Raw genomic sequence first — 72,089 nt, forward strand, 5'->3', positions numbered from 1 at the left:
TCTCTCCCTTTCTCTTCACCTCCTTACACATTATCTCCTTCTCCATTATAACTTCCAGCAGTAAGGTCTCTACCTCCAATCAGCTCCAGCCTTGCCATAATCTTCAAGGTTTCCCCCTTGCAGCCCTCCACTGCTGCCACCTCCTCCAGTCGGCATAGCATCTTCACCTTGGCAGCCTCTCTACACCTTGACAGCAGCTTTCCACCTTGAAGCAGCAACGTCCCACAGCTTCAGACACCTTCAACTTGGATGCAGCAGCCACCCCAACCGTCGAAGTTTGGGTGCAGCCACTCCATTGTTGCAACTACTCTAACCGGTACAGCCAATCTCAGCACACCCAAGGTGAGCATGTATATCTTCTTATGCCCTGCAAATTTTCTTCAAAATTCTATTGTTGCCCTCTTTAGAAAGGATGAATCTAGTGTAAAGCTAGATCCATCTTGCTGAGAAAGGGTTGTTTATAGGTTTTCAATAAAATGAAACGATTGAGTTTCATGTTAATGCTACAAGTGAGGAGGTCCATCTGATTGATGGGTCGGACCCTTCTTTTCACAGCAACATAAAAAAAGGTATGGTTCATACCTCCTCCCTGATTATCTTGGATTTTATTATCTTTAAGTAGATTGTAGGTTCTAGGCATGGCACTTAAATTGTTTGTACTGTTTTAGATATGTTCATTGATTTCTTTAGTGTATATCCAGTTAGTTTATAGGTTGCCATCTAGGCGTGCAATCTAGTTACTATTTTATGTTTGATTTTTTATTAATAAATCCTAAATATTTTATGACAGATGCATATGTTTGTTACTGATATCCTGCAAAAAATGTGGATCAAATAGAGTTCTGGAACTCTATTTTAAAAATCAAATCCTAAATCGGGTTTTGAACCTTCTGGAAATTTCAGACCTCTCTTTAGCAGAGTTGTTGGTCTGGGATCTCCCCCATGGGAGATCCGAATCCTTCTCCAAAAAATACTGTAGATCCTTGGTAAAACCTAATATTTTCCAGTATTTTTATGGATTTTTCTAAATGGATTTAGTCTCTGTAAAAATCAGAAATTCTAGTCCCCTGAGAGAATTTGGTTATATCCTTGTCAGGGTCTAGACCGACCTTAATCCTTTGGGGTACTTCAATCCATAGGTCCAATGACAAAACAATCAACAGTGGAGTTGTTCCTAATGTACTCTTCTATGTTTTCCCAGAATTTCAAGAATTTTAGGGTTCTGATTTTTAGCTTTCGAGATTTTACAAATTCATTAGCTAAATCCCTGTTAGTTAGATTTTATGAGAATTAGAGGTCTAATAAACCTCTGTGTTCATCCAATCCGTAGGTCCATTATAGAAACAGTCAAAAGAAAAACTATTACTTTGTGTGTCAAGGTCCCCCTCCTAAAATTTCAGAGGTTTTGGCCTCTGTTTACTATTTTTACTTGGATTTTTTGAAAACCTATCAGTCTGCCCTAAATTCTAGAGTCGTCGGATTTCGACCAAACTTCTCGGAGCTGTAAAGCTCCGACCATAGGTCAAATTATAAATTTGTAAAAGGAAAAAATCTTTGTCTAACTATCCTTTGTCACCTCATAAAATTTGTGGAATTTATATGGTAGGTTAGTACCTCAAATTCAGTTTTCATTAGGGCAAATCTAGGGTTTTAGGCAAAAATCATGTAATTTAAGGTTTTTATTTGAATTTCCATATGTAAAAATACCACAAATATTAATTTTTGGATTTCATTCTATTCTCATGGTTAGTCTAGGTGTCCATGCCAAATTTGAGCCAATTCCAAACTCATTTGCTTTTTGTGTTAGTTAATTTTTAAAATCAAAAGCGAAACTCAGGCGAAATTCAATATTTTATGATATTTTTACATTTTTAGGGTTTTAATATGTTTATCATCATCTCACATCATATTATAGTTGATTTCTACATCATTTTCATTCATAGAAATCTCAAATTTTGTATTTTTATAAAATTTATTTCAGAAAACCTTGATTTCAAGGCCATAGTCTTGCTATTAGGGACATTTTGGTTATTTGACCTCAATTTCAAATTTCCAAACTTTGACTTTCATATTTTTAATCATATCATATCATATTGTGTTTGATTTATTTTTATTTGAATTCTAAAATCTCATTTTACAAGATATTTTTCTGAAAAACCCTGGTTTCAAGGCCATAGTCTTGTTATCAGGGGCATTTTGGTTATTTTGACCCCAATTTCAAATTTCCAAATTTCATTTTCATATTTCCAATTCAATTTCATCATTTATGTTTATATCAGGGAGGTATGAATTGGGTTTATATTTGGATAATATCCGATAATTTCTTAATATTTTCAGATAAATCCAAATGAACCTACATTTTTGTGCTAACATGTTTTCTAGTTTTGCAGGATTATTCAAGTGGCAGACTTAGTATTTTCTTTTATTCAATTCAATGTAATATCAGATGTAATAAATTTGGAATAAGAGTTACATTTCTGCTTAGAATAGGATGCATTGCATATAGTTTTATTTCACAATTTTAATATCTGATGAATGTGTCATTCATACATATATTTTTCTCAAATCCACTATAGTTGACACGAATGACACGTGCACAAGCTCTTAGGGAGTTGATAAAATCGGTGGAATTCATATTTTTGTCCATAGTCAGAATACGAATAAAACCTAGATTTGTGATCTTCTTATTAGCCACATTCAGCCTACACTCTTAGGCTCACTTAAAAAATGCACTGCATTTCTCAAAAACTAAAAAAGATTTTCCCAATTCCTCAAGGAACTATCTTTAAAATTCATATTCATTCATTCAATTTGCATCGTTTTCAAACTCATTTCCCAATTCCATTTCAGAGAAATCAATTTTCTCAAAATTTTCTAAGTCTTTCTGAGAAAATGATTTTCTTAAAACTCTGAGTTTTCAAATGATATTTCAAGTATTTCCCAAGTTCAAATCATAATTTTTCAATGTTTTAACATTTTCAACTTCAAGTTTCAAAGTTCCAAAATCGATTTTCCCAAAGTCCATGAAATACCTTCTGAAATCGGTTTTCTCCAGAATTCTCAAATCCATTTTAGAAATTGATTTTCTCAGAAAAAGCAATTCCAAATATCAAAATTTGATTTTTTGAAGTTGCAATTTTCTTGAGAATCCATTTTTCATTTCAAAGATCATTTTCCAATGAAATTCAATGATTTTCCCAAGAATCCCTTTTTCAAGCATTTTCCAAATATCAGAAGCAAACATCATATTTCTCAAACTTGCATCTTTTCAAAATTCTATAGCACATGCCTGATTCTCTATGTATTTTAGGAAGCATAATTTTGATATTTGAGTCGAGTTAAAGCACACATTTAATCCTTGGTTCAATTACCCCTGGTAAAGGCGCCAGGAACGGTTGAACATCATACTGAGAGGCGGATCCCATTCCACGGAATTTCCCCATAAATTTTAAAAAATGGAGGTGAGTAATTTTCAAAACCAAATTTCAAAACTTTGGTCAAGTTTGACTCGCAGAATTGTTTCTCTCTCTCGTAGAGGGAGGGAAAAATTTTGCGATGATAACAATTAAGTTTCATAAGAAATGCAAACATCCTCCCAACATTGATTACATACGAAAAGACTTGTAAAACTAAAGCTATCATTCCAGAAAAACTGGTCGGGAGGATTGAAGGTTACAACATTGTAGTACACATCTGTAGGGTATTGTTACATGTTGGAAATTACACAAGTTAGATATTGATAAGTTGCACGTAATATAATTTACATGAGAAGCAATACAATGTATTACATACCTGTTCATGTGAAGGGCTTGGTTGTTTTTGCTTAGAGATTGGTTGTTTCTTAGACCTTTTCTTGCCAACCAATTCTAGTGCACCCTTTATCCTTCGATGACTGTGATCAAAGACAGGTTTTCTTTTGATACCCTTCGCTAGGTGAATTTTTTTATCATAATCTACAACGTTGACTACTAACTTGTTGAAGATGATGTTTACGCTTTGGCGCAACTTCTCATGAGTGTCAAGGAAAGCATGATTTTCACCTCCGTTGTTCAATCCTATTTTCTTGACTAGTCTTCATGAGCTGTAACGGACTGATGGTGAATTAATTGCACGTTTTTAAGTAACTCCCTTGACACTTTTCTCATGCATACATAGGCTTCTTCACTTTTCGATGTCAAATCTGCAACATGCATAAGTGACCTACATAGTTATTGGTAACGGGAGGCTATGTGGTACTTCTTATCAATACCAGATTGATTGACATTATCTGTATCCAGCAGTTCAATCTTTGCTTGTCTCATCCATCTTCGCATTAAATATGACTCAGGTATTTCTTGTATCTTCTCTTGATTAAGTGCCTTTAATGCATGATGACTTAAAATACTTTTGAATTCATAAATTTTGCACATACATTCAACTGTTTCATTGTCAACATTCTATGTAACATGTGTGTCTTGCCTTTTAGGATGCTCTTCGTCCTCCCATACAATATGGTATTTATGCATATTTTTGGTTTGCACGCATCCTTGTATGTTGTAATTCATGACCTGTATAACCTCCGTCTTAATCCATTCAAATATAGTTAGTGTATACAGATCTACAGGTTGCATCAATATTTTCACGCCCAAAGTTACAGGGCGTGTATTGAAAGTATTTAACATCTTGTTCAAGCTCATTCTGTCTAAGACCGTCTACAAATAATTTATATTGTTCCATGAAGTGAAACATTGTTAAACATGAATATAGAGTTTTATTTAATGTGGCATGCATAGATTCAGCTCTTTGTGTGCTTATCATACATGCACAAAAGTATTGACTTCCATATGCCAATGTCCACTTCTCTTTTTCTACATATAAATTTTGTAACCACACACAGTCTTTAAGGTCGTACATCTTAATCTTTTTCTCTCAATCAGACATAAAGGTGACCACATCTATGCTCTCAAGTACACACCTTGTAAACTTTTTATCAAACTTGTGTTCTGATTAAATATGTGTCTTATGTTCTTTGCTGCATTTTGAAAGATATGCCACAAACATAGGCGATGATGTGCATCTGGCCATACAGAGGATACTACAGTTGCAATTGCGTGATCACCATTTGTAAGTATAGCTTCAGGTTGCTTCTCATTCATTGCCTGTGTAAATACTTTGAACAACTACTCGAAGCTTTCCTTGTTCTGGTCATATAAAAAAGCACCGCCTAATATACAACTTTGTGAGTGATGGTTCACTCCGATAAACTGCGCAAATGGCCATTGTCCAGTATTAATTTTCACTATCGCATAAAAAACAAACACATCATTGAAGCATTCATAATCAATTCTTGACTTTGAATCTGCCCAAAACATATTCACAATATATCCATCTTCATCCAGTTGCATTGCACTAAAGAAACCAGGGTCAATGCTTGATTTCTTCTATAAGTAATCAACCAAAGAACATATTTCTTCATTCTTCATGTTATTTGTCATCTTCCTTCTCAAGTGGTTTCTTAGATCCATAGGTGTGAATGGCATATTCTTGTGACCACCATCTATGTGTGTGATCATGCATTTATTTTAGCATTTAAATCATTAAACTATGCATGATTCAATATAAAATCACATTGAAATCTTGAGTTTATTGTTAGTTTCGAGAAAACATGCACAATAAATAAAAAATGGAAAATGCATGAAAAATGAGTTTATTTTGCAATTTATATTGTAGTTTATTATTTGCAATTAGTTGAGTAGGTTAAGCTAGAAACATAAAGAGGAAAAGTTTTTAAAATTAGTTTTAGCTTTAGTTTTAGCAAATATAGTGAAATAGAGCATTTTAGATAATAAGTTTTCTAGGGAGGTTGTCTTTAGAATTACCCAGAATAAAATGGGGGGTTTTCGTAATTCCCATTAAAATACCCTAAAATGGGCTTTAAAAGCCCACATAAGGGGAGAGGAGGAGGGATCTTCTCCCATGCGCATGAGCCCTCTCTCCTTCCCCTTCTCTCCCATCCAGATTTCCTTCCCTTTCTTTTCCCTTTCTCCTTCTCTTTTCCCTCTTCGCCTTCTCCTTTCCCTCTTCTTGAGTGGAGTGTTACAGTCCGACAACGGCACATACAGTGGAGGCCACCTTCTTTCTCCCAACCAAATCTGTAAGTCTCTCACGGTAAGGTATTTTCTTCTTTCTTTTGTTTGTTTCTTCTTCTCCTCTGCTCTTTCTTCTCTATTGCATCTTTATCATTTCTTGTGAGCACATCAACATCTCACGCATTAGTTAGATCTGCATCATATTAAATCATCTAGTCATTGCATATTGCGTATGTTGTGTATTTTTCATAGTGTTTTGCATACATTTTTGTGTTCAGATCATCTTTGCATTTGTGTGTTTTATATCATCTGCATATAGCATCGTTGTATGTTTAATTTCAGCTTCGTCATTTTAGTTTAGTTCATATAGTTCATCGCATATATCATCTTGCATACTCTGCAATTGTTGAGACAACGTTGCGGTGAAATTCATCTGAAATTTCAAGTAGCATCGACTCATTCAGCATCCATTAGCTTCATCAAGCATTTGCCGTGCATGATCCAATCTAATTCACCGGGAAATCCTACTGGATTTACCATGAATTCATAAACAGAGCTAATCCGCCGGAATTCCTCTTCATTTGTCGGAATTTCGCTGCGCTGCCGCGAACTACTCTGTTTTGATTTGAGATTTTCTTCTGAGTTCACGGTCCAGCAAACCTGCTAAGAATTGATCAGCAGAGTCGATCTGCTGGGTAACAGCAGATCAGAGTTCAACCATGGTTGTATTAGTAGTCAGACTATTTTAGAATTCTTCCTTTACCGTATAACTATTAAGCCCATAAGTAGCTTACATTTTTCTTATTTAGTTACCGCAATACATTAACCTTGATTCATTATGGCAATTACATTAGTTATTTTGTAATTGGTTAGGCTTAATAGTTAATTTGGTTTTCAATTAATGTTTTCTTGAATTCACATGGTTAGTTTCCTTTATATATAGTATGTCAGTTGACGTTAACTCCTTTCATATAGGTTAGATAACATGTTGCATTAATCTTGTTTTTCTTATTTACATTAATTATTCATGTTAGACGTTGAGTACATTAATCTGATTACATTAGTATGCATTTTATATACCTCTTTTGGTCCAGCATTAGTTTGATTGCATCAATTGTTTACTGTAATTTTCTTTTTACATTTTCCTCTGTTAAGTATTTGTTCTTTTATACATGTTTCATTTTTTTATATATAGGTTGTTCATGTATTAGTCACTTAGTTCATTCGGTTGCTTATTCCATAGATCAGTTTACATCATTAGTTGTGATTTAGTCAATGTAAATTAACGTTTTCCATAGTTTGTTAGTTAGGTGTTTTGTCTTCTAGTGTAGCATTTAGTTCATGTTTACATTAGTATAAATTATTATTAGTTCTTGCTCTAAAAGGTTGAAGTAGTTCAATTGTTTCGTTCTCTTGTCTATTAGTACTAGTATGTCATAGTTAGTGCATGCCTTTATTTCAGTTTTTGTGATTTTTCTTCATATTTGCCGTTAATTTTCTTGTAGATTTCTCTTTTCTGCGGCGTGTTTTGTTCGTGTTGTGCAGGAAGGCGTGTTTTGATCATGTTGTGCAGGAAGGCATGGAGTGAGAGCAAGCGAGTGATACTTTGTTGCGCGTATCTGACATGCAATGCGAGGTGCGAGCATAAAAGACTATTTTTATTTTTCTTTAGATTAGGATTTGAATTTCATTTAATTTTTGGGTTGTAATAAAATCATTTTAAACCCTCTGTGTAGGGTAAACCTTTGATGTAATAGCCAAGTAGTTATTTTTTTGTATTTTTATAATTTTGGCAATAAAGCATAGTTAGTTGGGTGTTGAATACAAAGTATTACCCATTCCCTGAGTTCGACCCAAACTCCACCACTCGCGCGAGCCAGTTTTTATTTTTGGTGTTTGGCTTTCACGTTGTTTTTATACAAAATATCAATTCTCAAAATCATTTTCTAAAAGAGACATCAAATTTTGGTGTCGTTGACAGGGAACGACGAAATACGAGTATTCACTTTATTGCCTTTTCTTTGTTCTCATATTTTTTGTTGCAAGTTTACTTCGGTTCATTAATTAGGAGTGCTTAGTTACTTTCTTGTTGATTAATTAGGATTGTTTAGTTTGCTTTTCGTACTTAGGATTAGAACCACGTGTTTGCACAACGTAGAGACTAGTTTACTTTTTCTGCACAGTTCACTTATTAGGATACCCTCAGAGGTGACTGAGCACGATTGGTACTGTGCTCATAGTTTGCTTTTCGTAAATTCCATGTTGAGTGCAAGTGTGGTGTTTTGTTATTTCCAACTTTTCATTTTTGCTTTTGTTTTATTCGCTTTGTGGTTTGCGTGGTTTGGCTGCTTACTGCGTTAGTTAGGTATTAGGTAGAAAACCCAAATTTAGGATATTTGATGTACCGGTCTACCTCTTAGTGAATGCAAGGGGTACGCTCGCTTTACCTTGAGCTTGTTGAGCCAATCGAGGACCCTGAGTCCCTCATTAGGAGAGTCCATCGATCTACGGCCATGGCCAAAGAGCAGCAGTTGATATGTCCCCTTAGGGAGTACTTCATGCCCAACACATACACTCCCGCCTCCTGCATCACGAGATCGGATATAGGAGCAAACCAGTTTGAGATCAAGGCCAGCATAATCCAAATGCTACCTTCATTTTATGGCCTTAGCAATGAAGACCCATATCGTCATCTCGACGAATTTCTTGAGATTTGTTCGACTGTGCGAATCAACAACTTTGGAGATGACACAATGAGATTGACGTTATTCTCCTTCTCCCTAAAAGATAAAGCCAAGCATTGGCTGAAGGCTTTAGATATTGTTCAAATTACCACTTGGGAACATATGCAAAAGGAGTTCCTAAAGAAATATTTCTCAATTGGTAAGATGAACCAGTATTGAAAAGCCATTACCAGCTTTTCACAAATAGAGGAAGAAATGTTTCATGAAACTTGGGAGAGGATGAAGGATCTTCTCCGCAAGTGTCCCGACCACCAGGTGCCTCATTGGCAATAGGTACAATATTTCTATGATGGTCTTACTGAGAAGAACCGTCAAATGGTTGACGCTGCTTGTGGAGGCACTTTTATGCTCAAAAGTGAAGACGAAGCATGGATGCTTTTTGACACCTTGAGTGAAAATTTCATGCACCATGTTGTGGCTTCATGTTTCGATAGAGTTGCACCTTCACAGGATGGCGTTAAGAAGGCAAGTATTTTCGAGATAGGGATGCACCTTGAGTTGAGCAACAAGGTCGACCAGTTGTCCCAGAAATTGGATCAACTTATGTCGAGTCCCTCTCCTGTCATGCAGGTGTGTGCACTGTGTGCTAGCCCTGCACACCATGTAGTAGATTGCTCAGTAGCGCTGCAGTACCCTGAGTTTGTCCAAGAGCAAGCTCAGATGGCACAGAATTTTGCTAGGCCCGCACCCAATCCATATGCCAACACATATAACCTGGGATGGCGAAACCATCCCAATTTCTCATGACGCAACCCCCAAACTCAACCCCCTAACCCTTCCCAAAGCCAACCTAGGCAAGGCAGTTATGCGCCTGGATTTTAGAGATCTAGTTATCCCCCAGCCCAACCTACCTATAGTCAACCCCAGTCCCATGAGCCTTCACCTAGTCAGACCTTTGATAACAAGATGTTGCAAGCATTTTCAGATATTAAGGTGAACTTGAGCTCCCATACTCAGTCCATTGCCAAACTTGAGACCCAAATGGGGCAACTCGTCGAGGCGCTTAGCAGGCGAAGTAAGGGAACCTTGCCTAGCCAACCTATAGTTAGCCCTAGGGGTAAGGAGTCAATGCATGGTCTGCACATGATAGATGCCCATCAAGAGCAAGCTTAAGCGGTGATTACCGTTAGGAGTGAGAAGTAGTACCCAGCGAGGGAGGCTGCAGAAGAAAGAGAGAAGATAAGTAAGAAGCAGCCTATCCCTAGTGTTTTACCTCAGGAAAGCGAGAGGGTTCTTCCATCTGAGCCTTCAAAAAGCCTACATTCCTAAAGCCCCCTTTTCTGAGGCGTTAGAGAGACCGAGAGCATTAGGTAAGTCGGGAGTGAATATGCAGGAGATGCTTGAGATATTCAAGCACGTTCAAATAAACCTCCCCTTGATGCCATCTAGCAAGTTCCTGCATACGCAAAGTTCCTCAAGGAGCTTTGTACGCAAAAAAGAAAGTTGATGTCTCACATTCCAAAGAAGATATATTTGACCGAGCATGTGAGTGTGGTGTTGCAGCACCAAACCCCACTAAAGTTCAAGGACCTAGGGACGCCGATCATTTCATGTGTCATAGGAAACATCATTGTTGAGTGTGCATTGCTCGACTTTGGGGCAAGTGTCAACATCTTGCTGGATTTCTTTTATGACAAATTAAGATTAAAAGAAATGAATCCAACACCTATGAATTTGCAGCTCGTAGATAGATCAATCAAGGTCTCACGAGAGATTCTTGAAGATGTTCTAGTCAAGGTAGAGGATTGTTACTTCCTTGTCGACTTCGTTATTTTGGATATGGAGGGAGTGGAGAACATGCAACAGACTCCCATTATTCTTGGATGCCCCTTCCTGTCCACTGCCAATGCTTGCATTAATTGTCATACTGGTGCGATGGATGTTTCGTTTGCCAATAGGAAGATAAGGCTAAACATTTTTCATACAGCAATGGGGCCTGCCAGAGAGGAGGCTTCTTTCGAAGTTGATTTCATTCAGGACCTCGTAGAAGTAGAGCATGCTTGGTTATTGAGTGATCCACCTCAGGAGGAGGAGGATGAATCACTCGAAGAGGATCGCCTAGGATTGATTGAGAGTCAGACAAGTAATTTGAGTTGGACCTGGCACTTTGAGCCACTTTCCGATTTGGCAAAAAACCCTGCCCAATCGTCCATCGAGAGTCCCTCGGAGCTAGAGTTAAAGCCTTTACCGGCCTCACTCAAGTATGCCTTTTTAGGCAAGAACCAAACTCTCCTAGTCATTATTTCTACGAACCTGACCGATATGCAGGAGTGTCAGCAATTACAGGTCTTGCATGAGCATAAAGAGGTGATTGAATGGTCAGTCACAGATCTAAAGGGCATAGATCCTTCCTTTTTCATGCATAGAATTATCATGGAGGAGGGGATTAAACCCTCAAGAGAGGCGCAAAGGAGGCTAAATCCACACATGAAAGAAGTGGTGAAGAAGAAAGTAGTTAAATGGTTGGACGTCGGGATTGTTTATCCCATCTCCGACAGTCAGTGGGTGAGCCCTACCCAGGTTGTTCCCAAAAAATTTCGGCTTACCGTGGAAAAGAATGAAAAGGGAGAAACTGTTCCCATGAGGACTACTACGGGATGATGAGTATGTATAGGTTATAGGAAATTAAGCAGTGCAACTCGGAAGGATCACTTTCTGTTGTCGTTCATCGACCAAATTTTAGAGAGACTTGCAGGCCAACAGTATTTCTACTTTTTGGATGGATATTCTGGATACAATCAGGTGGTCGTACATCCTGAAGACCAGGAGAAGACAACATTCACCTATCCTTATGGCACATTTGCTTATAGGAGAATGTTGTTTGGGCTCTGCAATGCCTCTGCAACTTTTCAGAGGTGTATGATGATGGTTTTCTCTCACATGATGGATGATGTCCTTGAGATTTTCATAGACAGTTTTTCGGTCTATGGCTCTTCATTTGACGATTGTCTCCAAAAGTTATCTTGTGTGTTTCAGCGTTGTAGGAAGATAAATTTGGTGCTCGATTGGGAGAAGAGTCATTTCATGATGCGACAGGGGATTGTTCTTGGACATATTGTGTCCAAGAAAGGAATTAAGGTAAATAAGGCCAAAGTGGAGACCATTGCTAGATTATCTCCACCGACCTCTATGCGGCAAGTGCAATCATTTTTAGGGCATGCGGGTTTCTATCGATGGTTCATCAAGGATTTTAGTTAGATTTCTTGACCGTTGTGCAACCTGCTGTCGAAAGACCAGCCATTTGTTTTTTATAATGCATGTTTGAAGGCATTTATGGCCCTAAAGGAGGCCCTAACCACAGCTCTAAATCTTCGATCTCCTAAGTGGTCAGTGCCTTTTGAGATTTTGTGTGACGCTTCTGATTACGCTGTTGGAGCTATTCTTGGATAGAAGATAGATCGATGATCTCATGTCATTCACTATGCTAGTAGGACCCTCTCTGATGCGTAGTTGCATTATACCACTACAGAGAAGGAATTGTTAGTTGTAGTTTTTGTGCTTGAGAAGTTTCGTTCTTATCTGTTAGGCTCCAAGGTCATCATTTACTTAAATCATGTTGTATTGCGATATTTAATGAGTAAAAAGGATGCCAAACTGTGTCTCATTTGGTGGATCCTTCTGGTGCAAGAATTTGATCTCGAGATTCGAGATAAGAGCGGATGTGAGAACCTTGTAGCAGATCATCTATCCAAATTGACAGTGGAGACATCCACTGATCATGGGCAGATTGCAAATTCATTTTCGGATAAGCAGCTCTTTCATGTCAAGTGTTTACCCTGGTTCACACATATCATCAATTTCTTGGTGACCGGAGAGTACCCCGTGCATTGGAACCGTAATGAGAGAGAGATCAATTTACTTCTGGGAGGAGCCAGAGTGGTTTCGATTATGCCCCCGGATCAGATGATTAGAAGATGTGTTCCTGAGGAAGAGTATGACTCTATTCTATCTTTTTGTCATTCTTTGGCTTATGGAAGCCATTTTTTCAGCCGAAAGACCGCCGTAAAGGTCCTTCAATCAGGATTTTGGTGGCCGACACTTCATAGAGATGCTCATGAGTTCTATAGGAGGTGCTTGCGCTGTCAGCAAATAGGTCACATCACCAAGCATGACATGATGTCTCTACTTCCTATCCTGATTGTTGAGATTTTTTATGTTTAGGGCATTGATTTTATAGGTCCTTTTCCGCCATCGTTCGGATTTGTCTATATTTTAGTGGCGGTTGATTATGTCTTCAAATAGGTCCTTTTCTGCCATCGTTCGGATTTGTCTATATTTTAGTGGCCACTCGAACCAATGATCATAAAGAGGTGCTTCAATTCATCAAGCACAATATTTTTAGTTGGTTTAAAGTCCCGAGAACGATCATTAGTGATGGTGGTACGCATTTCCGCAATGTGCAAGTAGCTTCCTTACTTAGGAAATACTCTGTTCAGCACTAGATTGCCATACCTTACCACCCGCAAACTAGTGATCAGGTCGAGGTCTCCAATAAGGAGATCAAACGGATTCTTGAAAAGACAGTCTGACCAAACCGCAAGGACTGGTCCCAGCACCTTGATGATGCCATGTGGGCTTATAGGACTGCTTTTAAGACCTCGATTGGCATGTCTCCTTATCGATTGGTTTTGGAAAAACCATGCCATCTCCCTGTTGAGTTGGAGCATAGGGCATATTGGGCTATCAAAAAGTTCAATTTTGATATGACTCAAGCTGGTGCTGAGAGGAGATTACAGTTGAGTGAGCTCGAGGAGATACGAAATGAGGCCTATGAGAGTGCCAAGATTTACAAGGCTAGAAACAAGCAGTTTCATGATCAGCACATTGTTAGGAAGCAGTTCGAGCCTAGTCAAAAAGTGTGGCTTTACCATTTGCGTCTCCATCTTTTTCCAGGCAAATTAAAGTCAAGATGGGATGGTCTGTTTATTGTGCATAGGGTGTTCCCACATGGAGCAATAGATCTTTTGGGCCCTCGCACGGGTAGCATTTTCAAAGTCAATGGGCAGCGGCTGAAGCCCTATATTTCAAATATTGTGATAAGGCAAGACATCGAGGATGTCGATCTCGTAGAAGCATAGGGTGCACGCAGGTTTGTATGTTGTACCATTCATAGGATCTTGTGAATATTCATAGAATAGTATCTTGTTTGTATTGTTTTGTTTTCATGTGTTCCATGTGCATAATGAATAGATCATGAGTATGTGTAGGCATACATTTATATTTCATGTGAGGTTGTTTTTTTCTCTTTTCCTCATTTATTGCATCTCATATGCATTCACTTAGTTTCATATAAACATTGGGGGAGTGTCACTGGGACAGTGTCATTCAAGCAAGGAGGAGGGTGTAGTTTGTACACCCTGATATTTTTGTCTACATGCTTGCATATGTTTACACATCTTTCATGAAAAGTAGGTCTTTAAAGAAAGAGTTTGAACTTATATGAATGTTATTCAAAATCTAATGTTTTTAAAGGATTTTTAAACCCCATGAAAAAATTTTCTAATATGAATCTAAAAATTGTGGTTGTTTATGTAGATTTCAAAGAAATGACGATAGATGCATGTTAGAGTTTATTTTGAATCACAAATATGAATATGCACAGTGTTATTTTTGAAAAACTAAGCAAATAAACAATAGCTCAAAAAGTGTAAAAGAGCATGTGTTAGGTTGTTTGGATATATTTCACAATCTTTAGTAGTTGGGCTCAGACGCAAGTTGAAGCATTTGAATTTCATATCGAAAAAGAGAGTGAAAATCTTCGTGATCCATAGTAGCTGAGAGCAGACGCAAGTTGAAGCATTTGAGTCTCATGTTGAAAAGGTGAATGAAGGAAGTCACTTTTGTATCCTAGTCAATATCTTTGACCTATATTAAGAAAGTATAAAAGATATTGGCATTGCACAGAGCATAAAAGCAGAACATACGCAAGCCATAAAATAAAAAAAGTATGCAAAAAGAAAAAACGTAAAAAATTAAAAATCAAGAAAAAGAAAAGAGCTTAAAAAGAAAAAGTTCACTGCTTAGAAGTGTGATTGAGAAAACCTGTGCAGAAAACATAGGAGTGAGAATGAATAAATAAAAACATGTTTTTATTTGATTTTCTAAGAATAAAACATAAATAATTGTGATATTTAGAAAAGTGAAAGAAATCTTTTTATTCTGTGGTGGTATATAAAAGACTCTAATTATGTTTTGATTACGTAATGATAGGAAATATTTATAAAAACAAAGTCTTTAACTACCTACTGCTTGGGAATATGTGTAATATTATGCAGACATGACAGGGATGTTTATGGGTAGCATCACTGCAAACCCTCACGAGACCTCACTCGTCCACTAGGGTAACCCAGGGGTTGAAAGAGCTTGTTGCATGTGCTAAATGCAACCGTGATTCCTACGAAAGTGAGTTAGTGTGAATAGTGTTGATTCTTGAATTTTTTCAGTTTGCTCGAGGACTAGCAAACAATAAGCATGGGGGTATTTGATCATGCATTTATTTTAGCATTTAAATCATTAAATTATGCAATTATGCATGATTCAATATAAAATCACATTGAAATCCTAAGTTTATTATTAGTTTTGAGAAAACATGTGAAATAAATAAATAATGAAAAATGCATTGGAAAATGAGTTTATTTTGCAATTTATGTTATAGTTTATTATTTGCAATTAGTTGAGTAGGTTAAGCTAGAAAAAGAAAGAGGAAAAGTTTTTAAAATTAGTTTTAGCTTTAGTTTTAACAAATATAGTGAAATAGAGCATTTTAGACAATAAGTTTTCTAGGGAGGTTGTCTTTAGAATTACCGAGAATAAAATGGGGGGTTTTCATAATTTTCATTAAAATACCCTAAAATGGGTTTTAAAAGCCCACGTAAGGGGAGAGGAGGAGGGGTCTTCTCCCATGCGCATGAGCCCTCTCTCCTTCCCCTTCTCTCCCATCTGGATTTCCTTCCCTCTCTTTTCCCTTTCTCCTTCTATTTTCCCTCTTCTCCTTCTCCTTTCCCTCTTCTCTGGTGGAGTGTTACAGTCCAGCGACGGTGCATACGGTGGAGGCCACCTTTCTCCCAACCAAATTTGTAAGTCTCTCACGGTAAGGTATTTTCTTCTTTCTTCTGTTTGTTTTTTCTTCTCCTTTGCTCTTTCTTCTCTACTGCATCTTATTATCATTTCCTGTGAGCACATCAACATCTTACGCATTAGTTAGATCTGCATCATATTAAATAATCTAGCCATTGCATATTGTGCATGTTGTGTATTTTTCAGAGTGTTTTGCATACATTTTTGTGCTCAGATCATCTTTGCATTTGTGTGTTTTATATCATCTGCATATAGCATCGTTGTATGTTTAATTTCAGCTTCGTCATTTTAGTTTAGTTCATATAGTTCATCACATATAGCATCTTGCATACTCTGCAATTGTTGAGACAACGTTGCGGTGAAATTCACCTGAAATTTCAAGTAGCATTGACTTATTCAGCATCCATTAGCTTCATCAAGCATTTGCCGTGCACGATCCAATCTAATTCACTGGGAAATCCTACTGGATTTACCATGAATTCATAAACAGAGCTAATCCTCTGGAATTCCTCTTCATTTGTCGGAATTCCGTTGTGCTGCCGCGAACTACTCTGTTTTGATTTGAGATTTTCTTCTGAGTTCACGATCCAGCAAACCTGCTAAGAATTGATCAGCAGAGTCGATCTGCTGGGTGTCTGAGCAGCAGATCAGAGTTCAACCGTGGTTGTATTAGTAGTCAGACTATTTTAGAATTCTTCCTTTACCGTATAACTATTAAGCCCATAAGTAGCTTACATTTTTCTTATTTAGTTACCGCAATACATTAACCTTGATTCATTATGGCATTTACATTAGTTATTTTGTAATTGGTTAGGCTTAATAGTTAATTTGGTTTTCAATTAACGTTTTCTTGAATTCACATGGTTAGTTTCCTTTATATATAGTATGTCAGTTGACGTTAACTCCTTTCATATAGGTTAGATAACATGTTGCATTAATCTTGTTTTTCTTATTTACATTAGTTATTCATGTTAGACGTTGAGTACATTAATCTGAATACATTAGTATGCATTTTATATACCTCTTTTGGTCCAGCATTAGTTTGATTGCATCAATTGTTTACTGTAATTTTCTTTTTACATTTTCCTCTGTTCAGTATTTGTTCTTTTATACATGTTTCATTTTTTTTATATATAGGTTGTTCATGTATTAGTCACTTAGTTCATTTGGTTGCTTATTCCATAGATCAGTTTACATCATTAGTTGTGATTTAGTCAATGTAAATTAATGTTTTCCATAGTTTGTTAGTTAGGTGTTTTGTCTTCTAGTGTAGCATTTAGTTCATGTTTACAGTATAAATTATTATTAGTTCTTGCTCTAATAGGTTGAAGTAGTTCAATTGTTTCGTTCTCTTGTCTGTTAGTACTAGTATGTCATAGTTAGTGCATGCCTTTATTTCAGTTTTTGTGATTTTTCTTTATATTTGTCGTTAATTTTCTTGTAGATTTCTCTTTTCTGCGGCGTGTTTTGTTTGTGTTGTGCAGGAATGCATGGAGCGAGAGCAAGCGAGTGGTACTTTGTTGCGCGTATCTGACACGCAATGTGAGGCACGAGCATAGAATATTGTTTTTTTTTCTTTAGATTAGGATTTGAATTTCATTTAATTTTTTAGTTGTAATAAAATCATTTTAAACCTTCACGTAGGGTAAACCTTTGATGTAATAGCTAAGTAGTTCTTTTTTCTTTGTGTTTTTATAATTTTGGCAATAAAGCATAGTTAGTTGAGTGTTGAATACAAAGTATTACCCGTTCCTTGAGTTTGACCCAGACTCCACCACTCGTGCGAGCCGAATTTTATTTTTGGTGTCTGGCTTTCACGTTGTTTTTATACAAAATATCAATTCTCAAAATCGTTTTCTAAAAGAGACATCAGTGCGCGCATAAATTGTATGTCCTTCTTGGTGCAATGTCGGTGCTATCAGCTATTTCAGCAATTGTAGCATGAGCTTCAGTTACTTTACGATGTGACTTTAACATAGGAGTCATAAATGAAGTTGCTAAATCATGGTTATGATCACTGATTAAAGTACAAACTATGTATTTTTCATTTGGAAGTCTTCTTAACACTATTCTCGGTGAACATCCACATCTTGAATTTGGTTTGCTCCTTGTTGGATTTCCACTTGACTTCTTTCAACCTTCCTTCGAACAAACATGTCTTTCTTACCACGACTGTGCATTTTTTGACCAAGAATACCTTCTAACACTGAAGTCAAGTTTTAAGACATAATCATTGTAAAATTTATATGCAGCTTCCTTATTATTAAACTGCATTCCTTCTACGGGAACATAGTCAAGTGTACTATCATGTACATTCTCAGTGCTTGTACCTTTATCAAGTGTATTATCATGATCGTCTACCTCATTATCGAATTGCATTTCTTCTGCTAGAACATTCAAGTCAAGAGTGAATCCAGTGCCTGCACCCTTCTTATCATGTGCATCATTAGTGCACATGTTCACTTCTTCATGTGCGTCATTAGTACAGGTGTTCACTTCTCCATAACTTTCCAATGATTGAGATAGATCAGCTTCACTGCAACCAGATGATAAGCTCACCACTGTCATAAGCAAGATATCAATTTGTGTTAGCCAGCGCATACGTTTACTACGATTTAATCAAGATGCATATAACAACAGATACCGATAAGGTTAAGCAAGTCAAATAAACGATTGAATGAATCACAGTATAAAAACAACAGCGATTTGTTATTTGCTTATATTATGCATCGAGTTATTATTTACCATGTCAATAAAAGAAATAATTTGTCGTATATATATGTTGACGATAGTGATTCACGTGACAGCGATTTAATTATATCTACGACGCTGTAAAGCGATTTCAATAGAAATCGCTAAATGAGCAACGATTTAAATACGAAAATCACCACCGCAAGTGCGCAATAATGTATTTCCGCACACACACATTTTTAAATTCTTTCTACAAATATCTTACAAATCGATACTAGAAGACACATAATATCTTATAAATCGATATACATATCGCATAATATATTACAAATTGATACGACAATTCAGCATAATAGCTTACAAATCGACACTACAAAATACATAATGTCTTACAAATCGATATACATATCGCAAAATATATTACAAATCAATACAGAAATTCAACATAATAGCTTACAAATCAATATTAACAAACAAAACAATATCTCACAAATCGGTAGTATGTTACTACAACCGTGATTTGGGATACATTGCATATATTGAGTGAATGGACGATACTAGATGGGGTAGAGGCCCTTCCTCGTATCTGTAAACAAGCATTCTTGTCAACAGGTCCCAGCGTCTTACAAGTATCTTTAATTTTCAAATCGTCGAAAAAACAAGATCCACCTGCAATAACAAAGCAACGCCTTAATGGCACTCACAACGACATACGTTCTTCAACAATAGCATGATGACATGGAAAGGTACTCACGACGCCTTAATGGCACTTGTTAGAATGTTTGTGCGTCATTGTTTTTTTCCATACTGCCTAACGAAAATGAAGAAGAAGAGAATACTGTAAAAAGAGATGGCCGACAAATGCCCCTATAATGCCCACCAATGATCAAACCAGTCGATCGATTTATAGTTATCTCCATGAGCTAGGAACGAACCCGGGAATGTTTTGTAACACAAGGCAGGAACGAGAAGGTGGCAATGTGTTGTAACACAAGCTGAAAACCAAAGCGAGAACCTGAACTCGAGACGACGGCAAAGGGTGCTTCGGTAGCAGCAAAGGATGGTAAAGAGTGCATCGTCAAAGGGAGCTCATCTTACAGTAGATGGTGCAAACGAAACGTTTGGACTTTGAAGAGTTAACGTCATCCTCAACTTTCTGGATGGAGGACATTTTTGTTCTTTTCTTGAATCATCGTTTCTCTTTTTTGGATGGAAGGCATTTTTGCCCTTCTCAAACCGTCGTTTTATGGCCAGAATGGATAGTTAAGTCTTTGCAACCGCACCAAACTCTGATGCTGACACACACAGGGATACGAGCCCCACGTGTTCATATATGTGACGCTCATTCGAACCCCCGAACATGCACTGTAGCAAACCGTGTGTCTTCGAGGGGGAACACACAACACCCTCCCCCTCTCAAAACAGAAATTCCTTGTTCACTGAGAAGCTATTCAATCAAATCACACGAGACCTAAGAAGGAAAATGACATGAACACCGATTTGTGCCTGAAAACAGCCCCTTGCACGGAATCAGATTGCTCTCAAGTGCCATGTCCCCAGATGCAAAGACTTCCCACCATCTCCTCTTTTTCCTAACCCCAGAAGACCAACAACGCACACATATCAGCACAACTTTATTTTCAGACAGTATTAAAACGTCATTCACCCCATCAACCTCCAAGAATTACAGGTAACAAGTACCAATGAACCAAAACAAATCAGAACTACTAGTGAGACCATTTTCCCAAATCCTTGGTTGGAACTAGGCTGCTTCCATCAATCCGACTCTTGGAAAAACTTTGACCCAACAAGTACATTATGGTCACGTCAGCCCTTTGAGGAATACTCATGAGAATCAGTCATGAGCTCGACCCGTGACTGACTCACATTTGCAAGGATCATCCTCTCACAAACCAAGGAAACGTTCCCTATATGTTTTCGATCCTACATGAACTGCCAGAAAGAATGAAAACCAGGTAGGATTTTCCAGCAGAAAAGGGTTATACACGCAACTCATAAAATCTGCAGCCTGCTCGTTCATGCATTAAAGATAAAGTCACTGTGAATATCAATTTACACTGTAGTTTTTTAACACTGTTTCAAGGTCATAAGACAAAACCAGCATATCAAACAGATTACAGAAGAAATGAGTGTGGAAAACGACATTTACACACTCAAATTGATTCACATACGGCTTCTAAAACAGAAGACGAGACAGGTCGATTGGAGACCTCAAAGCCTACCAGCTGATCAACAGATGACATTCCTGAAAGTCAAAAGACAGAAACATAGTTATAAATGGCAGTAATTGATGCCTGCTTTAGAATAGACAAGCTAAAATGAGAACAGAAGTTAGAGGAGATCCAGCAGTGCTAGGTTTATTGATCTGAGAAATGGAGTCACTATAACGACCAAAAATTGGCTCACTGTAATGAGCCAGGATTCGACCCAAGGTGACAAGGGAAGCCAGTTGACTCAGGCACCAGATGATTCCTGTACACCATATCAATGCTAGAATAGCAAACTTATATATGCCAAGAGACCTTTTGGAAACATAAATCAAAAAAGTTTTACAAGAAGAAGCAAGCCACGACCCCAGACAGGCAAGTGTCAACTCAATTAAGTATATATGCCAAGAGACCTTTTGGAAAGGTCAAAACAATGAAATAAAATTTTACCTGATTAGAAAGTACATCAATTCTTCTTCCCCAACATACCCCACCCCCCTAACAATACCAAAAAAAAAAAAACTGACCCAAAGACCCCCATGAGAAGAACTGTATCATCATATTAATGTGTGAAGGGGAAAGGAAAAAACACCCAAAGCAATGTTGTTTTCAATGAAAATGCCACTATCAGGCCTGCCTTTAAACATGCACAAGTGTGTATAATCTAAAAACGCTTGGAGGTATTGAGAGTCTCATGCTAAAAAAGAGTCCCATAACACGAAAAATGAAAAGAAAACAGATAATCTAAACATTCTAATAGATTAATAACCTTGTGTCGAGTACATAGGATGGAAAGAATGTATTGGCAAAGTGGATGTACCCATATTCTATGATGTCAACTACGAAGATGTAACAGCACCTCTCAAACTCTAAATCTTTGAAACTTCTGGAAGAAAGAAGACACCGAGAAGATATTCATGTGATGTAACACATGCTATTCTAGCCATCCCTCTACAGATGCACTTCGTTTGGGACTAGGTAAAACGAAAAGTCATCAGTCCTTTTGGTTCGCAATGGATAACCTTTACCTGCTCATCATTCTAGCTAAGTTGCCATCTTGAGCACACATCTTTTCCTTGGAGGAACCCCTAGCTCACAAAAGCATAGGGCAGATTCATATGCCCACTAATCCTCGCAAGCTTCAAAAGGACCACCCAAGACCTGTGCACTGTGATTAATCCATCTTCCCTAAGTCCAACTTGGCTCCAATCTGTTCACCTGCCAAGCACATATGAATATCCTCTCCCAATCCACTTGCATGACATAAATCCAGCCATCAAAAGCATCTATCCTTTGCTAATCACCAGAACCCAACTGAACTTGCATGAGGGGGTTTTATGCTCAATGACAGTTGATGAAAAGGCTGACCATCTTTGTCACTGTCCAATTAGATATGCCCTCTTTGCATACCACCACCATTTCATCAATCAATGCCAAGAAAAGGAAGCCATCCATCTGCTTGCAGCAAGAGCAAAACCCAAAAAGCAGTACATTCATACTGGCAAGCATAAAATTGAATTAGAGCCACAACAAGCTGATTAGCAACCAACCTCCTCCATCAGCAATCAAATACCAAGTTGTAAAAAGTCTCTCTATTCCATCATTTCCAGTAACAGGGGACGTGAAAAACAATTTGATGCTTTAAATTGATCCTCACACCTGTTACATACACACCCTTCCCAAATAAGGTCCACGGAACGACAGTATTTGGGCTTGGATATCTTTATACTATGGATCCACTTTTGCAATTCAGGTCCATCTTTTGTATTTTGGGTTTGCTTGAGCGGGTTGGGTTCAAGTAGGAGTTATAAGTGTAATAAATCAAGAGGAATGCAAAAGAATGCCAGTAAGGGCTACATGAGAACACAAACAAATATGAAGAGGCCACTTATCGGCCAAATACACTCTCACAAGGAAGAACTCACAAGAGAAAATATAAAAAATATATTTGGCATTCCACACTTAAAATGCATAGAGAAGCAAACATTTCATAATAGGGAAGATCCCTATTTATAAGGGACAAAGGAAAGCAAAGGGGGCAGCCCAACGACTATAGTTGGGCTTGTCCCCAACAGTCACAACAATAAAAAAGTATAAAAAACAGAAAAATATAAAGTCAGCCCCTACCCCTATTACAACAGGAAATGATTGAAATACCCCGGACGATTATTTTAGTTTACATACAAAATAAAATATATAGACAATATATATATATATAGTTCTATAGCTAGGTATGAGAAAAAATGGAAAGAATGGAGAATGAGGCATGTCAAGATTATGTCTTGGTTCATTAGTAGTGTTGATATCAAGAAGTGCTCGGGTCTAGCTAAATTTGAACATACAAATAAAGCATGAGACTATCTCAAGAGAATGTATTCTCTTAAAAGTATTGCTCATATTTGCAACTTACAAGACAAAGTACGTTCTATGACTCAAGGAAGAAAAAGTATTAGAGAATACTTTAGTGAGTTGTCCGACCTTTGCAATGAGTTGGCTCTTCTCTGTTAAAGACAAATTGATGTGTAACATTTCTATCAATTCATCAATGGTCTAAGATCGGAGTTTGAGTCTATCAAATTGGCTCTTCTTCGTAGAGGAAAAGTTCTCTCTATTGAAGATACTATTGAAAAGCTAAGTATGGAGGAAAATATACTCAACCACCATATTATGGGAGACCAAACAATGATAACTATGGAAAACAAGGCAATGAGTTTGAGAAGGAAAAAATTATTTGTTATTATTGTGAACCGGGACATGTCAAGACATATTGTCTTAAATTAAAAAGGCCCCATGAGAGGAAGGTAGCATCAGTTACACAAGAGTCAAGTGAGCTCAAAGCTATACAAGAATCAAACATTGGAAGAATGTCCTTAACTTGTAGAAGCTCTTCAACCTCTTCTCAAAGGAGCTTCATCAACTGGAGTCGCAGTCTCTTCTGTTGGCATCTCTGATTCCGGTAGGACTCTTAAGCTTCATGACTCAGGTCCCTTATTTTTCATATGACACCAAATAATGATATATTATCCAAAAGTTATAACTCAAGCGGGTTAAATGTTTTTACTGCTAATGAGTCATCACTTGAGATAAAGGGAATAGAAAATTTTGAAAATATTTCAAAAAGTTTTTTATTTCAAATTTCAGAGGTTAATTAGGATCCAATTAGGATTAATTAGTTAGAGTTTTGTTTAGGTTAAAATTCCAAGGAAAAATCGCCGCTTTTAGTTTTGGAGTTTTTTTAAACTCTTTAAAAAAAGCCAACTCTCTTAATTAGGTTTTTTGAAAAACTATAAATACCCACCATGGGAATTTTGACCAGCATGTGTTTTCTCCCTCTCTAGCTCTTCTTTTTCCTCCTCTAGCAGCCTCCATTGAAGATCTAAGGTAAACCTTCCTGCTGTCTTTTGATTATTTACTTTTTTATTATTTTCCATTAAAATCCCCATTGCCGCCCCTTTGTTAGAATTTTTTTATATATTTCCGTTCAAGGAACCCTAAAAACGATTCAAGATGATGATCTACTGATCATACATGAGGTTTTACACATTTTTGATCTGTTGAAATCATTGGCAAATCGTTTATTATTTTAATGCCCAAAAAAGATCGAGATTCGACCTTTTTATAGGTCGAATCCCTCTTTTAATGGCTAAATCGAAATCTCAACCATGCTTTCCTGATTTTTTTTGTTTATTTTAGTTGTTCAAACATCAACTCATGATTCATTGCATTATTTACATATTTTTTTATGTTTTTAGCATGCTTAATCAATTTATTTCATTCTAGGATTTTAGATTCGTTATTTGCAAATCTGGTCGTCAGTTAATGTAATTATTTTGCCAGTTTATGTGCATTAATAAAAACTGAATTTTTTATGGTGAAACTGTGCATGTGCCTACGGTTTTTAATAAAAAAATTGGGATTTTTAGAGGTCTGTAACCTTGTGTTCAAAAATCAAAATCGAAACATGTTTTCTGAGTCGGGAAAATGTTGTGGAAATCCAGGAGCATCTTTCCAAGGTCATATTTCCCTCGTCGGAGATCAGATCGACGATCCTTAAAAAGCAGCGTACTCCTCATGATGTCTACTTCAATCTGTGAAATTTTCATAAATTTCTACGGTGGATTTCTCTGTTTCTTTGACCCAACAACAACACCTGTACTTCTTGGACTGATAGACCCGATTCAGGGCCTAAGTCCACTTGCCGGAGCGATTTCTCCTTCACTGGAGATCGTAGCGATGATCCGTAAAAATCCACTGATCCGTCTGCATGTCTATTTTCTATGCTGTAATTTTTATAAATTTTCACCGTGAATTTCTATTTTCTTGAAGTTCGCAATCAGAACCTGTATTTCTTGAGTGAAAATCTTGATTCAAATAATGGTTCAACTTGCCAGAACGATTTCTCCCTCACCGGAGATCATTTTTTCGATTCGTAAAAGGGGTTCTTCTCGTTATAATTTCTAGTTTGCCTCTGTAAAATTTTATAAATTTTGATGCTGGTTTGATAAGTTTCCCTAAGCTCGAAACTGGGTCTGCCTGTTTTGCATCGTTATGCATAGACCGAAATAAGGTACATATTGCCGGAATCGTATCTCCCTAACCGGAGATCATATTCCAGATCTGTAAAAAGGGTTATCTTCATTAATCTGTCTAGTTTTTCTCTGTAAAATTTCATAAGTTTTTATGGTTGTTTGATATCTGATTCGGGCCTGACACTGTGACAGGTACGTGACCGGAGGTAAAATTGCATATTTTCATCTTTTTATTTAATTTTTATATCAAAATAATCCAAAAATATATATTTTTCGATTGTATTTTAATTTTAGGGTTATTAGAAATGTTCATGTCAATTTTTATGAATTTTGAAATTCATTTGATGCATTATTTAGTTATTTCATTAAAACAGGATGCCCACAGAGTCCTTATTCAACTGAAATACGGGCAAAAAATTGTTTTTTTTTTTCTAATATTTCAAAATTTTCATGAAAAGTTTTATATTCTTAGAGTTTGATCATGTTCACAATCATATCAGGATGCTCTCCACCCGATTTGGCTTTCTTTTGAATCTGTTTGATCCCCGGATTAAACAAATTATAAAAATCTTTTCTGAAAACCCCTGTTTTGCAATAAATATCAATTTTCAAGGGTATTTTGGCCATTTTTCTCCAAATTGCGAATTTCAAAATTGTTTGTTTTTGTTATTTATTCAATTATACATCATTCATCATGTTATTTAATGATTTTTATTTCAGGAAAGCATAGAAAAAGGCTTATATCCGGATAAATCCCTCAATTCCAGATATTGTTGGATAAATCCCGAAAAGCCGACATTTGTCTACTAACAAGTTTGTTAATTTTGCAAAGAAACTGCTTAGATTAGGGTTGCATTGCATATAGTTTATTTTCGATAATAATATTTGTGTGATGGATGATGATTCATGCATATTCAAATCCACAATGATCTACATGAATGGCATGTGCACTCGCTTCTAAGGAGTTAATAAACTCGATTAAGTTCGTATTTGTGGCCATAGTCAAAATACGAACAATAACCAGATTTATCTTCTTTTAAGCCACAAACAGCCTACACTCAGGCTATTTTCAGAAATCATAATACGTTTTCAAAACTTTTCTAAGTATTTTCTCCTTTTAGAATCGAATGAACTATATTCAATACATATTTGTGGCCATAGTCAGGGATATGTGGCAAATATATTTCATCTAAATTCTATAAGGCACAAAAAATATTTCTTTTCATCAATGATTTTCCATAAATTCTTCAGAAAATATTTTCTCAAAACTGCATTCATGCATCATCTAGGTTAAATTGCATCATGAAAAGAGTTTCAGAGGGTCACACGCCCATTCCCTTTGATATTTTTCAATTCAATCTCAGAAAAATCGATTTTCTCTAAGTCTTTTTCCTCAAAATCAATTTTCTCATAAACCCTTTTGTTTTTCAAGAAATTTTTGATCTTTTTTTAGTCCAATTCACGATTTTCCTTTCTTCAGAAATATTTCCTAAATGTGGCTCACGATTTTCAAAGTATCCTCTTTTCCAAGTATTTCAAAATATTCCAAGCATACATCATGTTTTCAGTCAAAAATTTTCAAAGTTCATAGCACATGTCTGATTCTTCGTGCATTTAGGAAGTAGAATGTCGATCTAGACAGTTGAGTAAAGCAAAGCACATGATTGATCCTTGGTTCAATTACCCCTGGTTATGGCGCCAAGAACGGTTGAACCTCGTACCGACAGGCGAGTCTCATTCCTCGAAATTTTCCCGTATTTTAAAACGGAGCCGAATTATTTTCAAAATCTTTTTCAAATGTCAGTTTGACTTGCAAAAGTAAAATTTTGCAATGATAACAAAATCCTAAGGACATAACTGAGTATTCTTTCTTATCTGATCAAATTCCAAAGATTAGTGATTGGGACAAAGATTAGGATATCATAAATTAGATTATGAGTAAAGAAGAATCTCATGACAATGAGATAAGTGAAGAACAATCTCAAAATCAAGATTGTATTCAATATTCAAGGCGTAGTAGTTCCGAACATCCATGTGCCCTTGAAAAATATACTAATGAAAACCATATAAAAATACAAACTAGAAACTCATTGAGAGTATCAAAATCCCCTGGAAAATTTATGTCTTATGAGTCCTTTTCACCTAAGTATCAAGCGTAATTTGCATTGATACATTCCTACATAAAACCCTCGAACTATGATGAAGCAAAAAAAATATTCTGAATGGGGAGAAGTCATGAAGGTAGAATTAGATGCTTTAAAAAAGGCGAACACTTAGATTGTCAAAGATATTCCCTTATGAAAGAAACTCATAGGTTGTTGATGAGTCTATAAGATAAAAACCAAGAGTAATAGAACCCTTGAAAGGTACAAAGCTAAGTTAGTTGCCAAGGGATACTCCTAAGAGTATGCAATAGATTATGAGAAAACCTTTGCACATGTTACTAGGATGACCACAATTAGAACCATAGTAGCCCTTGCCTCTGCGAAGAAATGGCCTATATACCAAAATGGATGTTAAGAATGTGTTTCTCAGTGATAAATTGATTGAAGAAGTCTATATGGAGGCACCACCTGGTATAGTTATTACTAAAAGAAAGGATTTTTGTTTGGATAAGGCTCTGTATGGCCTTAAACAAGCTCCAAAGGCTTGGTATGACAGGTTTAGTAAAGTTATACTTGATGTTGGGTTTCAATCTTGCTTAATTGACACAAAGTGATTTCTGATGCAAGTATTATTCTTCTTCTTTATGTGTACGATATGATCATCATAGGAGGTGACAAACAGAGAGTTGAAAACATTAAAAGATTTCTCAAAACATATTTTGAAATGACTGATTTAGGGTTTTTAAAGTATTTTCTTGGTATAGAAGTTGCTTATTCCTCTAAAGGTTATTTACTGACTCCATCTAAATTTGCTTTAGATATTATTGTCAGGTCAGGTATTTCAGATAATAAGAAGGTTGACACTCCCAAAGTTGTAAATGTCAAAATGAAGATTTATGATAAAGAACTACTTGAAAATCCAACATCTTACAAACAACTTGTTGGAGCCCTATCATATCTCTCAATTACGAGACCTGACATTTGCGCACAGTTCACACAGCAAGCAGTTTCAACATGCTCCCACTACTGTTCATATGGGAGTAGTTTTGTGTATTGTTAGATATATCAAAACTTCTGTTTTTCGAAGACTTTTCTTATATGCTTCTTCTTCCTTAGATTTAATTGTTTATACTAATGCTAACTAAGGGGTGATCCAAATAACCGACACTCAACCATTGGTTTTTTTGTATTTTTAGGTAACTTGTTGATTTCATAGAGGTGTAAGAAAGCAGCAGAAAGTTTTTTCCTTCAAGTGAAGTTGAATGCCAAGTCATGGCTACAACTACTATGGAGGTGATCTGGCTAAGGAGACTCTCGGATGACATGGCCGTTTAGAATAAAGGAGCATCATTATTGTGCTGTGACAACAAAAGTTTCAACTACATTGCCAGTAATCGGACCTTCCACGAATAAACCAAACATAATGAGATGGATTGTCACTATGTTCGAGAGGAATTTCTACATGGCACTATTGATCTTTCCTATGTTACTTCAAAATACCAACTGGCGTATTTCTTCACCAAACCTCTCGCTGCTCGGAGATTTCACTTCCTCTTGGACAAACTTTCGGTTATTCAACCGTAAGTTTGAGGGGGAATGTTAAAAATGAATATATATATATATATATATATATATATATATATATATATATATATATATATATATATATATATAGTTATATGTAATATAACTAGATTGTAACTAGGATTAGATTTTTTTAGTTGCTTTTATAGTTTTGAACTAGTCAACATAGGGAGTCATTGAGCTCCGAACGACACTCTATGAGTCTCCTTCTCATTGTGTATAAATATGAGGCAAAGCGCCTCTTCAATGTAGGCTTCTTGCATGGTCTTGATCAATAAAATATTATTTTTTATTCTTTGTGTTTGCCCTTTTAGTGGGTGTTTGTGTGTGACCTCATTTTGTGGCTTTTGAGTGTTCCTTTGGTACTTTGGTGAAACTCTTTGAGTGTCCACCTTGTTCTAGTGGTAAATATATTTTGGAGAACCTTGTTTTCTTTCAGATAGCACATATGGCAACGTGATGGTCTTCTTCAGAAACTCTTCACGAACGTAGTGGCAATCCATTTCAATGTCCTTGGTGAAAGTTTTTCATCTGTACCTGTATTGAGAAAGAGAGAAGAGAGAGAGAGAGAGAGAGAGAGAGAGAAGAACCCAAAGTGGCGATTGCGGCTGTCACGATTTTTTTTTAATGAAATCGTGACCTAATGGCTGTATTAATATGCTTAAGTTTACATTGTGGGTCGGGTCGGGTCTGGTGTAATATCCGAACCCGAAGCAAAAGTAGAAATACAAGTAAAAATACAGAGGACTTATACATGAATGAACTCGGGTCTAGTACAGGATCCAGACCCGAAACACTGTTCACCTTTTTCACACACACCCCCCCCACCCCTCAAGTTGATCATGGTTATGGACCATGAACAACTTGCCTTTAAGCATCCAAAAACGATCATTTGTTAACCCTTTGGTAAATGGGTCTGCAACTTGTCTTTCAGTATTGACGAACTCAGGATCAATCTCTTTTTCTTCAACTTTCTGTCTCACAAAGTGTTGGTCAATCTCAATGTGCTTAGCACGACTGTGATGTACTGGATTGAATGACATGTTTATAGCACTTTGATTGTCACATAGCAAGATAATGTGGGAGATCTTTTCTCCTACTTCAGTTAGTAGATGCCTGATCCATGTGGCTTCGGCAGTAGCAGCAGTCATAGATCTATACTCAGCCTCAGTACTTGATCTAGCGATAGCCTTTTGTTTTCTACTGCTCCAAGAGACTAAATTTCTTCCAATGAAGGCACAATATCCTGATGTAGATCTTCGTTCATCAGGATCTCCTGCCCAGTCTGCATCACAATATACAGTGAGTCTGTGTTCATCTTTGCCATATGGTTGTGGTGAGTATATCAATCCATCCCCAATAGTCCCTTTCAGATATCTAAGGATCCTCTTGACGGCTTTCATATGTCCAGTACGTGGCGCATGCATAAATTGAGACACTTGATTGACTGAATAAACAATATCAGGTCTAGTGAATGTGAGGTACTGTAACATTCCTATTATGCTTCGATACCGGGTGGGGTCATTACACAGATCTCCATCATGAGCGCTAAGTTTTTGATGAAGCACACTCGAAGTTCTCAGAGGTTTGCAGTCTTTCATGCCTGCCTTGCTGAGAACATCTACGGTGTACTTGTGCTGAGTGAGTGTTAAGCCATAAGCTTGATTATCAACTTCTACACCAAGAAAATAGCGTAGAGCTCCAAGATCTTTCATTTTGAACCTCTGACCTAGTAAGTTTTTTACTTCTTGAATGTGGGCCGCAGAGTTTCCTGTGATAACAACATCATCGACATAAATTAATAACAGAGTGGTCACAGTCTGACTTCTGAAAATAAACAATGAGTGGTCCAGCATGGAACGTGAAAATCCATGTTTTTGAATCTCTAGCGAGAAACTATCAAACCAAGAGTGAGATACTTGCTTCAGACCATAGATAGCTCTTTTTAACTTGCACACATGAGTTTTACAATTTTGTTCTTGATATCCAGGAGGTTGCTCCATGTACACTTCCTCCTTCAAGTCCCCATGCAAGAAAGCATTTTTTACATCAAGCTGACTCAACTTCCATCCATGTTCAACAGCCAAAGAAATAATAATTCGAATTGTTTCCATTCTTACAACCGGACTAAAAGTCTCATCATAGTCTTGCCCTGCTTCTTGAGTGAATCCTTTTGTCACGAGTCTTGCCTTGTATCGTTCAATGGTTCTATCTGGCTTGTACTTTATCTTGTAGACCCATTTACATCCGACAATATTTTTGTCATATGGTCTGTGAACAACTTCCCAGGTTCCACATTCATGCAAGGCTTGCATTTCATCATTCATGGCTTCTACTCACTTGGTAGAAGTGGCTGCCTGGTAGTACATAATGGGCTTATCTTCCTTATTGAGAGGAGTTAAAAAGAGTTTAAGATCCAAGGAGAAGTTGTTATAGCTAACCCACCTGTCAATGGGATGTCGTATGCGGTTTGATTTTTTGACCTCAAGAGTATGAGAAGGAGTCAGATTGCTAACTGAGACATTATCTGAATGGCTTGATGTTGTCGGTCTCTGTCTAGAATAGACAATGCCTTTGTATCTGCCCGGTACTTTCTCTAAATTCTGTGGCCCCGACGTCCCAGTGTTCTCAGACATCTCTTCTTCTTGTTGTACGCAATCTGATGAACATGCTTCATTGGAGCCAGCAAAAAGTTCTGAACTCAACCAAGGATAGTAAACTTCAGTTGGTATATTCGTTGCATCAGCTCTGTCATCAAAATTTTGTTCATCAAAGATAACATTTCTTGAGATTCTGATACGTTTGTTGGTGGGATCATAACACCTATATCCTTTGTAGTCATCTGCGTATCCCACAAACCTACACTTCTGGGCCTTGTCCTGAAACTTGTTTCTCAGGGACTGATCAATATGCACATAGCAAACACATCCAAAAACACGCAGATCATGATAACTAGGATGAGCTCCAAAGAGACAGTGATAAGGAGACTTATTTTCCAAAACGACCATGGGCAATCTATTTATCACATGCACGGCAGAATGAAAAGCTTTTGTTTATAGGTTGATGGGAAGATTACTGTCGTGAAGTATACTCATGGCACTTTCAACGATATGTCTATGTTTTCGTTCAGCAATCTCATTTTGTTGAGGAGTGTGAGGACAGGACACCCTTCTTCAAAAATAAAATCACGGAATGAGAATTCCCCACCTCCATCACATTGGAAAAATTAAATGGACTCAAAAAATTGATTTTTGACCAAGGAAAGGAAATTTTGAAACAAAGAGAAGACTTCTGACTTATTTTTTATGAAATATATACAAGTGTATCGAGAATAACTATCAACAAAGATTAGATAATATCTGCTTCCAGACCCAGAGACAATTGGGGCGGGTCCCCACACATCAGAACAAATAATCTCAAAAGGTTTTGAAGCTCTCTTATTAATGGAATGTAAAGGCAATACATGACTCTTGCATGAAAGACAACTAGAACATTTATGACTGCTCTCATCCCTATTAAGACTTTCTTTTGAAATGAGATTATTAGAAACAAGTTTCTCAAAAAAATGACTCCCACAATGTCCTAACCGACTATGCCATAAGAATTGCTTATTACATTCAGAGATGCTAAAAACACTGGCAGAAGAGGATGAACACGACTCTAATGAAGGCTTCGAAATCAGGTGAGCAGGGAGAACAACATGACATGGAGCTTCTTCAAAGACATACATGTTGCCTCGTCTCTTTCCTTCAGCGAATGTTTCCCTTGTGCGTAGGTCTTTGACCTGCACAGAGAAGGGAGTGAATTCAACTGAAGCATTATTATCATCAATAAGTTTGGAGACAGAGACAATATTTTTCTTAATGTCAGGAGCATGAAGAATGTCAGAAAGAGTAAGAGTGGAATGTGCATGGGAATGACAGTCTTTCCAACATGAGAAACAGGATGGTGGGATTCATCTCCAGTGACAATCTTACTTTTTCCGAAATAAGGAATAGGGTTAGAAATTTTACCTGCATCGCCGATTACATGAGTTGCTGCCCCTGAATCGACAAACCATGTGCCTTCATCACTCTGCTTCAATTTTAACTCTGAACCATCTTTCCACTGTCTCTGGTATTTGTGAACTTTCTTTTGGTTCTGTTTGTGGACCCTTTCCTTTATTCTCTGGATTATGCCAACAATTCGCCTTGATATGCCCTTTCTTGTTACAAAGGAAGCAAGTAAGAATGGATCTTGGTCCCTGCGCATGAGCTAACATGTTTGGAGTGGAAAGCAGACCACGCCCTCCATGTCCACTTCACCCTTGTCCTCCTCATCCCCGTCCTCTACCATAAGTCACTCCTGTGGTCAAAACTTCTTGAGTATTTGGATGATTATGAGTTTCTTCAGAGAATCCCTTCAGAGTCATTTCATACTGGATCAATTTGGCTCGTAGCTCATCGAAGGTAGGAAGAACAGGAAGGCACAATAGTGAAGTGACTATCATACTGTAGTCAGATTCCAATCCACTCAGAGTTTGTTGCACCATGTCATTATCACTAACGGCACACCCTATAACTACAAGCTGGTCTGTGATGATCTTTATCTTGTTCAAATATTCCATGATGGTCATAGAATCCTTTCTTAGCAACTGAAATTTCCTTTTTAGAAAAAACACCCTTGCTTGAGAAACCTGCGAATACGTCTGAACCAGTCGTTCCCAGAGTTGTAGCACTGTACAGTTGTCAGGAATGGCAACGAGAATCTCTTGAGAAAGAGTTAATGTGATGTATGCAACAACTGATTGATCTTTCATTTCCCAATTGAGAAATTCAACATTTTTGACATACACGATTGAACTCGCCCCTTGATCATCTTTTTCTTCTCTCGAGACAAATTCTGGTGGGACTGAAGTGGTTCCATCCAGGTAACCTAAGAGACCTTGACTCCTTATGAAAGGAATAATTTGTCTCTTCCAAATCAAGAAATTAGAGGTGTTTAACTTTTCATAAACAAGCTGGTTGAGAAAACTTGAAGAAAAGTTTGATTGAGAGTGATAAGAATCCATTCAGAATGAGAATCGACAGGAGTATCCATGAAAAATTTCAACCCTCCTTTTTTTTCGCGGAACATAGGGTCGTAAATTGTCAGAATCAGAGGATGCAGGAATTGATATTCAACTTGTGAAAACTGATATTCAACGTGTGAAAAACACCTTCACACGTTAAATATACCTCTCCCTTTTGACAAGTGTAGAAACGAGTAATCAAAGGATAGATTGCAAAGCGAGACAATAAGAAATCATGGGAAAAACTGTAGCATTCGAATATGCAGAGATAGATTTGGAAAGGTAGGGCAAAAGATGATCAAACAATGAATAAAAGTAATTCTCGTGAATGGGTTCACGTGAATCGAAAAACGTGAAATTATGTAGCCCCCCTTTTTTTTGCACGATCTGGGTTCACGTGAATGGATTTCACGTGAATCACATATTGACAGAAGTAGTCCCACGCGAGATGTGAGAACACAGGGGACTTCAGAAAAAGAAAAAAAATAGATAAGGAAAGAGATGAAGAAGGACAGAAGGGGAGTAAGAGAGGAACGAAAAACCTTGGATTTCAGATCGTCGACTCTGCCAGAATTCTTTTTCAGCCTTTAGGGGATCTAGGCTTTGATACCATGAAAGTTTTTCATCTGTACCTGTATTGAGAAAGAGAGAAGAGAGAGAGAGAGAGAACCCAAAGTGGTGATTGCAGCTGTCACAAATTTTTTTTTATGAAATTGTGACCTAATGGTTGTATTAATATGCTTAAGTTTACATTGTGGGTCGGGTCGGTCTCGTGTAATATCCAAACTCGGAACAAAAGTAGAAATACAAGTAAAAATACAGAGGACTTATACATGAATGAACTCGGGTCTGGTACAGGATCCAGACCTGAAACACTGTTCACCTTTTTCACTTGGTTCTTTCATGGAATATATAATTGCCCGCTATATATATTGTGTTCTTGTTATTCAATATAGTCTTGAGGGTTCTGCTACGTGAACTCCCAAGTCTTTTAACAATTGCCTCCACTATACTAATTCAAAAGTAGTTGCCACCATGGCATGATACTCTGCCTCTGTAGAAGAGAGAGAGACCTTCTGTTGTTTCTTTCATCTCCACAAAATAAAGTTACGTATAAATACACAAAAACATATGGTTGAACGTCTATCATTTACATCTTCTTCCCAATAAGAGTCAGAATACGCAATAACTTCTAATGGAGAAAATGAAATAAATAAATCATAATTTATAGTATTTTTAATATATCTAATAAATTTCATTACAAGAATCATCTGTATTGTAGTAGGGGCATGCTGAAACTAACTAACAGAATGAATAGCATGAGAAATATCAAGGTGAGTAATAGAGAGATAAGGTAGGGCTCTAATCATTTGTCCATATGGAGTTGGGTCCTTCAAAGGTTCTTTATCATCTTTCTTAACCTTAGTGTTGATGACCTCTAGAGTATCAACTTTTTTTCATCAGAAAACCCAGATTGTTTTATTATCTCGGCTGCATACTTAGTCTGAGACAAAAAATAACCACGAGGTGAATGTGCAACTTCAATACCAAGAAAATAGCGCAAAAAAACAAGATTTGTCATATCAAAGTTAGACTTGAGAACATTTTTTATATGACCAACTCTCTACTTATCACCTCTTGTGATAATCATGTCATCCACATAGAACAACAAAATAGCTATCCTGCATCAAAATTCTTAACAAACAATGCAATGTCAGTATAACCGGATTTAAAACCAAGTTGAACCATCACATTACTCAATCTATCATGCCAAACCTTTGGAGTTTGTTTTAAGTCATACAAGGCTTTTTACAATAGAAGAACTCTTCCATCTACCAACTCTAAACCTAAAGTTGGTTACAAATAAATTTTCTTATTAAGGTTTTCATTTAGAAAGGCATTTTTAATGTCTATTTAAAAAATAGGTCATTTTTTAATTGAAGTTATAGAAATGAGAGTTTTAACACTAGTTATACAAGCAACCGAAGCAAATGTTTGTTCATAGTCGATTTCGTACTCTTGATTATATCCTTTAGCTACGAGTTTAGCTTTATCTCTCTAGTGTTTCATCGCTTTTAGTTTTAACTTAGTAGACCCACCTACATCCTATAGTTTTTTTTTTCTTTAGGTAAAATTTGAATTTCTAAAGTTTTTTTTTTAAAGCTTCTAATTCATTATTCATGGCATTAATTCATTTTTTATGATTTTTAGCCCCATTATATAAAGAGGGTTCTACATAGAAGTAAATGGTCATTAGACACATTCTATAATTGGGTTCAAACGATTCATAGGATATGAACTTAGTAGGTGTCTTAGATATTCTCATAGATCTCCTAATACTAGTTTGATCCATAGTCACAAATATCGGTATCGGCTATATCTCGATGAGGTATAATATCGGGATATTATCGGTTTTCTAATAAATCTCGGGAAAATCTCAAAAAAAACTCAAAATTTAAAAAATAAAATAAAAAATAAAGGAAAAAATGAATGTAAAACCCCATTTCCCTCTTCCTTCCTCTTTTTTTTCATCCTTCCCTTTTCTTTCTTTCTTTCTTTTTTTTCTTCCTTCCCTTCATCTTTCTCCTTTGCTTCCTTTTTTCATTTCTTCCTTCCCTTCCTCTTTCTTCCTTCCTTCCTTTTTTCCTTTCTTCCTTCCTTCCTTACCTTCCTCTTTCTCTTCTTTCTTTCTTTCCTTATTTACGAGAAGACGCAGCCTTCCCTTTTCTTTTTCCCTTTTTTCATTTTTCTTTTCTTTCTTTCTTCTTTCCTTAAGTTTCTTACCTTATAAAGTGACATAATTCTAACAAAAAACTAATATTTTATAGTTTATACCCAAACTAACCTATTCAAAAATTAGAAAAGACATATGTAACCCCTTTTTTAAAAAAGTCCTAAAACACCCTTACACTAACTGTTTTAAAAAAGCAACCATTGTTGTGCTGCAACAACGATAATATTGCGATATATTTAAAATTTTGATATTTTACCTTTAATATCGTTTTCCAATTTACAGTGTTAATATCGCGATATTTTCAAAATATCGACAATATTTGTGACTATGGTTTCATCTATGTCTTGACCTTGAGAATATCTCTATAATGCACATGGAGGATGCTCTTGAGTTCGATGAGAATATACATGTATTTCATTTTGAGGTTCAACTTTAAAGTGCCGCATCGCCGCACCTGCACCTATGTTTCAGCAGCTCAAACTGTTGATGTGGACCAATACATGCAAACACAATTTTCTTGGTTAAATATAAGTCAAATACAATCATCCAATGATTGACTAAAGACCATTTACAGGTTCAAATGTTCTTGATTTCTAACTAAGTTGGCAATCGTCATGATTTGGTCCCAACATTCAAGTGCTTACTACTAAATATAGAGCATGCGCCGGTCATATATAGCCACCTTCAACAGCTCAACCCAGTGTTTTGGGCCATGGCATGCAAGCATAATTCGCTTGGTTAAATATAACATAGCATGGCAGCCAGCCAATGAATGAGAGAATTCCGCCTATGGTTCAAGTGTCGTTGGTCTACACAGAAAACACCAAGTGGCTAATATTAGAATCCAGATCGGATATAGATCCAGAAAAGGATCCATACCCATATAGGCCACGTGTATGTTATGTTATAATGTAATGTTCATTACTAACTAAGGGTAATCCCATCATTGTAAAAAGGATTTGTAACCTATTTACCCTAATGATGATTAATGTAGACACACAGAAAAAAAAGGAAGTAAGTGTGGCTGCCGATTCCAAGAATTCCCTCTCTCTCTTCTCTCTCTCCTCTCTTCCTGCGCTCCTTCTTCTCGATATTCACACTAACAGAGCACTTTTAAGATGGTATCAGAGCAGCTGTTGATCTGGGCGTAAGAGTGGCCTCCATCAAAGAACGTGAAGCCTGTTTTCTCAGTTACGATCTGCCGATCTCCACCCACAACCCAGAACTGAGCAGAGTGGCCTCCATCAAAGAACGTGAAGCCTGTTTTCTCAGTTATGATCTGCCGATCTCCACCCACAACCCAGAACTGAGTCCGACCGTGCCTTCTCCACCCAGAATCAAGTTTGTTCCTTCATCAGGGAAAGTGAAAGGGCCCATTCCTCAACCTATCACGCCTGCTCCACCTTCAGCCATGCCTGCCATTTTTCCTCTTCTGCCGTGATCACAGACAAGCCTTCCTTCAGCCGAGCACATCTCCAACAGCAGCTCGTGTTCTCCAATAGTAGGTTGATTCTTCCTATTTCTTGTTCTTCGTGATTCAATACATCTCCAACAACACCTCGTGTTCTCCAACAGCAGCAACTCGTGTTCTCCAACATCAGGTCGATTCTTTCTATTTCTTGTTCTTCGATTCTTTCTATTTCTTTATTCTTTACTGCTACTATTCAAAATCTGTTGTTATTCCCTTTGATTTCAATATATCTGTTGTTATTCCCTTTTTGAAAAATCTGCTGTTGAAATCCATATTCAAAATCTGCTACCTACTGTTATTCCCTACCACTTCAAAGTCTGTTGTTATTCCCTACCACTTCAAAGTCAGTTGCTATTTCTTTACGAGCTGAGTCTTTCTCATTCGTGGACTTGTCTTCTCTTCATTCTTTAATCCCAGCCGAATTCTTCCCATCCACTTGCACAAAGACTGCGAATGGATACCTCAGCTAATCAAGGCCTTTCCTCTAGCTTTCTGGGACAACTGGTTTCTGAAAAGCTAAACACCAACAATTATTTGACTTGGAAGAGACAGATTGCTCCTTTTATTCGAAGTCAAGACCTTTCAGGCCACTTGGATGGCTCTATTTCAATGCCTCCAGAATTTATCATAGCCGAAGCCAAAGAAGATGGAGGATTACCGAGTACTATTCGTAATCCTGCATTTGTTTCTTGGATGAAGCGCGATCAGGCAATTGTTGCATACATCACTTCCACACTATCTCAAGAGATATTGATTTCCATTCCTGATGACTGCACATCCAAACTCTTGTGGGAGGTTTTAGCTCAGACATATTCTCAGATATCAGAGGCTAAAGTGTTGTTTCTCAAACGCGAATTTCAAATGTTAAGAAAGGGGGCAATGAGCATTATTGAATTCTTAAATCAAGTCAAAAGCATTACAGACCAGCTAGCCATGGTTGGATGTCCAGTATCATATAAAGAAAAGGTGCAACAGACACTGAATGCTCTGGGTTCAGAATATCATGTCCTTGTAACCTCTTTATTGTGCTTACCTACATTACTCAGTTTTGAGGAACTACGTGCCAAACTCCTTCAGTACGAAATGACTCTGAAGAGCATGTCTGATGTTTCAGTTGGACAATCATCTACACATGAGGTTATTGGCACAGGGATGATAGTTGATCGTGCACGTGGAGGACGTGGCAGAGGCAGGGGATCTGCCATCCAGGGTGGACGTGGATTACTACCTACGCCAAATTTCACAGCCAGCTTTTCAAGGAATGTTCCCACATGCTATCAGTGTAATAAACGGGGCCACATCAAAGCCAACTGTTGGTTCAATCCACAGAATCGAAACAGAGCACAGAATAATAGAAACATTGCTACACCAGGAACTGCAGGTACCTTTCGTGTCAGTGATGATGCTAAGGATCTTCTCTTATCTGCTATGGCTAACCTGAACCTGAAGCAGAATGATGATGGAATATGGTATGTAGACTCAGGGGCAGCGACTCATGTTACTGGGAATGCAGGTAAATTCTCTACTTTGGTTCCCTATTTTGGAAAATCTAATATTGTAACTGGAGACGGGACTCACCACCCTATATCAAACATAGGCAATGTTCTAATTCCTTTGTCTGAGTCATCTATTCCTTTATCTGATGTTGTTCATGCACCAAATATAAAGAAAAACATTGTCTATGTATCTAAACTTGTTGATTCTACCAATTCATCTATGGAATTTACTCCTACTTCTGTCTTTGTCAAGGATCTTCAAACGAAGGAGATGTTCGCTAAAGGAGAGCGACGCGGAAACATGTATGTCTTTAATGAAGATCCAGCCTCCAGTATATTGAAGCTCAAGTCTGATCATGTCTCTGAAAACGTCCTAAGTTTATCCAAATGTAATAAGCCAGATCTCTGGCATTCTCGTCTTGGTCATTGTAGTCTAGTCTTTATTGAAAAGTTAGTGTCCAATGGTTTTCTTCCAGAGTCTGTTTCATTTTCATCAAAGAATAAAATGTGTCCCAGTTGTCAAGTTTGCAAGAGTTATGTACTTCCTTTTCATCAAATAAATAAAAGAGCTTTTATTCCTTTTGAGATAATATGTTCTGATGTTTGGGGTCCAGCTCCCAATCCTTCGTCTTCTGGAAGTAAATATTACGTATCCTTTATTGATAGCTTTTCTCGTTTTACCTGGATATTCTTCATGAAACACAAATCAGAGGTCTTTCTTATTTTTCGTCAATTTCATGCCTATGTTAAAAATCAATTCTCCCAAAATATTCAAATTCTCCAATGTGATGGAGGTGGTGAGTACTCCTCTAAAGAGTTTTTAGATTTCCTCCAAGATAATGGGATACATCGTAGAGTTTCTTGCCCGTATACTCCACAACAAAATGGAATTGCTGAACGTAAACACAGACATATTGTTGAAAGTGCAATGAGTATGATGCATGATTGTAATGTGCTCATTAACCTTTGGACAGAAGCCTTTCAAACTGCCACTCATGTGATAAATCGGCTCCCTATGCCTATCCTTGAAAATCAGTCTCCCTATTATGTTCTTTTTTGAATACAGACTAATTATGATGAGTTACGAGTATTTGGATGCACATGTTATGTCCATATTGACAAATCCATGAGAAACAAATTTCAAGACAAAGCCTCCATATGCCAATTTGTAGGTTATGCAGATGAACACAAGGGGTACAGGTGTTATGACCCTATCAATAAGAAGATCAAAATTTCCAGAAACGTTGTCTTTGATGAAAATAGCTTTCTGGAAGATAAAGTCAGCAATGATCGTGAACATGGTGATATGGCTGATAATTGGTATGATCCATGGCTTAGTGCTGAACTTATTTCACATGCTGCTGAATGTACCACTTTGGCTCCTGAAAACATACATGATGAGACAATTTCAGATAAGGTATCAGAAACAGACTGTCAGAGATACAAATGGAATGTCTACACTAGAAGACCCAGAGAGCAAACAGATGCCCTTGTTGGAGAACACATGACATTACCCAGTAATAGGAAGGCACCAAGAAGATCAAGCAGGATAAGACATCCAATTGAAAAATGGGTAAGCTATGATAATTTCTCTATGGACTTTCAGGTCTTTCTATCTAAGATTGAAAAACATGAGGAACCACCTGGTTTTTGTCAAGCTGTTCAATCTCACAAATGGATTGAGGCGATGAATGAGGAGATAGAGGCACTTCATGAGTGTCGAACATGGGAGATAGTTGGTCGCCCCCCAGATAAAAATGTTGTTGGCTCAAAATGGGTGTATAAGATTAAATACAAACCGGATGGGAGCATTGAACGATACAAGGCACGTCTTGTTGCCAAAGGTTTCACCCAAGAATATGGTGAAGACTATGATGAGACTTTTAGCCCAGTAGTGAAAATGGGCACCATTCGTATTATCCTTGGCTTGGCCATTGAACATGGGTGGAGCCTTAGTCAGCTTGATGTTAAAAATGCTTTTCTTCATGGGGATTTAAAGGAAGAGGTCTATATGGAACAACCTCAAGGTTATGCAGAGGGAGACCCAAGAGAATATGTATGTAAATTAACCAGAGCATTGTATGGTTTAAAGCAAGCCTCCAGGTCATGGTTTGAAAGCTTCTCATCAGAAATTCAGAACCACGGTTTTATTCCTTCCCAACTAGATCATTCTTTGTTTATATACAGGGATGGAACCACTGTGGTTTTCTTACTTATATATGTTGATGATATAGTGGTCACTGGTAATGCTCCAGAGCACATTCAACAAATCAAAAGTTTGTTGAGTATGCGATTCAAGATGAAAGATCTTGGGAGGCTAAGATATTTTCTTGGTGTCGAGGTAGACAAACATGATGGAGAAATGTCATTAACTCAGCACAAATACACTCTTGATCTTTTGGCCAAAGCAGGAATGACAGATTGCAAACCTATGCCTACACCCAGTGTTATCAATCAAAAACTCAGCATTTGTGATGGCGAATTATATCCTAACGCCAGCAAGTATCGCAGCTTAGTGGGCATGTTACAGTATCTTACTTTTACTAGACCAGACATTGTATATTCTGTAAATCAAGTATCTCAGTTTATGCATGAACCAAAGATCGGTCATATGGATGCCGTCAAACGTATTCTCCGATATCTAAAAGGCACGGTGGGTGATGGACTCAAGTATGCTCAATCTTCATGGGAAACACCAAAACATGACATATTGGCCTATACAGATGCAGACTGGGCAGGGGACCCAGATGAAAGGAGGTCTGTTTCAGGATATTGTGTTTTCATTGGGAGTAATCTTATCTCATGGAGTAGCAGAAAACAGAAAGTTGTGGCAAGATCTATCACAGAGGCAGAATATAGATCTATGGCAGCTACCACAGCAGAAGTAACCTGGATTAGGCATCTCCTTACAGAGATGGGAGAGAGTATCTTAAGTTCAATCCTCATGTGTGACAATAGAAGTGCAATACAAATTGTGTTTAATCCTGTTCATCACGGCCGGACCAAACATATTGAGATTGACCAACACTTCATCAGACAAAAGGTAGCAGATAAAGAGATTGAACTGGTTTATGTGCCTTCAGAAGACCAAGTTGCTGATATGTTCACCAAAGGTCTCACAAGTAACTGCTTTTGGTATCTGAAGAACAAGTTTGCACATGGTCCAATCCCATGCACAACTTGAGGGAGGGTATTAGAATCCAGATCGGATATAGATCCAAAAAAGGATCCATACCCATATAGGCCATGTGTATGTTATGTTATAATGTAATGTTCATTACTAACTAAGGGTAATCTCGTCATTGTAAAAAGGATCTGTAACCTATTTACCCTAATGATGATTAGTGTAGACACACAGAAAAAAAAGGAAGTAAGTGTGGCTGCCGATTCCAAGAATTCCCTCTCTCTCTTCTCTCTCTTCTCTCTCTTCTCTCTCTCCTCTCTTCCTGCGCTCCTTCTTCTCGATATTCACACTAACAGAGCACTTTTAAAAGCTAAGTTGACAAATGTCATGATTTGATTCCAACATTCAAGTGCACAACACTAATCAATATTAGAGCATGATCTAGCTATGCAGCTCCAGTTTCAACAGCTCAAACCAGTGACATGGACCATTACTTGTGAATATAATTATTGCAACCAACCAATTCGACTGTAGGCCAACTATGAGTTTGATGGTTCTTGGTCTCCCATACAATGTGGAAATTGCTAAATAACCAAGATGGCAATCATCAAGCCATTGGATCCTTAAACAAAGGCAGAAAGAAACACAAAAAATCACACCCCTTGTAGATCAGGCCCACCAAAACTTGAGGGGGAAAAGAAGTTTTCAAATATCATCTATGGTACCCAGACACTCCATTTTACCCTCCGTACCTGTGTCGACACGTTGCCCTCCGTACCTATGTCGACACACATATCCCGTGTCGACACACGGACACACCATTTTACCCTCCGTACATACAAGTTTGTATTTAATTTATAATTTACAATTATGTTTTCAGTATATACTATATATTTTAGATATAGCACATATATTTAGATTATATTCAGTATATTTTAAATTTATTTGGTATTTATGTGATATTTAATATATATATATAGTTGTGTCCCCAGACCCACATTTTTTGGAATTTCCATGCCGTACCCGTACCCGTACCCAGGTGACATAGAATATCATCAATACAGCTGAAGCAATGTATTACTTTTAAAATGGTTACATGAAGCTTCTACTTATCTTGGGAAACTCACTTCTTTGGCAGACACTTTAGATGGCCAAAATTAACTTTTCATACATACAATTGAAGCAATGTACTATTTTTTAGCATGGTTACTGGAAGCTTCTACTTATCTTGGAAAACTCACTTCTGGAAAGCACTTCAGAAATTGAAAACTAAGCATTTCTAAAACTCATTTCCCTTACAATGGGAAGTATGTTTCCAATGGCATCATAATTTCAACATGAGAAACAAAACTTCACAAAAAAACTTTGTATTTACCTAATTAATGAATTGTGATTCCTATAAATCGATTTTAATTAGACTAAAGCATCACATCTTAAATGGCAATGGCAATACATTTTTTATAATATGTTAAAATGCAATTATTTTAAACTTTATTGAACTCAAAAGTATTTTAGGTTATTCAATAAAAACAAGCAAGTCAAGGGATGAACATTCAAAACTTTCTTCTCATTACAAAATCACATACTCAATTACTCTTTTTATATAATTCATTAGTGTGCTACGTTAATATTCATCTGTTATTTGCTGCTTACCAGTTATTATTGTGATTTATACTTAAGCATGTTCAAACCAGATTGTCTTCTTATAATTGATATATGCATAATTAACTAATTTCATAATCATATACTAAAGAATTAGAAATTTTATTTTGGCTTTAATAAATCTGAGATGAATTAGTAGTATTATATTGCTTCTTAGTCACTTCTTGCTTCCCGCTACACGTGTACTTATAAAACCCTAGTTTCTTACTTCCACTTACTGCACCGCTTCTGGATTCTGCTTCCCTCTTTGGCAGTCTTGATTTTTAGAACCAGACAACAAACTCATCACAAATAGAAAGAAAAAGCATTCAACAACTATCTTGAGCGGAGATGAGGCTACTGATAGGCATGGACTCATCACATGAATGCTCACAAATCGGGTGATGCCCTGTTTAGGCATATGATTAATTTCCCCACAATTTTCTAATCCAGATCATAATAGACAATCTTAAGTGTTCCTCAGAACCAACAAATTTACACAAAGTTTTCCTGAAAATCACTTTCAATAAACCAGAGAACCAAATTCCGCCTGAAATAAAAATAAAATAAAACAAAAATTTCCAAAACTCCGATGGTTGTAATCAAGAAATCTCCTAATTTCAACTAGGAAACGCAATTCAGTTCATAGAACTGATGTAACCTAAATTTATCTTCCCCGTATTTTAACAATCAATCCCAAGAAAACCAACAAAATCAGGATATCGATTAAAAACAAAAAGAAAACCTTAGAGAGTGAATCAAGATCCCCCCAACATGCCGTGGAATTCTGGCAATCTGCCACGATTACTCAAAACAGAAGAAACATAAAAAAGAAAAGGCGGAAACCCGATAACAATCTCAAAGAAGGAGACGTGATTACCCTAATCTTTGACTATGCCTAACGGGGGAGGGCCAGTCAATTGGTACCGACTTTCACGGCGACGTGAGGCGACTTCTCCGGCTGGTTCTCGGGGAGGTCGTGGACGATGGGCTTGGTGAGCATCAAGGGGCGTTCCTTGGCCTCTTCCTCGTCCTCGGCGTCGGTGGTGCTGAGGTTGATGCACGAGCACCGCTCGAGGGAGGTGAAGAAGGCCGAAGCGACGCCCGCGCCGACCCAATTGGCCACCCGGTCCAGCTTGTCGCACGTCAGGAAGCTGCTGCTGCTGCTCTCCATCTCCTCCGGCGTTACGCTGGGGTTCCGGCAGGTTGACGGTCGGATTCCAGCCGAGAGGCGGTGGCGGAAATGACGGGGAACGGTAAAACGGAGGACGGAATTCGGGACAAAGAACGTGGTGCGCAGGAAGGACGTGAGATGAGAGGCGCGGGGACGGCAATTTACATAGCGGGTCATAGGAGGAGCCCTGGGTCAAGTACCGCGATGAGCATCCGGCCGTTGACTCTTGACTTTTTGAATGACGAAAATGCTCTTTTAACTAGTCTAATCTAACAATACTGCTAATGCCGAAAGAGACCCTTGTGTGAAACTTTTTTTTTATCGTTTGGAGACAGTCTTTTGTTTTTTTGTTTAGCTAATTTTAAGGTTGAATTTGATATGTGCTATCGTTTTATTGTGATAAGCACCTCATGTTGTAGGACCATGATATGTGTCGTGGTTAGGTTTTGAAAGATGGTTTGCTTTGTGGGATCCAACATTATTTGAGTGGTGATGTATACATGGATGATGAAATATGTCGATGATGATATATGCATGTAGGATGAGATGTGCATAGCGTTTATGTGTGGGTGGTGATATATGCATATAAGATGGGATGTCTACATGGTGTTTATTAGACAATGGGTGTTATGATAGTATATTATAGATGGATGACTAATCGCAAGTTAGACATATGCCATGTGTCATGTATGGCTGAAAAATGACAAACAAGCCATACGGGATTGTGTGATGGTGCCACTTGTTACCACTGCAACCAGGGGTGGCAAAATCTGACATGACCAGCTTCTTAGCCGGGCTCGGGTTTGGCTTAAACGGGTTCGTGTTGTAAACGGGTCGACCTGCCTAACACGTTTATTAAACGGGGGTTCGTGTTAGGGGTATGCCAATCCGCCAACCCAGCTGACCCGTTTAATAAACGGGTCAGGCGGGTAGGTCAACCCGTTTATCCGAACCCGACCCGCCAACCCGTTTACCCGACCCGACCCGACCCGTTTATTAAACGGGTTAACTGTGTTGTGTCGGGTTACCCGATTAATAAATAGGTCGGGTTCGTGTTTGCCACAGCCGACCCATTTAATAAACGGGTCGGGTTTGTGTTGAGATATGCTGACCCGCCAACCCGACCCGATTGCTGCAACCATGAACGGAATATTGGCTAAACGTTGTTGCCATATTTTATCACCTCAACCACAAATCATTCATCGATTAATTGCAGCCACAAACTAATTAAACATGCTTATAACATTATTGATGTCATGTGTTACGGCACACAAACTTCCACCAAAGGCAAAGGTCGTGGCAAAAGGAACTGCAGGGAAGAGAGGGGCTAGATCAAAAATGGATGCCAAACATACACTAGCTTTCGCCAAAGATGCAACTCACGGCAAAGGACCTGCAGGGCATATGAGGCCATAAATCCACACCTGACTCCCAAAAAACAAACTCTTGAATACTGTGCAAGAACACATGTTCATAAAAAGCTATAGATTTGGCACATGTCATGCATGGATGAGGAATGGCAAGTTGGTCATACAGGATGGTGTGACGGTTCCACTTGCTGCAAAACAATGTTGCCATATTTTATCACCTCAACCACAAACTAAGCACTGAATAATTATAGCCATAAATCGATCAAACAAACTTATAATGCTATCGATGCCACATATTCCAATGTTGGGCAGACGCGAGCTTCCGCCAAAGGCCAAGGTCAGGGCAAAAAAAAAAAAACTATGGGACAGACAGGGGCTACATATAGACGAACGCCAAACACACAAAAGCCTCCGCCAAATATAAAATTCAAGACAAAATGACATGCAGGGCAGATGCAATGTAAATCTAGACCCAACTCCCAAAAAGCACTCTGAAAAATTGTGTGGTCAAGTGTTTGGAAATGGGTATAAATTAGAAAAGAAAGAAGAGATAGAAAGAGAAAACTTAAGAAGCCAAGAAGCTTTTTTTTTTATTTTGTGTATGGTGCGTGTATATGAAGCTTAACGTAAAAGAACATAAGAGGAAGGGACCATAGAAGAGTCATGGAACTTCGGTATTTCTTTGGTTTTAAATTTTTGTATGCTTTGGTGTTTGTGGATTTGTTTGTCTTGTATCCATTCATTACTTAGTTGTGTCTGTATGGGTAGATGTCTGCTAGGCTGGTTTCTTCGAGTATAGGGTTGCATAGTGTGATGCTACAAAATTTTTAACCCAAATATATATATATATATATATATATATATATATATATATATATATATATATATATATATATATATATATATATATATATATATATATATATATATATTGAATTCATGCAACAGAAAAGATGATATTCTCAACATTGGGTTTGAGAAAACTCTAAGCATTCACAGGTCCATGAAAATCAGAAACATTCTAAAAACCAAAACATTTATTTACATATCAGAGTTTATGATAAAAAACTTAGTGCTAAAAGAATATATAAACAAAAGCTCCCAAGTGGTCCATGAACTGGGAAAGTCTGGTTTAAGATGCTGCCACTACCTTTCATCATTCACTGTCGACAAATTTACTTACCTGAAATCCCCTTTAAAGGGTCAGACTTGTGAAAGCCAGGTAATTATATAAATTCTAGGCAAATGCAGTTCAAAACATTCATAATTCAAATACCATAATTAAAGCATGATTGTGCAACTTAGATACCATAGTTAATGTATGAGCATGATTATGTAAGTCAGATGTAAGACCCGTGAATTTTTGAGAAAATTTTTAAGTATTTTGAAAATAATTTGTGGAAGATTAATGTAAACTTAGGGTTTATAAGAAATTTAAAATTTTAATTTCGTAGATTCAAAACTATTGGGATTAGGATCTTAGTCTAATACCAAAAATATCTAAATTCCACTAGTTATGAGAAACGGATCCTGTACCTGGATCTAGTTCATAGACAATATCTGAGGTTTCAATAAAGGATATAAAAAAATTTATATGGGTCAAATTTTGATAATTGGATCCAAATTAGATCTGCATCCCAAGATCCGAAATCCAAATTGATTTTAGTGTGTGTATGGATCAATGTACATAGGATTGGATCCAACATGCATCCAGACTTTAATGAGATAAAATAAAATGAAAGTAGGATTAGATATAAGATTTAATACATGAGATGAATCTTATAAAGTATGAAATAATTATATAGTAAATACATTATATGGATTTCATAAGGTATATGAAGTATTTGATAAAGAACTTTTTAAAGAAATTTGGTTCACCACTCAGCTTACTTTGATGAAGTGCAGCTCAAGCAACCATGAAACAATAATGCAATTATTTTCTTAACAAAGTTAAGGAACAAAGCACAGAAACATATAATTATATTGTTGGTTGAACTTTTGCAATAGTATTTTAAAAGATATTTTTTTCAATGAAATATTTGGAAAATCGTCAACCAAAGATAATAAAAACTGATTTTCCATGAATGTGACAAGTACGGGTATAATCGTTAGGGAACGGAAAGATACTCAAATTAATTCTAAAAATTTCAATTCATTAATATCAGAAATGTTACAACTAAGTAAAACAATATAATTCTAATTAAGTTGAAAACTAAAAACAAAAATTAACTAAAAACAGGTTTCTAAAGTCTTCTCCAGATCACCAGGGGTATTTTCATCTTTTCACCATAGTTGTATGCTCTCATTCTGAATACATCTTTTGACCTGTTGTAAACTTATCAACCTAAAACAAAATAAAATACAAAATTAGTAAGCAATTATGATAATTGAATCTAATAATTACACTAAAACTAAATTATAATTAAACTAAAAAAATAACTAAAATGCAATTTGAAATTAAAATAACTAATTAAATGAAGTCTAACTAAGATAACTGCTGCAACTATCCTAACTAAAATGCAGAAAAACAAGAAAAACTACCGAAAATCAACTAATTAGCTAAATAACTGTTTTGCCCTCAATATAGTGCAAAATTGAAATTTGATAAGTTTTCAAAAACAAACTATTTGGATGACCAAACAGACTCAGAATTTGATGTTTTTCTTCTGCTCTCTTCCTGACAGATTCAAGAATCTATCAGATTTTATGGATCTCAAAAATTCATCTAGGAGCTCAGGATATAAGCATTTCAAGTTCAGAAAAAAATTGAAAATAGGTCTGTCCCGAAATTGGAATTTTTAAAAATCCGATTTTTGCAAAATGCTTAAAAAATAGACCAAAACAACTCTAATTGAGCTGATTTTTGGTCTGATGATAGTGAACATACCAATGAAGAGAATAGAACAAAAATTTTAGAAAAAATCATAAAAAATGCACATAAAATAATGAGTGCAATATGGTGCAAAATCCGGTTTTGAAATTCTGTGCACTATTCACTTAAAAGAGTTCAATTTATGCACTAATAAATTAAAATACTTGCATAACAGACTTATAAACCTACTGCTAAACTAAATAACAGCAAACAACATGTACTTATGCAAAAATAATTAATTCTACAACTAGATTTTGATTTACCTTAAAAATAAGAAAAACACAAATTAACTCTAAACTAAATAATAGGTAAGTTCTAATTTAGCTACTATTGCAATTAAGATTAAGACACCTAACTGGAAATACAATACTAACCTAACTAGAATTACAAGCTAATTGGACTTAAACTAAGAGTTAATGTAAAACTAACTAAGATTAAGTTAGTCAATTAGGACACAAGGGGCGGGTTTTGGATTTGACTCATGGTTGGATATCCACACCCCTAGTTGTAACACCCCAACAATTTGGATGTGAAATTTTGGACAATTTTTTTTTTAAATAGTGGAAGTGAGAAAACCAAGTGTTGGGTGAATTACAAATGAGATAGAGAATCACTGAATAATTTTAGTCATAGATCAAAATGTCAATTACATCAGATAAATGAGAACTAAACAACTAATTAGAGTACAACCTAAAATACTAAAATAAATGAGATCCCTTGGGCACATCTAGACGACGCCTCGATGCTCTGATTTACTCGCTACCTGAAAAAGATTTAAAGCAGAAGGGTCAGACTCCCCTATCTGCGTAAGAAGTATTATATTCATATGTGGTGCTCAGTGTCCCGTGTACAAATATGTGCAACATTTGCAGATATTGCAATTATAAAGTTCTGGGTAATATAACTTGTTAAGAAGGAAATTTCTACTGAAACATACATGCTTTCTACTTTCTATGAAACAAGAAAAGTACCAGATATGTGTTCATTCTTACAGGCACTATGTGTTTCTATCATTTATAAGATCCAATACACAAATTATAATATTTACTCAGAAACAACTACGAGAACAATGTAAGCTTTTTATGTTTATCTTCAATTACCATGTGGGTACGCACAAGCATTCGACATCGTATCGGGCCGAGACCATACGGGGGTCTATTAGACGGATATCCAATGGGGACGGTCCATGATCGAGAGAGAACTCTTCAGTGGCTAGAATAAGAATTAGGATGCACTCTGAAAACTTCTGCAGAAGACTTGGATCTACCACCTAGGACGCATTGGTAGTCTTGGCCCCCTAACTTCGTGGACTGGGGACCAGGTGAGATGCCTTGCTCTCACAAAGACTCGAATGTCCCACGGAGCTTGTACCACCTACCCTCTTTAAGTTAGACCATGAGTCCGGTAACATACACTGTCTTTTAGCTGTACCCAAAGCCTAGAGAATCGGGTAACATATACTGTCTTTCAGGTATACCTAGAATCTCAAAATTTTTATATTTATGCATTCATTTATATTTTTCATTTATGTTCTTGTACGAGCCATCACACCACGAGGGGTCCGGTAACATACACTATCTTTCAGGTGTACCCAGAGCTCAGAGAGTCCGGTAACATATACTGTCTTTCGGTATACCCAACATCTCATGAACTTTATGATTAAGCATACATTTTTATTGTTAATTTATTTTCTTGTGCGAGCCATCACACCATAAGGGATTTCCAAAAATCCTAAACCCGTCACTGGGTTCACACACATTGTATGCATTTTATAGTCTGGGTGCCATAAGCACCACCAAGGAGTATAATTTTCTCAGAATTCGCTCAACTCAGAGGCCACATCCAAACATTTATTTTCTGAGCTATGGCGTACGCTTTCGTACCCATGATCAATGCCATATTCACAACAAGCTTTGTTTAGCTTTTATATACACATATCTTTATTTATATGTATTTGGATTGAAGTCACATGAACTTCACACACCGCATCGAGCTACCCAAGCATGCCCGTGCCATGGCCGTGTGGCCGCTGCCTCAAGGTGGCACCAATAACAATGGATACTAACTGTTACTTGCACTCGATGAGGAGCCCATTCGCCACCTAGGCATGCAAGGTCCAATGATCTCCCGAATGGTGTTACCCATTTTCTGTTGCACTCACATTAGTGGTGCAACACTACGGTCTAATCCAGTAGGTCATGGCAGCACCCCCATGACCGATCGACCATCATGAGTAGTGGCCAGCGCCACCACCATAGCATCCCTAAATCCCAAGGCTAGAGAGGGATTGAACCCCTCGATCCAGCCAACTAGGCTTGCGCAAAGGCAACACCTACTACCTTTTATCAAGAGGGAGTCTACCGGCTCAACTAGTTCCCAGTAGATCCATGAAGTATCACCCGGAAACATGTCTTCTAAGCTACAACCCCGTGATGCCAACAGAGACCATAGCTCACGCCAGACCAATGGTGTCCAGCAATGTTATTTAGATGTCAGTCTGGCCAGCATGCCTCGACCATACTAAGTGCAGGCCCAACATGCACAACTTGCACGTTGGCATTGGTGTCGATAGCATTAGCAGGAGCAGTGGGTGCTGCTTTGCAAGGTGGGTCATGACCTTGTCGTGCATATTCTCAGCAGCTTCTCTTTGTTTCACCCTTACTTTATTAAGCTTATTGAGACCTACCTATTCAGTTCTCAAACGTAACACACTAGAGAATTTAAATAAGCTACACGTAGAAGAGAGTAATCAAACATCCACTAACTCTAGCTAACCTTACCAATGCTCCAGCAACGACAATACTAATGGTATGATATGGTTCACTATATAGATTTGTCCAAAAACAATATGGTGATCATACATATGGATTTATGTTTTGGTTCATTGTTTAGCATGATTAAAACTATAACAAATATGCTGCTAACTTCTGGAAATATTTGTCGAATAAAAAAAATAATGGTCAACCAATATAGCGGTTTTATAATCAAGTGTTAAAAATATTTCTTTATTTACTTCACAATGGGATTTAAACACACCCATTTGAAACCAGTTGATACAAGATTTTTCACCAGTCTATGTTTGAATGGAGCATATAAGAAAATAGGGACTGAATCACGTTATGAACTCTATCATGGAGTTTCAGTCAGATCAGGACTCTATCTTTTACCTTTATTTTTACTTATTTTCAAGAAAAACTTTCAAAATCTTTCAAAAGAAGTCAAAATTTTAGAGTTTTAGTCGAATCAAGACTCTGTTCCAAAGTTTTAGTTGGATTAGGACTCTAACCCTGACTTCAATTTTTAGAGAATCTTTCAAAAATCTCTTCATTTGTCTTTTCAGAAACCAAATTTCAAAGTTGTTATGATTTTATCACAGAATTTTAAAATTTTGGAACTCTATCATAGAGTCCCAGTTGATTAGGACTCTGACCCTGGTCTTATATTTTATTCATTTTCACTAATCTCTGAGATCTTTTAAAATCTCTTTGTTTGTCTCTTAAAAAAACTAAAATTTAAGAGTTTTAACATTTCAGGACTCTATTCCAGAGTTTCAGTTAGTTTAGGACTCTATTTTTAAAACTTCTGATTCTTATCTGGCGATTTCAACTATGTTTTAAAACTTTTTTCAGTCTTTATTTCAAATTGCAAAACCCTAATATGGGGCCCACATAGTTGGTGCCACATCTGGATGAGTTTTAATCCATTTAGGACTCTAGTTGATTTAAAATCTCAGTTTTATTTTCAAACTTTCTTTGAAAAAACTTTTTTTCTTAAAACTCTTTATTTCTTAAACTTGATTTTCAAATCAGTTTTCAACTTTCTTCAAGCGGGGCCCACCTTGTAGGGATGCAAAACTTTGATTTTCAATTTCATTTCATTTTACATCTTTCATATTTCAAAAATACAAAAATATATTAGTTAGTTTAAGTATCCTTTTGAAGTTTTTAAGAAAAATTGTTTTAACCCCTTTGTTTTTAAAGTGTTAAAATCATTTTTGAAAAATCAAGTGAGACTCACTTTGGGTGGCGCCACATTTGAAAGAGTTAAGGTTAGTCAGTGTTCTAATTTGATTAGGAGTTTGAAAAACCAAAATTAATTTTAAAATATAACCTTTATTTTCACCTTTTAAAACCTTGTTTTTAAAAAAATCTTGAAATTAGAGCCTTTAAAATCAAATATAGGCCCACAATAGGTGGTGTCACATTTGGATTTTGTTTTAGTTCAGTTAGGACTCAATTAAAATAATTAAGAGGGTTGAAAGTCAAGCCAAAACCATCCCCCCCTTAATTAATTCAATTAAGGAAATTTTAGATAAACTAGAACTCTTCTAATTAATGCTTGGAAAAGCTATAAATAGGGAACTCTAGGGGGGGTCAACCCATGTTTTCTCAACCTCTCTCTCTCTAAAATTTGTGGCGCTCTCTCCCTAAGCCTTGCTTCTTCTTCCATTGCTGCAGCCCCCAAGGTGAGTCATCTTCTTCTCCTTTTTTTTTATTTGTATATATTTTTTCCATTGTCACCCTTTTAGCATGTTTTCTCTTGTTTTTATTTTAAAAAAATTATGTGAGGGCTTCAAGATGATAATCAGCTGATATTGGATGGTTCTTTACACGTTTTTAATCCATTAATAATATTTATTTTTTGTTTATTAGGCTAAATGCCCAAAAAAGATAAAGATTCGATCGTTCGATGGTTGAATCCCTCTTTTAATGGCTAAATCAAAATCCAACCATGTTGTACCTAATTTTTTATTTTATTTCATCATATTAATGTTTGTTTTACTTATCCAAGCATCAAATCTAATTTTGTTATATTATTTGTAGTTTTTTCTTTATTATTTTCCATGTTTAGATTAAGGTTTTTCATGTTTTATCGATAATATGTGATTCTCAATCCCGGACATGCGAGAACCACGTTATTTTATGTTCAAGTTTCTATCAAAAAAATATGATTTTTTTAGGATTGATCCATGCGTTTGTCAGTGATTTCCTATAAAAAATCAGGTTGTTTTGAGTTCTGTAACTCTGTCAAAAAAATAAAAAATCGAACCCTGCTTTTTGAACCGTGAAATCGCTATGTGGATTCGAGAACGACTTGTCGAGGCGATATCTCCCTCGTCGAAGATCTGATCAACAATCTGTAAGTTGCAACATGTTCTTTATCTTGTCTAGTATTTTATGTAAAAAATTCAGATTTTTATATATCTGTTTACTATTTTTTTTCTTACAAAAATCAAAATCGGTTTCATAGAGCCCGTTATGCATTGCCTAAACCCTAGATCGACTTGTGTGGATTGTATCTCCCACACCAAAGAACCGATTGATGATCCGTAAATAGGAGCATCTTTATATATATGTTCACTATCATCTGTGAAAAATTTATAATTTTTGAAAATAGTTTGTTATATTTCCCTACACCCGAAACCAGATCTATTTATTTCAACTTGTTATATATTCGCCAGAATCAAGCATATATTTCCGGAGTGATATCTCCCTAACTAGAGATGGTTTTTCTGATTTGTAAAAATAAATTTTTTTTATATGTCTAATATCTCTCTATAAATTTTTATGAATTTTCATGGTGATTTGATACCCGATCCGGGTCTGACATTGTGACAAGTATGTGCCCGCAGGCAAAATTGTATATTTTAGGATTTTATTTAATTTTCATATCAAAATAATGTCAAAATTTCTATTTTTCAGTTCGATTTTAATTTTAGGGTTATTAGAAGTGTCCATGTCTATTTGTGTTAATTTTTGAATTTATTTGGTAGGTTATTTAGTTAAATCATGAAAAGAGGATGCCCACGGAGTCTGGATTCAACTGAAATACGAGAAAAAATGCTATTTTCATAATATTTCGATTTGTTTAGGAAACATTTTATATTTTTAGGGTTTTATCATGTTTATAATCATGCTAGGGTGTTTCACACCCGATTTGGTGTTTATTTGAATCCATTTGATCCCCAAATCAAGTATTTTACAAAAATCTTTTTTGAAAACCCTGATTTCAATGACAGTCGTGTTTTTAGGGGCATTTTTGTTATTTTTCCCAAAATTCTGAATTTCAAAGTTGTTTATTTTTATTATTTCTTTAATTTTATATTATCTTTTATTATGTTTATCTCAGAGAAACATGAAAAAGGCTTATATCTGAATAAATCTAACAATTTCCAGATATTATTGGATAAATCCAGAAAAGCTGACATATTTTCACTAACAAGTTTTTTAGTTTTGCAAGAACATTCAAGATTGTATTTTCTTTTATTTTAATTTAATTAGTGATGCAAATTAATTATCAATTTGGAATAAGAATTTAATTTTCTGCTTAGAATAGGACTGCATTGCATGTAGTTTATTTCTTTCAATAATGTTAATGTGTGATTAATAATGATTCATGCATATTTCTTATTCACCATGGTCTACACGAATGACATGTGCACTGGCTTCTAAGGATATAATAAACTTGATGGGTTTCGTATTTGTGGCTATAGTCAGAATACGAATGAAACCCAAATTTATCATTTTTTTAAGCCATAATCGACCTACACTCTTAAGCTATCTTCAAAAACCATTGCATATTTCAAGGTTTTCTAAATATTTTCTCCTTTTAGAATCAAGTGGGTTATATTCAATCCATATCTGTGGCCATAGTCAGGGATATGAGGCGAATTTATTTCATTGAAAATCTATAAGGCACATACTTCCTTTTTCAGAGGATTTTCTCAAATTCTTCAGAAAATATTTTTTTCAAATTGCATTCATTCATTTACTTAGGTTTAGATTGCATGATGAAAATATTTCACAGGGCCACATGCCCCTTCTTCATATTTATTTTATAAATTCACCTTAGAGAAATCATTTTTTTTTTAAGTTGCTAGAGTTTCCTCAGAAATCAATTTTCACAACACACCAAGATTTCTTCAGAAATCAATTTTATTTTCTTCAAAAATGTTCTCTCATCATGGTTCATGATTTTCAAGGTGTCCCCTTTTCTAAATATTTCAAAGTATTTCAAGCATACATCATGTTTTTCAAGTCAAAATCTTTCTAAGTCATAGCACATGCCTGGTTTTTTGTATATTTAGGAAATAGAATATCGATTTAGACCAGTTGAGCAAAGCAAAGCAAAGCACTGGATTGATCCTTGGTTCGATTACCCCTGGTTACGGTGCCAGAAACGATTGAATCTCGTACCGACAGGCGAGTCCCATTCTTCAGAATTATCCTTTATTTTAAAACGGAGGTGAGTTATTTTGAAAATCTTTTTCAAAGGTTAGTTTGACTTGCAAAAGTAAAATTTTGCAATGATAATAGGTTTGGTGATCGAGATGGGACCGGTCTTCGCCTGATCAATCTTGTGCTTTGCGCTATTTAATTTGTCAAAATTGTGTTCTGTAATGTCAGCTCTATATCTTGTGAACCTAGGAGCCTAGAATCAAACCCAATTGACATGGATTGCATATAAACTTAGGCATAGTTTGGTAGGACCGATTGAGGAGGCATTATTCATGCTCACATAGACTTGAGTCAAATACAATCCTCTTCAATCTAGGATTTGATTGAAAATAATGTTTGTCTCTTATCAATCTTTTAAAACTCTATTTCTTTAGGTCATTAGAGCCTTCTATTTTCTTGTATGTTGATCATATTTAAAAAAAAAACCCACCTACTCTTACCTGGCCACCACGTTGCTGAGCTTTCTTCCAGAACCATAGTTCAGGACAAAGCCTCACAACTGAGCTATCTATTTGGGTTGACCCCCCTGTCATACCAAGGGCCATAGTCCAAAGTATATCGGTAGGCACTCAAGGATGTTGGAAAACATGAGCCTAGAACCAGAGAGATTCTTTTATGACACGTACATCGAGCCTCAACTTGAGTATATCGGCATAACATGATTCCACACAAATGATCTGAGCTTTAGAGTTAGGGTTAGGGCCCTACAACTATTTCAAAATTTATGCATCTAGAGTCAGCCTTTAGGGAATGTTGTATGTGCATACTTGTTTGTACAAGATATGATTGAATGTACTTTGGTTATTTCCCTTTATTCTCTTTATTTTCTCATATTTTTCATAATTTTTTTAAAAATACTGGACGCTTTTTAAAATACCCTATTTTCTATTTATTTTCATACATTTCCTTTTATTTTCTCAAACCCTGAACAATTTTCCCAAAACCTCTAGTTTCTTTTAAAATTCTAGGCGATTTCCTATCCTTTCATTCCTCTAGATCTCGAATTTCCAACTTTATTTTGATCCTGCCTGTAATTTCTTCAAAAATTGTGTGTTTTTCCTCAAGACTTATCCTGATTTCTTCTTTATTCTCTAGTCTATTCTGATGGCATACAGTCAACTCGATTTAGTTTTTTCTAAGGGCCATATCTCTTATGAGGTGCAACAAGGTCTCTCCGATCATCGAACTCTGAACACCAGACCTTTTATTCCCTGGTGGTACTATTCTTAGTTCAAAAACTTCTCTTGTATGTTCTCGAAGCATCTAAGCGATTACGGATTGGAGCTGACATCATTAGTGGGAGAGCAGATCATCAACGACAATTTGATTCAAGCATTAGCAGAGCGGTGGAATCCGCACACCTATATTTTTTGGTTCTCATGTGGAGAGATGACTCTACTATTGGACAAATTTTCAGATATTATAGGTTTACCTGAGCCAGCTGGTCAGCTGAAGATCCATTAGAGCAGCAATTCTTAATCAATGTCAAGGGACTCGACCCTCGAGATGCTTTAGTTCGGATAACTGGACACATATCCTGGCTGTTGATAGAGGTCTATGAAACTCAGTGTGTCGATTTGTTTGAGCTATACCGACAGTATGAAACTTTTAAAGAAGTCTACTCCTTATCCCGAGCAGCACGAGAAAGGATTCAAGATGCGATGGTCTTGTGCACAATAGGACTAGCCTTCTTCCAAAATGGATAGAACTACATTGACATCAGAATAGTATAGCTTTTGCGAAGATGGGGAAGTCGGCAGACCAACCGTCTCTCTATCACCATGGCCGCACTTGCTTTCTTGTATCGGGGATTGACCCGCTTCACACTCAAAGATTCAATCTTAGTAGAAGGGTGCATCTATGCATTGCAGTCTTGGTTCTTCCGGTATATGCCATCTCGAGCCAACTCATTCAGATATAATAGCAAGAAGCCACTACCTACTTCTCGGTACAGATTCATGATCGAGAACCTTCATGAAGAAGAAATTGTGTGAGACTACTTCGACCGTCAGGAGTTGCCCCCTCGGTACACTTACTTATATGGCAAACGATTCAAGTTACTCAGACCATTCTTCTCAGTTTATTACCAGCTAGAGCGATGTGTCAGGCAGTTCTCACAGAGATAGAAGCGTGTTGAGGCTCGATTATTGTCAGGCATTATGCCAGAATTCGATCTAAAGTCTGCTCAGTGGTCCGAAACATACTTTTTTGCCAAGCATAGCTGAGATTCTTTTGTCATTCTTATTGTTTTTTCTGGTCCTCGAGTGTCTTCCGATTACCATGAGTGATGGTAGATTGTTTGTCCACCCCCTCTCTGTCAAGTTTATTATTAATAAAATCATTCTTCTTCAATAATTAATCTCTTTATCATGATTTGACAACTTCGCCTAGGTAACATGGCATATTTTAGTTATTTATCTCTCTTACAAGAATATCAACACAATTGTCGTGATTCCAGTGACGACCCGATCCTTGGTAATGGGGTATTCTTCAAATTGTCAACTTGATCCTCAACCAATATTCTCCTATATTTGTCTTTATCCCAAATCACTTTCAGAGTCTAATCATTCATCCTATTTTGTAGAGAGCACTTGTGACTCTACATGGTTCAGTCAAGGTCCAACAAGAAAATTGCACCTGTCAACCAGATCAGCTACTCTTCTATATCTAAGCAAGAAATAACTTCTCTGCGATCTGCCAGAAAACATATTTAGACTGACACGGATGACATCGATCCTACTGTATATCAGCTATTTAAGAAAATGATAATTAAAATAATGTCTGAGCAAGCTGAAGATAGTCCCAGAAAGGCTCCCATCAAGAAGAAGGCATTTGTCACCTTCTCTAAGAACATCACTAGCAAGAGTGGTAGCATGGGAGGTTCTAAGCCCGACATAAGCATCAATAGAGGCAAAAAGGGAGATGCCTTCAAGCAAGACAGCAAGCCATTCCCGTCGACCTCTCGTCAGAAATCCCTGAAGAAGGAAAAGATAAAGCATGACGGCTGGGGTTATGACCGCAAGTTTACTCCCCTAGAGCAGTCGCTCAAAGCAGTCCTTGGATACATGATGGCCAAGGGACTCGTCAAGCTCCCAAGAGTCTCTGATCCTCCCACGGTCATGGGAAGATTTAAAGATCAATTCTGCAAATTCCATTGAGCAATACGGCATGACACGGAGCACTACTTCGTTCTAAAGAACATCATCCAAGATTGCATCAACAAGAATCTCTTCATTGAGAACGAAGAAGAGGATCAATCGATTGTCCTGGTCAAGCCTCAGCAGAAATCAAGCGCTTAGCAAAAGATAAAGCCTAAAGGTTGGACCCATGACTGCAAGTTTACCCCATTGGAACAAACACTCGAGAGTATTCTCGCATACATGCTCGCAAAAGATATGGTCAAACTTCTGAAGGCCACTAATCCTTTTGTCACTATGGGGAAATGGAAAGATCAATTCTGCAAGTATCACCGAGCATTGGGGCATGACATAGAACATTGTTTTGATTTCAAGAGCATCGTGCATGATTGCATCAAAAAAGAACTTCTTGAGGCAGTTAGAGAATCAATCAACTATCCTACCAACATCCTTTTAGGATGCGAAGAAGAAGGATGATGCCAATGCCATATCATTTCTTTCAATTTTCTTATCATTTTGAAGGGGCGATGTAGTCTCAGTTCTCTTACCCATTTGTTATTCCTCTTCTTCAATGCGTCGATAAATTTATCAATTTAGTCATAGTTGGCATCATCTTTTGTATTTCTCCTTTACAAAATGTCTGTTTGCAAGGAGTAACCTCTTTCAGACTTCCTCCCGAATCCATCAAGAAGCACATCATCATTCTTTTCATTGTTATCTTCAAAGAGCGTTCTTAAAATATCAATTATTTATCCTTTCGTCCAATATCTTACTCCTCAGTTACACTAGGGCATTTTTTTTGAAAAATTATCTTTACTTTAAAACATCATGTATGCAGACAGGATCAAACAAAATATTTCACCATTCATTTGTATTTATTTACATTCATTTGCATTTATCTGCATTTGTCTGTATTCTTTTACATCAAATGTATTTACCCATTCAAGATAAGGGATAAATTCAGAGACCCCGACAGTTGTCCCAGTCATTGTGAGGGTGAAGATTGAAAATCTCTCATCATAAATCAACAAGCACTTTTTAAAACACCAGTCTTTTCCCAATTTGACCTTTGGGTCGAGTCTTTTATCGAAACCATTTTTGTCAATCTTGCCAAAATCAACCTTCGGGTTAAAACTTTTTCTAAATCCAGTTTCACTGGTCGAACCCCCTGAATCCAGTTCTTACTGGTCGAACTCTCTAAATCCAATTTTTACTGGTCGAACTCTTTGAATCCAGTTCTTACTGGTCAAACTCTCTAAATCTAGTTTTTACTGGTCGAACTTCCTAAATCCGGTTTTCACTGGTTGAACTTCCTAAATCCAATTTTTACTGGTTAAACTCTCTAAATCCGGTTTTTACTAGTCGAACTCTCTTAAATCTGGTTCTCACTAGTCGAACCCTCTAAACCTAATTTTTACTGGTCAATGTTTTCAAACCTAGTCTACACTGGTCTAGTTTTCCTTCGAAGATTTGAGTTTCGACTCGAATTTTCTTTCCTTTAATTGGTATAATTTTCCTTTGAAGATTTGAGTTCTGACTCAATTTTTCTTTCCTTCATTTGGTATAGTTTTTCTTTGAAGATTTGAGTTATGACTCAAATTTTCTGGTTGTCTTTGAGATTCGAGTTCTGACTCAAATATTCTTTCTTTTAAACCCTAATTGGTATAATTTTCCTTCGAGATTTGAGTTCCGACTCGAATCTTCTTTCCTTTAAATCCTAATTGGTATAATTTCCCTTCGGGATTTGAGTTTCGACTCGAATCTTCTTTCCTTTAAATCCAAATTGGTTTAATTTTTCTTTGGGATTCGAGTTCTGACTCGAATCTTCTTTCCTTTAAATCCTAATTGGTTTAGTTTTTCCTTCAGGATTTGAATCCCGACTCAAATTTTCTTTCCTTTAAATCCGAATATGGTTTTTCTTTGGGATTCAAGTTCTGACTCAAATTTTCTCTCCTTCAAATTCAAGAATTGGTATAGAAGATCCGAGTTCTGACTCAAATTTTCTTTCAAATCTAATTCATCTAGTTTTCCTTTGAAGATTTGAGTCTCTACTCTAACCTTTTTTCAAAATCAAGAATTGGTCTAGAAAATCCGAGTTCTGACTCAAATTTTCTTCTAAATCCAATTCATCTGGTTTTTCTTTGAAGATTTGACTCCCTACTCGAACCTTCTTTCAAATTCAAGAATTGATCTAGAAGGTCTGAGTTCTGACTCGAATTTTCTTTCAAATCCAATTTGCCTAGTTTTTCTTTGAAGATTCAAGTTATGTCTCAAACTTTCTTGCCAAACCCAGTTTTTACACTGGTCCTATCAAATCTAATTTTCGAATTGGACCTTTCACCAAAATCCAGCTTCACTTTGGTTCTTTTACTGAATCCAATTATTGTACTGGTCACTCTTTCAAATTCAAGTTTTCTCAAAATTGTTGTTCCTAGTGAACCGATGTTGTTCTTAATTGAACCAATGTTGTTCTTAGTCGAATCAATGTTGTTCTTCATTGAACCAATGTTGTTCTTAGTTGAACCGATGTGTTTCAAGCGAACCTATGTTGTTCTTAGTTAAACCAATGTTGTTCCAAGCGAACCTATGTTGTTCTTAATTGAACTGATGTTGTTCTTAATTGAACTGATGTTGTTCTTAATTGAACCGATGTTGTTCTTAGTTGAACCAATGTTGTTTTTAGTTGAACCGATGTTGTTCCAAGCGAACCTATATTGTTCTTAGTTGAACCGATGTTGTTTCAAGCGAACCTATGTTGTTCTTAATTGAACTGATGTTGTTCCAAGCAAACCTATATTGTTCTTAATTGAACTTATGTTGTTCTTAATTCAACTGATGTTGTTCTTAGTTGAATCGATGTTATTCCAAGTGAATCGATGTTGTTCTTAAGTGAACCGATGTTGTTTTTAAGTGAACCAATGTGAATCCCCTTTTGAACCATCCCTTATGATCCGGTCTTTCACTAAGATAAATGCTCAAACAATCAATCGATCTTCGGGTCACTCCAGTTTATCAAATTGACCTTCGGGTCACCAATTTTGTTAGTCAAACCTCTGGGTCAATCAATTTTTATCAATCAGACCTCCGGGTCCCCCATTTTATCAATTTTGTTAGATTGACCTTCGGGTCAACAATTTTTATCAAGAAAACCTTTGGGTTATTAATTCCATCCAAGTCATTGTTTTTTAATCTTCGGGTTGCATCTGCTAATCATGGTCGTCCAAGATTCAACCTTTTGTATTGAACTTGTCTGCCAATCAGCTCAAAATCAATTATCAATCATTTTTCTTGTGAGGAGCCCTTTTTTCATGGAGAGTTCAAGGGAGCTCATTCTTTTTGCATGCAATTTTGTTGGTTCGTTGAACCTCTTTTTAGGGAGAGTTTGAAGGGACTCGTGTTTTGCGAACAATTTGCAAAACAATCTTTAATGTTACACAAGGACCCCTTTTGTCAGGGAGAGTTTCGACGGAAGTTCGTTCTCCTTGTGGCCCCCCAATGTCTTTTGTTAGGTCATCCCGTCATTAAGGACCCTTTTCCACTCAATGTCACTGGAGCACTCTGAGTGGGTGTTTGGGGAAATCTTGCCTAATGGGCAATATGGGTCGAGTACCTGATGTAGGTACTTGGGTTGATGAGCTTGCACTTAATGTTAATAACACTGGTGAAAAACTTAAATTTAAATTTTTGTGAGCCTGACTGGTTTAAAGGTATTGGGGCATTCGTGCTTGACTGATTTAAAGGTACCAAAACACTCTGAGTGGGTCTGTGCAATCAAATAGACAAAAATTGGCTTGTATACCCTTGTAAGATCACAAAGGGTGTTGATCTACTACTATGGTAGTAAATTTTGGAGAAATGCCCATGTACTTTAAAAAATTTAATTAAATGAAAAGATCAACCCACTCAGATTCGGGCTTACCTTGGAGAGGGTGGGTGGTACAAAACTCCAGAGACATGTGGTTAATTGTTTTGAGCGAAAATGACTCGTTGGTCCTCAGTCCTCGGAGCTGGGGAACCCAAACTACCAATGTGTCGTAGGTGGTAGCTTTTTGTTATTCTGCAGAAGTTAGGGATGCATCCTGTTTTGGTTTAGGCCTTTGGGAGGTTCTCTCGGTCACTGGTCACTCCCTTAGGATTTACAGTTTCGGTTAGAATGTTCAGGTTAATAAAACACACATAAATAATAAACCCCCGAATGTTCTCTTCCATTACGGGTGATTCGGCCCGCGTGTACTCATAGAATAATTAAAGATAAACATTTAAATTAGATCATCTTAGGTATCACATCTGAGTAGGTAGTGACAGATTTACTATTATACACATAAACAAATATTTGTGACATATGGTCATTTACTCTTAGCATTCAATGGAATCTGTGGTTATGAGATATTTAAATGTTGCTAATGATGTTACCTGCCAGTTAGCTTCTGATAAATTGTTGACTGTCATAATATAGATATTTACTTATTCTTGTATATGCTGAAAATCATACATGACACCCACATCACATACTTGACATATGATATACCTGCAAGAAAAATTACTGCAATTCTTACTTAGACAGTTGTAGTCTAATTCCTATAAATTTACCATTTTTCAAGTGAAGAATAAAACATCATGAGTGGCTACAGGATGGAGTGTTGATCGAGATGTTTTGTTTATTGTGTTCTCGGGACATCTAAGATTAAATTTTAATCTATTAAAATTCTTGTTACTTGGAAACTCTGATGTCAGTATTTATTTGAAATAAAATTAATGTTGTTGCTTGATCACTCCTGTAATGTGCCTGAATGCTTAACCTAATGAAATGGTTGTTTCCGTTGTTATTAATATGAAAAAAAAATCTCTAAAAATTTGGGTTAAAATTTTAGGGTGTTACAGTGATGGACTTTCCCCTCTATGATATTTTTTTCGATTTTTGTTAACGGCCACCTTTCTATAAGAGAAACCTAGAGCTAGGGAGTTTTGACAAAAACTTTATTTCTCTTCAAAAGTTCATTTTGCAAACACCTACTCTTCAGGGAAGAGAGGAGTATTTTTTTATTACCCGTTCAGGTAAGGGTCAAGCTTGAGTCTCTCTTTTAGGGAAAGGAGAGGAGAATTTAGCCATGGATGTGTCAATTGGACCTCAAGCGATTTCTTTCACCAAGGATTTCAAGAATATTTTGTCAATTTGTCATAAAAGAAAAATAGTTGTTGATCTCAAAATTTTATTGCACAATACATCAGATTACCTTCAATATTCTTTCCAAAATGACAAGACTTTTGTGAAGAAAGAATAAAATTCAAGCTTTTATGTTGGTCAACCAAAAGGATGAAGAAAAAATCCTTGATATGATCGGTAAAGGAAAAATTCAATGATGTTGAAAAGTCATAAGTGAATTGATATTGATCATAGATATGGCACATTTTTAAAAGATCATTCTTCTAGTAATAAGGCAATGAAAATATCCTAGGCGATATAAAAGAATCCACTCAATCTCAATATCTCTTCAATCATTCAAGCTACAATTAACTATCTGCAAATAGGATCTCTCAATTATCATCAAGTTGAAGAGTGATGGATGAGTTAGACCCCCGGGGCCAAAGAAGACTCAGATCATCTCCAAGTGGAAGGAGTATATGACGTGTCCTTCCAGGGAAAGTTTAAATCATCGCCAAGTTGAAGGCTGATGCGATGAACCTCCCACCATTCCCTAAAAGATATTTGATCATTGTTATCATAAAGAGATTTTCAATCCAATGAGATAATTTTATCAATACAATTCTTGAGACTAAAGAAGACGTGAATTATCTCCAAGTTGGAGTATATGACGTGCCCTTTCAGGGAAAATCAGAACATCGCTAAGTTGAAGGTTGATGCGATGAAATTCTTGCCAAATCCCAAGAGAGCTCATTTTTCATGTCGCAAAAGAGCGTAAAAGATTATCAAGAGATTTCAATTAAAGAGACACCATCAATATAATTCTTGGGGTTAAAGAAGACTCGAATCATCTCCGAGTTGAAGGAGTATGTGATGTGTCCTTACAGGAAAAATTAGAACATCGTCGAGTTGAAGGCTGATGTGATAAAATTCTTGTCAAACCCCAAGAAAGCTCAATCTCTACATCACAAAAGAGTGCAAAAAGATCATCATGGATAAACTCTAGATATCAAACTGTCATAACTACCAAGAATTTTCTCTATTCATGTAAAATTCTTTTATCAATATCTTTCCATCAATTGCTTTTTTAAAACTAAGAACAAGTTTCATTTCTTTTCATATTAAGAAAATGGATAGCTTCCTTGAAGAAACTCAACAACAATAATTTGATTTTGATTCTAGATTCTACGAAGATAGCCCAGTTGGAGGTAATACTCTAGGTAGAAGAGGAAATATATTTCAAACAAATTTGCTTATTTTCAATCATTCTTGAATCAACTACAATTTTTATCATATTGCCAATCTTTTCAAGTTACCCCGACATGAAGCGAGAACTTGATGTCTATTTTGATATATCTGTAAACACTCTAAATTTTTCTCATTCATTTTTAAACACACCCCTCGTGTAGTGCCAACCCTGGTAGGTCAGTGTAGGAGTCCAACCCCAAGTTTGTGTCAGAAAACTACCATTTTACCCACTTTCATTAGGAAAATTATTATTTTACCCTAGGTCATCCAAGACCCCAGTCAGTCGGAGTCAACCAAGCTCATTGGTCAGTTCAGAACAATTAGAATATCAGTCATTTCTAGCTCATCTGAGCTCATGATGAACAAACCATTTTCATTTCTGAGCAATCCTGCCAAAATGGGATCATTTCTTCATAAATGAGCTCATTTTTCACTCAAATCCAAGCCAATTGTCTTCGAGTCAATCATTCCCAGTTAATCCTAGTCCTCTGAGTCTAGCTTAAGCTCACCAAAAGTTCAAGTGATCCAGTTTCAGTTCAGAACCACTTCTAAGTGTCCAGAAGCCCATTTTAGCTCTTTTAGCTGAAATTGAGCTGAGTTCAGTCAGTTGAGCTAGTGTTCGAGCTTCAGTTTTAGTTCATTTTAATATTACTGATCTTTGTTCCAGTTCAAACTCAGCTCTGATCAGTGATTCACTTCACTCCAGTGACCATTTCTCTAAAAATGACAACTTTTCTTGATAATTCGGTCTGGGAGTTCAATCGAGTCAGTCCATTCCAGTTCTGAAACCTTAAAACCCAGCTCAATCTAGTTCAATCCAGTTCAAACCTCAATTTTCAGTGTCACTCTGGCCCGGTAGAGCCCGAAAACCATTTCTTGAACCATTTTGAAAATTTTATCAAAATTATTATTTTCTGAACTGGTACAACTGTCAATCGGTGCTTAATATCCAAATTTCTTCAGTCAGGGTTAGCATTTCGCATGACATTTCATATCATTTCTCATCATTTCTCGCCACTTCTCAACATTTCATAACATTTTATCATATTTCATTTCATTTTCAAGGTCCAGAACTTCAGTTTTATAAATTCCAATCCAGATTGAGTTTTTAAAGTTTTCAAAAATCAATTTCAAATCCTGAGTTTCTAAAATTGACATTTTTACCCCCTAAGAGTCTAAATTTTGAAATATTTTTTTAAAAAAATAATATGGATTTCTTTCAAACTCAAATTTTCAAATTCTAAACTGGATTTGCTTCGCAACGGGGTATGAAATTTCAAATTCGGAGCTCATTTCAAAAACTGTCAAAAATAGCCCATTTCATCTGAAGAGTTTTTTGAGAAACCATTTCACCCCTTTGGTTTCCAAAATTGGCTTTCAAAATAATAAGTGGGACCCACTCTAAGTGGCGTTACACTGAAACCTTTTCGGGTTTTAAAATTTCTTTTTTTTAGAAATCGTGTGGGCCCACTCCAAAGTGGTGCTCACTTTGAAACCATTTTTGAAAAAAACATGTGGGCTCACCCCAAGGTGGTGCCACATGTAAAATATATATATATATATATATATATATATATATATATATATATATATATATATATATATATAAATAAAAAATAAAAATAAAAATCCAGATTTTTCCTTTTCTTCTTCCTTTTCCCTCCCTTTTTCCTTTCCTTTTCCCCTTTTCCTTCTTTCCTTTCTTCTTTCCTTCTTTCTTTTTCTTATTCCCTTTCTTTCCCCTTTCTTCCTTCCTCTTCTTTCTAAAAACTACAACTCACGACTAAGGCCTTCCCCATTCATTCATTACCCCCCTCACATTAAACCCTAAATTATTTCTATTTTCCCTAAGTTCAACAAGAAAAGGAATATACGGCTACACCCTACTTCCTCTCTCAAGCTCTCTCTCACATTCTCTCTCTCTCTCTCTCTCTCACACACACACACAGCCACAACTCCATTGCTCCATTCCCATCAGCCACTGCTTCAACCACTACCTCCAGCAAGCACCTTCACTGCAGCCACTTCAACGCCATTGCCCAACATCTCCAGCCACCGGATCCTACCACTTTCCCCAACCACCATTCCAACTATTTGATAGCAGCAAGGTGCAGACCACCTATAGCCTCAACTTCCTCAACCTTGGATCATCTCCACCACATCCACCCTCCTTCAGCCGATCCCAGCAAACCCAAGGTAAGATCTTCATTCTTTTTTTCTCTTTTATTTCCTTTATTTTCATGCTTAAGGCTACATAGAGTAGGGGATCTCTCCGATGGATGGATCAGATCCCCTATCACCATAGCAATAATTAAGCCTAGATTGTACCCCTTGATTATTTTGATTTTATCATTAAATTCATGTAAATTTCATATTATAGGCCTTATATTTAGATTATTTTAATGCTTTAAAGGTATTTTGATTAGTTTCTTTAATGATTGCTTATTAGTTTATAGGTTTTGATTTTAAGTGTCAGTCCAGCCTTCATTTCATGTTTAATTATTCGTCTATAACTTCTAAAATTTTTATGATAGATGTATGAGTTTAATCTTCATTTCTATGCAAAAATCTGGACTGATTTGTTTTTTCAACCCTCCCTAAAAAATTGGATCCTAAACTGGGATTTTACCCTTCTGAAAATTCTAGGTTTTTTTTAGCAGACAAGAACATCCAAGATCTATCAGATGGACGATCCAAATCCGCCTAAAAAAAATACAGTGGATTTCTATTAGAATCTATTGTTTTTTAGTATTTTTCCAGATTTTTCCAATGAGGTTTGCCCTCTATTAAAAATCGAATTTTCCCAAAACCTGTGAAAATCTTGATTTTTCCTTGTCAGGGTCTAGACCGACCCTAATCCATTGCGATGCTTCAATCTGTAGGTTGGATGTTAAAACTTTCAACAGTGAAATTATTCATCACTATTTTCTATTTCATTTCCCAAAATTTGAGAATTTTAGGAGTATTTTAGGTATTTTTTCCGGAATTAAATTTCCTGTCTTCCAAATTCCAATGTATGAGAATTATAGGCATCTAGATCTCTGATAATCCTCTGCTTTTTTCCAAACCGTTCATCTAATCCCAAAACTGTAAAAAAAAAATTTTTTTTTTCTGTTTGTCAGAGACATTCTACCAAAATTTCATTAATTTTTTCTACTGTTTTCTATTTTTCCCAAACTTTTTCCCAAAACTTGTCAGTTTGCCCTAAGTCCTAGAGTCGCTGGATTTTGATCCGACTTGTCGGAGCTGTCAAGCTCCGACCATAGGTCAAAACCAGAATTTATAAAAGAAAAAAATCTTTGCCTAACTGTCCTCTGCCACCCCATAAAATTTGAAAAAATTTTATGGTAGTTTAGTACCCGAAATTTAGTTTAGATTTAGCATTTTAGGAAAAATCTTGATTTTTAGGATTTCTAGTTAATTTCCTATATTAAAAAATATAAAAATATAGATTTTCGAGCTTCATTCTATTTTTTGGGTTAGTCTAGGTGTCCATGCCAAATTTAGCTCAATTCCAAGATCATTTATCTTATATGTTAGTTTGTTTTTAAATTTAGAGGCAGAAATCAAACAAAAATCAAGTTAAATTCGATATTTTGTGATATTTTTGCCATTTTAAGTTTTTTATCTTGTTAATAAGCATATCCTATCATATTAGGGTTAATTTCAATATCATTTGCATTTTAATTTCCCATTTTTGCAAAATTTATTTCAGAAAACCCTGGTTTCAAGGCCATAGTCTTGTTATCAAAGGAATTTTGGTCATTTTGACCTCAATTTCGAAATTTCAATCTTTAATTTTCTAAGTTTTCACGCATATCATCAGGTTGCATCATCTCATGTTTAATCCTATTTCATTTGATTTTCAAATTTCCAACTTTTAAAAAAATTCTTTTAGAAAACCCTGATTTCAAAGTCATCAGGGGAATTTTGGTCATTTTTACTCCAATTTAGATATTCTAAGTTTATTTTTGAATTTGATTACTTATTTTCCATGTTTATATCAAAGAGGGAATGAATTAGGGTTTATATCTGAATAATATCCGATAATTTCTAATATTTTTGGATAAATCTAGATAAACCTACATTTCTGTGCTAACATGTTTTCTAGTTTTACAGGAACATTCAATAAGAAAATTTAGTTATTTTATTAATTTTCTTTTGTTCAATTCAATGTAAAAAGCAATGTGATATTTGGAATAAGAGTTACATTTTCTGCTTAGAATAGGATTGCATTGCATATAGTTGAATTTCTGCAAATTTAAATATCTGGTGTATCATTCATGCACATTTTTCCAAATCCACTATGGTTGACACGAATGACACGTGCGCAAACTCTTAGGGAGTTCACAAACTTGGTGGGATTCGTATTTATGGTCATAGTCAGAATACAAAGAAAATCAAGATTTGTGATTTTCGTATTAGCCACATTCAGCCTACACTCTTAGGCTAATTTAAAAAATGCATTGCATTTCTCGAAATTTCAAACGGATTTCCCAATTCCTCAAAGAATTCTCTTTCAAATTCATATTTATTAATTCAATTTGCATCATTTTCAAACTCATTTCCCAATTTCATTTCAGAGAAATCGATTTTCTCAAAATTTTCTAAGTCTTTCTCAGGAATTGACTTTCTTAACAATTCTTGATTTTCAAATGAGATTTTAGCAAGTTTAAATCATGATTTCCCAGGATTTTCACACTCTCAATTTCATTTTCAAATCCCAAAATCGATTTTTTCCAAAATCCTTGAATTATTACTGAAATAGGTTTTTCTCAAAATTCTCAAATCCATTTTAGAAATTGATTTCCTTAGAAAAGCAATCCAAATCTTAAAATCAATTTTCTCAAAGTTCACATTTTCCTGAGAATCCATTTTCCATTCAAAAGTCATTTTCCAATAAACTTCCAGATTTTCTTAGAATTCTCAAATCTATTTTAAAAATTGATTATCTCAGAAAAGCACTTCAAATCTCAAAATTGATTTTCTCAAAGTCCAAGTTTTTCTGAGAATCAACTTTCCCTTCAAAAGTTACTTTCCAATGCAAATTTCTGATTTCTAATGAAATTAAATGATTTTCCCCAGGAATCCCTTTTCCAAGCATTTTTCAAATATCAGAAGCAAACATCATATTTTCCAAACTTGCATCTTCTCAAAATTTCATAGCACGAGCCTGATTCTCTATGCATTCTAGGAAAATAAAACATGATTTAGATATTTGAGTCAAATTAAAGTACACAATTGATCCTTGGTTCGATTATCTCTGGTAAAGGCATCAGGAACAGTTGAACATCGTACCGACAGGTGGATCAAATTCCACAGAATTTTCCCACAAATTTTCAAAACGGAGACGAGTAATTTTCAA

At 36.4% G+C, this 72,089-nt stretch overlaps 2 protein-coding genes across 2 annotated transcripts; one reads left to right on the forward strand and one right to left on the reverse strand.

The window, feature by feature from the left end:
• The first annotated feature begins 13,515 nt into the window (after positions 1 to 13,515).
• On the forward strand, positions 13,516 to 13,890 carry LOC149822249 (uncharacterized). The gene has a single exon (XM_089980243.1). It carries the CDS (start codon positions 13,516 to 13,518, stop codon positions 13,888 to 13,890), a length of 375 nt encoding a protein of 124 aa, XP_089836369.1.
• Positions 13,891 to 20,620: 6,730 nt separating this feature from the next.
• Positions 20,621 to 45,857, reverse strand: LOC149822250 (uncharacterized). Its single transcript, XM_089981124.1, has 2 exons — positions 45,423 to 45,857; positions 20,621 to 20,846 (listed from the first exon to the last, which is right to left on the reverse strand). Exon 1 carries the CDS (start codon positions 45,714 to 45,716, stop codon positions 45,459 to 45,461), a length of 258 nt encoding a protein of 85 aa, XP_089837250.1. The 5' UTR covers positions 45,717 to 45,857; the 3' UTR covers positions 20,621 to 20,846; positions 45,423 to 45,458.
• Positions 45,858 to 72,089: the final 26,232 nt, after the last annotated feature.

The sequence above is a fragment of the Nuphar pumila genome, chromosome 11 (assembly GCF_984573655.1).
Source record: "Nuphar pumila chromosome 11, dmNupPumi1.hap1.1, whole genome shotgun sequence".
In the NCBI taxonomy this organism is placed as follows: domain Eukaryota; kingdom Viridiplantae; phylum Streptophyta; class Magnoliopsida; order Nymphaeales; family Nymphaeaceae; genus Nuphar; species Nuphar pumila.

Excerpts from the sequence above, each read along its gene's own strand:
- LOC149822249 (XM_089980243.1), top strand. The coding sequence starts at position 13,516 with ATGACTCAAGCTGGTGCTGAGAGGAGATTACAGTTGAGTGAGCTCGAG.
- LOC149822250 (XM_089981124.1), bottom strand. The coding sequence starts at position 45,716 with ATGGAGAGCAGCAGCAGCAGCTTCCTGACGTGCGACAAGCTGGACCGG.